Source organism: Equus asinus, chromosome 5, assembly GCF_041296235.1.
Source record: "Equus asinus isolate D_3611 breed Donkey chromosome 5, EquAss-T2T_v2, whole genome shotgun sequence".
Classification (NCBI taxonomy): Eukaryota; Metazoa; Chordata; class Mammalia; order Perissodactyla; family Equidae; genus Equus; species Equus asinus.
Window position 1 is genome coordinate 91,864,403 of NC_091794.1, and position 70,598 is coordinate 91,935,000.

Below are 70,598 nucleotides of genomic sequence, written 5' to 3' on the forward strand. Positions count from 1 at the left end.
CCTCACTCACTCGGCCAATACTCGGCTGCTGGCCAGGCTGCCTCGGCTCTGTGCACGCCAGCTCGCCCCACAGCACACCAGGCCAGCTGCCTTATGCAGGGTCTCAGGGCAGCGTACCCGGAGGGCACAAACAGGCCACAGGGCCCCAGCCTCCTCTCAGGAGGCATGTAACATCTCTTCCGCTGCATTCCAGGGTAAAAGTGAGCCACACCTGCCCAGATGCAAGAGGAGGGAAAGGAGATTCCATCTCTTGATGGGACAAATGACAAAGTCACACTGCAAAGGCATGCTCACCAGGATGCAAGGAACTATGGCCGTGTTATAATCCACCCACTGAGGAAGCTCTTAGCAAGTCAGGGGAGGAGACCACTGCGTGCTGTGTGTGGAGAGAGAGGTTCAAGGTGAGCCTAAGACCCCCAAGGGGCTTACTCAGTCCCACAGGGCACGCCCGGTCACCACTGCACCCCCAGAAGAAAGCAGGTGTATGGTCTCTCCACAGCCCCTGTGTGGCCGCGGTCCTGCCCCCAGGGTCAGGGAGCAGGGGTCAGACACTTCCCTCCCTGGAGTTCTGTCCACTATTTGCTTTCTAGCCCTGGCCCCACGGCCTTCTGCGTGGGTGGGTCATGTACATGCGCAGAGACGGCGCTGCTGAGCCCCTGGTGAGGAGTGGGTGGCAGGGGGCCCAGGGGGTTGGCTGTCAGGCTGAGGGTGCTGAACCGGTCTACATAATAGAGGTGGGTGGGGTCCAGTTCCCAGGGGCATCTCAGGAGGAGGGAGGGGATGAAAAAGAAGGGCTGGCGGCGGTGTGAGGCCAGGGCAGTTAAGAAGGAGTGCCTGAGGCTCCCCTGGAAGCGGCCCACGGTGGGCGAGGTAGACCGTCACGGCCCTCTCCTGGGAACCTGCACCGAGAGCAGGTGGAATGGGGGTTCATACCAGTCTCACCTCAATCCCGAAGGTCTGCGAGCTGGGGGACAGGATCCACCCCACTTTGGTCAGGTACCAAATGAGACGAAAGCACAGTGGCCAGGGGCGGGGACAAGGTCAAGTAAGACCACAGGAGCCCCCACTATCGCCATGTGTAAAGGGACGGGGGCAGATGCCTTGAGGAGGAAGAAGAACTGAGGAAGCTGCAATGCCCCTTTCACAGATGAGGAAACTGAGGCTCAGAGAGCAGAGGAACTTGCCCAGATCAGACCGTAATGAAGGAGCAGAGCTGGGACCTGAACCCAGGTTCTTTGGGCTCTGAAGCCTCTGCTCTAACCACTAGGCAGCAGAGCCTCAGGCTGCAGACTTAGCAGACCTTGCAAAGGTTGGAGGGGCTGCAGGGTCCCAGGGTCCCGGCAAAAGATCCCTGAGCCCCAGGACACCAGGAAAGGCTGGCCCTCTGCCCCTGGTGCCCCGCAGCCCCTCTCAGAGGACCCAGCTGTGGGAGTGCGTCCAGGGTGTGGTGGCTGGAGTGGGGGCGCGTCTCAAAGCTTCCACTCTTCACAACCAAAGCCACTGCCAGTAAATTACTCCAAATAACGGGCTGTTTGCTCAGGAAATCGAGGAGGCAGTAAACAGTTGCCAAAGTAATTAAACACAAACGGCGGACGTGCCAGGCTTCTCAATGCCGCCAAGCGGCTCGCACAGTCACCTCCCCTCCGCAGGGCGAGACACAGCCATGAGGTTGTCTGTCTGTTGAGCTGAGAGTCAGTCACAGAAAAGCCAGAGAGTGGGGAGGAGGGAGGGTGCCGCTGAATATAAACCCCTTCGTTTATAGATACGGAACCTGAGGCCCAGAGAGGAGAAGAGACCTGCCCAAGGATACACAGCAGACTAGAGGCAGAGGTGGGTCAGGATGTTCCCAGCACAACTCGCTAAGTGCAGGGTCAAGGTCATGGGGATAGGGTGGAAACTGACAGGTGATGAATGAGGAAACTAAGGCTCAGAGAGTGTGACCTGTGGATTACTGTTCCTCTGGCTTCTAGATGTTCCACCAGTGGGGAGGACCACAGAGAGACTGAAGGGAGAGAGCAGAGTGTGGCCAAGGTACTTATTGCCTCTGTGCCTGCATGTGACCCATGCACACAGCTTCTGTAGGGCAGCCCTCTCCGCACAGCCCGCTGTCCTCAGGTTCTGATAACTGCTTACTCCCCCCACCCCTTTTCAGGCCCAAGAGTAGCAATGGCCCCCTCTTACGTGCCCTGGGGTGCTGTGGTGTCCCTCCACGCTGCCCTCACTCCTGTAAATTGTCCATTTATTAAACTCTCCTCAAATTGCCCAATTTTGTTTCCTACTGAGGACCAGACTCATAAAATTGGCTTCAGGTATGGCTTGACCCAGTGGCTCAAATGATGTCAACAGAGACCCAGGCTCTCTCCACCTTCCCGCTCCTCCTTCTGTGACACCAGTTTCATCCTCAGGCTCCTCATGGAAGCACCCCTCCCTCCTTCCCTCTCCAGTCCCACGCCCCTACCAGCCCCCCACCTCCAATGACCCCCATTCTCCAGGTCTCATCTCCCTACATCACACCATTTGGGGTGGGAAGAGAGAGTCTCTTTGGGTAGCTGAATGAGAAAACCTTTTTGTTTCCCTGAAACTGGAGCAAACTTGTCCATATCTCATTGGTTCTGATTTGATTATGTTCCCAAGTCAGTAACTGTGGCCGGTGGCTAATGGCTCAGGCCAGTTAGGGCCCACCCCGGAGCTGTGAGCAGGGCCAATCCCATCCAAACCACATGGTTGAGGATGGAAACGGGGTCAGTTCCACAAGGGGGTCCGGGAGAGCCTGGAGGTGCTGGATAGGGGAGGGCAGGTGCAGCTGAGCACCGACAGGGCCGGCCTGGGGCAGGCGGGGGGGGCAGCGAGAAGGAAGAGGGTTTAGGGAGAGACTGTAGCATCCACTCCTGCATCCCAAGGGCCTAGGGGAGGGTCTGAATTCCAGAGTTGGCATCGGCCCTGTGGCCCTGTGTGGTCCAGGACCAGCCTCCTGGGCCTTCCCAGACCGTATTGATGGATAAACAGCAGCTGCGGGAAGTGCAAGCACAGAGCCAGGGCCCAGCAGCCACCCACTCCCGCATGTCACGGGCACTGGGCCACAAACAGAGCAAAACTGAGCACACAGATAGGCCTGAGACAGGCTGGGATCCTCTAGTGGAGAAAGACCAACAGCCACGCAGGACAGGGGAAAGGCCTGGACTCTGGAATATCACAGACCTGGGTCCAACTCCTGGCCCTGCCACTCACTTGCTGTGCAACCTTAGGCAAGTTACTGATCTCTCTGAGCCTCGGGTTTCTTATCTGTATAAAGGGAGTTAGGCTTGATTACGGGGACCAGTTACCCCAGTCAAATTCTGGGCGCAACGCAGGCTGTGGCTCAAAGATCCATCCCAGAGACGGGAAGCGAGAAGTTCCCGGCCCCAGCCCGCTACCCCCACCCCAGCCACCAGAGAGGAAGCGCGGCAGCGAGGCGGAGCGCGCAAGCCCTGGAGACAGCATGGCCTCATTAGGGACTCCGCGGGGCCTTATGTGTAAATTGACCAGAAAACCTGTGAAAGTATCTGGGGACCTGCTCAGAAGGTGGTGCCAGAGGCAGCACAGCAGAAGTCTCAGCAGCCCTACCCTTGGGACCGCAAACCCCAGGACCTTGTTAACTCAGGCATCGCTGCTGAGCGGAGCTTCCGGAAAGGGAGGGAGTCCCCGCCTGCCGGTGCCCCGCCTCCCTGACCCAGCGCCATTTGAGAAACAGCTTCCCGCGCTTGTAGATGCTAAACACCGTACGCCGGACCTCGGGGTAACCCTGCACCCAGACATTCCCAGCGTGGGTTGGGTCCACTCAGGTGCTGACCACAGCGTTGGAAAGACGCAGGAGTACTGGCTTGTTACACGGAAATGGAATATTCAAGAAGGAAGCAAGTTTGCACCCACAGGTGTGTCCCCCAATATGAAAAGGGCGTAACTACATCTTTAGGGGCCATTGTACATCCCATCACTCACCACACGGGCCGCCGTTGGCTACCTGGAGATACCGGTCTGGTTCCGGGATGTCCCTCAGAGTGTTTGGGCTTGGTTTAAGGTCAGCTCAGCCAAACTATCAACTGATGGTGGCCACTGGGCAGCTGTCCAGACCTAACAACTCCAGAAGCCCAGACTGAGAGCTATCACCCTTGCCTTGGACAAGGACCAGATATGTTACGTTTTCACCAATCCTCGGGCTGCAGCTAATGGTCTAGGTATCTGGTCAAGTATAGGTGATGGTCGACCGGTATATTAAAGGCACCCTTCTGTGGAGCTGTCAGCTCTGCAAAGCCCCTGCTGCAGCCCAATGGGACATTTATAAACCCATGTGGATGCCACACTCACATGAGACTGGATAGAGCAACGTGGCCCATCAGGCCTGAGCAGCCCAGGTGGCCAGCAGCACTACTAGGATCCATCACTGGGTTGGGCACAGCAATCCTGCCACCGTAACACAGTGGGCTCCAAACAGGGTCTCCCTGCATGCCGAGGAGGGACTGTGGTACCTGTCAGCAGGCACCACTCTGCAGCTGCTGCTCCTTACGGGAAGGGGAGGGGCTTGTTTAGCGCCTGTGACAATGTTCGCTCCATGGATGGGTAGCATCAGCCAGGGTCCATCACTGTGCCCGGTGGGACTTGGTGCAAGGAAACCAGCACAGTGATGCTGACGGTCCTGCCGTTTGCTGTGTGGGGTAATGAAAGGTCTCGCTCTGACCTACTAAGTCTCAAGTCTACTTCTGGCGCCTATGGAGTGGTGGCAGGGTTACTCCATTCTCCATCTTCCCTGACAGGTCCCCAGGGCTGGGGAACAGACGCGGGGGGCGTGGTGGGGGGAGTGGTGCGGGCGGACTTCTCAAAACACAGGAAAGAGCTGTCGGCTTTGGAGTCCCAGTGCCTCCCAGGATTCTGTCGCCGCCCATCTTTCACCTCTGCTTGTCTCTGCCTCGTTCGCTAAGTGGTCTCAGTTGCTCTCACCAGACCCAGGCTTGCCCCTGAGGACAGGGAAGGTGGCCCCAGGCAGCTGCTTACAGCTCCACGATCCCCACAACAAGAGTTTCTCCCATTAGCTCCCCGAGAAAGCCCCAGGGAGGGCTCTGATTGGCCCATCTCTGAACCAATCGCTGGGGCCCAGTGCCATACTCTGATTGGCCAAGCCTGGGTCACATGTCCATCCCGGGGCAGGTTAGGAGATGTTGAGGAATTGAGAGAGCACAGAATCACGTGTTGCTGGTGGGAAGTTCCCGCAAAGGGAAAGAGGTGCCATAACTAGAAGAGGGGCAGGGGGGACGATAAAGTGAACATTCCACTGGCTCCCACACACTCTCACACTCTCAACGTCTGTTCCCTGGCTAACTCCTATTCACCGTTTAAGACTCAGCCCCCCTTCAGCTCTGCCAGGAACCTCCCCTGACCCCAGTCAGACTCTGTCCGAGGCCCCTCTTATGCGTCCCGCAGCATCTTGTACCTGCCACTATCGCAGACCTGGGTGGCTGTGCGAGCGCGAATCCCCCACTGGACGCGACTCCTGGAGGGCAGGGCCCTGCACATCCACCTGGCATCGAGGAGGCTTCAGAAACAGTTGTTTGTTGAACGATTGTTACACATCCCCTCCTGCCCATCCCCGGGACTCACTAGCAGAGGAGACAGCAATCCTTCAAATAACTTGCCAGCCTGGATCCGTAGGTCCAAAACCCAGTCGGTACAAGCAGGGGGAGGGAGGGAGACAAATAGTGTGTGGGGCTGGCCCCACAGGTGACCCGCAGGGCTGTTCTAATCATGCTGCCCAGGTGGCTGCATGGCCGGGACCTCTGTGTCACCAGGAGCTGCCCAAGAACTTGGCCACATGCTGCAAACTATTGGATAAAGAGAATTTACCCCCTCCCATCTTCCCTCGTGCTGGCTGTTTGCACAAACAGCCGCCTGGGACCTGCAACCCACATCTTCCCCAGGCCCGGGGGCCTCAGAGAGGACCCGGCCTGGCAAACCCTTCAACCCAGCAATTCAGCATCCAGGTATCCATACTAGAGAAATACTCCCATGTGCACACGGGGAGGCACACACAGGGATGTTTGTTGCAGTAACTTTTATGGCGATGAAAAATGGGAAACAATCTGAATATCCACAGGAGAATGATTTAGGAAGGGAGGGAGGGGGAGCGGAAGGGAGGGAAAAAGGGAGGAGATCCAAGCAAATGAACAGGACACATGCCTTATGGAAAAGAATGAGATAGCTTGGTATATACTAACCTGGAAAGATGTCAGTGATTTTAAATGATTAAAAGCCAGATACAAAACAATACACATAGTATGAAACCTTTTATGCTTTTAAAAACAAATCTGCATAGCTCAGCATCCATTTATGTGTACAGAAATGCATGTTAGAAGGTCTGTAAGGATTGCCCGCCACACTGATGCTCTGGGGAAGATGTTGAAAAATGGAGGTGGTGATGGAGGAAGATAGAACAGGGGCACTCTTCCTTTCTCTCAATTCTTGACTGTAAACCAGTGAGAATGTCTGCATGCAGCACTTGCGTAATTAAAAAATCATTTTAAGGGGATAGGGGAAATGGGAGGATAAGCTTATCGCTACATTGTTATAATAGCAGAAAAGCCAAAAACAACCTAAATATTCATCTATAGGGAACTAACTAAATAAATGATGGTGCCTATGGCAACAGGATACCAGGCAGCCAGTGAAAGAATGGAGCAGGTCCACGTGGAAAGACATTCTCAAATGAAAAAGCCACCTGAAAAAAGAGTGTATCGAATGATTCCGTTTTTGTAAAAAAAGGATAATTTGGGATATACGTAAAAATGCATAGCATATTATAAAGAGCGTGAGCTTTGGAATCACACAGGCGTGGACTGAAATCTCTGCCGTGAGTTATTAATGGGGTGGCCTTGGGTGGGTCGCTCCATGTCTCTGAACCTCAGTTTGCCCATCTTTCAATGGAAATAACAGCATCTACCTCATGAGGTTCATAGAGGATTGATTGAGCTAATGTACCCAATATGCTTGTCACAGCAGACACAAGAGAGAGAGCTCGTGGTTATTATTATTGTTGTTATTTGCAGTGTTTCATCTAGGAAGCGAATTTGGAGTGGAGAGGCTATGGTGCTTTTATTCTTTTTTCCAAGAGTTTTATTGAGGTATAACTGAAATGCAGTAAACTGAACATGTTGAAAGTGTAAAATTAGATAAGTTTTGACATATGTACACACCCATGAAACCATCACCACAGTCAAGATAATGAACATATCCGTCACCTCCGATAGTTTCTACATGCCCCTTTGTAATCCATCCCTCTTGCTCCATAGCCTCAAGCAAGTACCCATTTGCTCTCTGTTCTTATAGATTAGTGTGCATTTCCTAGAATTTAATATACATGAAGTCACGGAGTATGTGTGCATTTTTGTCTACTCCTTCCACTCGGCATAATTATTTGGTGATTTAGCCATGTTGATAATGTATCAAGAGTTCATTCCTTTTTATTGCTGAGTAGTATTCCACTGTCAGATTTATACAAATCTTTTGTCAGATTTATCCCTATTTCATATGTTATGCTGTTGTAGATAGGATATTTAAATTTAAATTTCCGATTGCTCATTGCTATTGAAATGATCGTTTTTTAATTTGTTAATATGGTGAATTACATTGATGTTTCTGTTATAGATGTAGGGTTATTCAAGCTATCTATTTCTTCTTGAGTAAGTTTTGGTAGTCTGTGTCTTTCAAGGAATTGGCCCATTCCATCTAATAAATTTATGTGCATAGTTATTCAAAGTATCTCCTTATTATAATGTCTGTAGGCTCAATACTCTTGATATTGGTAATTAGTACTCTCTCTTTCTTTCTCTCTCTCTCTCCCTCTCTCACTAGAAAATTACCAATATTATTTATCTTTTCCAAGAACCAGGTTTTGTTTTCATTCATTCTCTCTATTAATTACCTGCTTTCAATTTCATTGACTTATGCATCAATTTTTATTATTTCCTTCCTTCTCTTTACTTTAGGTTTAATTTGTTCTTCTTCCTACTTCTAAAGGTTGTTTTTAGAGCTTTCTTCTATTCTAATATATACATTCAGTGCTAAAAATTTCCCTCTGAGCACTGCCTTATCTGCATTCTACCAAATTCGGTATGTTGTATTTTCATTGTCATTCAGTTCAAAATAATTTTTAATTTTCCTTAAGACTTTTGATTCATGTGGTATTTAGAAGTATTTTGCTTAATTTTCAGATATTTGAGGATTTCCTGGATGTCTTTCTGTTATTGATTTCTAGTTTAATTCCATCGAAGTCAGAGAACATACTTTGTATAATTTCTGTTCTTTTGAATTTGTTAAGGTTTGTTTTGTGGCCCTAGATATAGTCTATCTCGGTCAATGTTACATGTGGACTTGAGAAGAACAGTATCTGCTGTTGTGGGTGGGGAGTTCTATAAATGTCAATTAGATTAAGCTAGTTGATAGTGTTGTTTCAATCCTCTATATCTTTACTGATCTCTGTCAATTGTGGATCAGTTTCAATGGGTTGGGTTTTCCCCTCATTCTGGGACCTACTGTCCTGCTTGTTTGCATGCCAGGAAATTTTTGACTGAGTGCTGGACACTGTGAGTTGTATCTTCTTGGGTGCTGGATATTTTTGTTTTCTTATACATGGTCTTGTACTTTGTTCTGAGACACAGTTAAGTTACTTTGAAACACTTTGATCCTTCCAGGTCTTGCTTCAGCTTTGTTAGGTAGGCCCAGAGGAATGTTCAGTCTCAGGATAATTACTCTCCATTCCTGGAGCAAGACTCCTATGTGAATTCTACTTAGTGTCACATGAGTCATGAGGTTTTCCAATCTGGCTGGGGGGACAAAGGCTATTCTCAGCCCTGGGTCAGTGTGTGGCACAATCATCTGGATGATATTTTCCCCCAAGCCACAGGCGGACCTCACATATATGTCCTCATTAGAAGTCAGCTGAGTACTCGAGAGGACCCTCCATGGAGGTCTGAAGATCTCTCTCTGTATACCTCTCTCCTTTCCAGTATTACGTCCTGTGAACTCTAGCTACGCTGGTCTCCCCAGACTCTTAGCTCCATCTCCTCAACTCAGGGAGTCCACCGGGCTCTGTCTGGGCTCCCCTGCCCTCCACTACACACAGGTGAAAATTCTCTCAAGGGAGAAAGCTAGTGCAATCCTAGGGCTCACCTCATTTGTTCCCCATCTCTCAGAGATCACCGTCCTTCATGGCCTGATGTTCAGCATCTTGCAAACTGCTTTATATATTTTGCCCATTTTTTGCTTCTTTTAGGTGGCACAAAAAATTCAGTCCCTGTTCCTCCATCTTGGCTAGAAGCAGTCCCTCACTTTTATTTTTTATATACTTTTACACTGTGTGAATGTTTACAGTATGCTTGTATTATTTTCTAAATTAAAAAAGAAAGACGTTTTAATTAAGAGTAAGTTGAGGTGAGGGAATAACCCCAGCCCAGCACTTTCTGCTGGCCTCTGCATCCTGGTGCCACCCTGAAGTGGGGACCCTGGGGCCAGTGTGCCCGCCATTGCTGGCTACATCTTCTGGTAAATGCACCTGCCCATCTCTGCTCTCATTTAAGAAAATTGCTTTCAATTCTACAACAGTGATTGTGGAAAAGTGCACATGAAATGAGCCAGGTCCTAGGAGCACAGCGAGACAGGCCAAGATGGTCCCTCCCTGGCAAAGGCTGGGATGTGGGTGACAGTGTTCTCTTACCACTCACACATGCCTTGTGATTTTAACATAGTTTTGCAATTTCTCCAGTGTGTGGTAGCTGGGGCGCCAACCACATGAAATTGTGCGGATAAAAACTTCAGCGAATGGCACCGAGACCTTGGCTCCTGACATTTGCTGCCAGCTCCATCAGAGCCCACCTGGCACATTAAATTACTGGAGTCAATCATGAGATGCTGCAAGGACTGAAATCAAGGGGAGGAGAGGGAGAAAGTCTGGAGGCACTGCTAAATGGGTTCCTCTCTGAGAGTCCCATGGTTCTGTTGCTGTTACTTTTGGCAGAAGGGGTATCAGATAAATTCTGGAAGGTTCCATCCATTTGTGGAGAGGAGGTCCCCCCTCTAAAGTAGGATTTTACAGAAAAGGAAACTGAGGCTCAGAGAAGTTAAGACATCGCCCGCTATGACAGGCTGTGAAAAGGCAGGTTTAGGGTCTGAACGCAGACCTCCTCTGTCTCCAGAGCCTGCGCCCCAACGCACTGCGGAGTGCGGCATCCCTCATTCTCTGGAACTGCTCTGGGGGCCCAAGGGCCTGAGTGCCAGTCCCAGTCGAGTGCCATGTTGCCCTGGGTGAGTCGTGAAACCTTGTACAATTGCTAGGTCACGCCTGCCTGGGTACATACCTGAGAGATTTCTACCAGCTCATCAACCTGAGGAAGTTTTCCAGTTAACGTTTTCTAAAATCCCATGCGTCTCTAAACCTGGCCTTTTCCGATGCTCAGATTTCAACCCCGACATCACATATCTTCCCTCGCCTCCCGAGCTAATCCATCGGACACAGAGACCTGGAATCTCTTGGGCAGGTCCATCGGCTGAGGCGGGGGCCGACTGGGGGCAGGTGGTGATGCTAGAGGGGGCTCCCTGAGCTTTGTTGTCTGACACCTCAGAGGTTAAGCTCTGAGCTGGCGAGGCGGAGGTGGAGAGGAAACTGAGCAGGAGAGCAGCTTATCCAGTTCCCAGTTTGGGGGACTTAGGCCTCAGAGTCCTCATCTGTAAAATGGGGATAATAAATTCAAAGTGGGGATTGACGTGATAATGTCGGAAGAAACACAGGGCACCATAATGGGCACAGAGTAGCTGCTTGGAAAACGTTAGGCTCTTTTTACTGTGCCCAGAGCTTCTCCCTGCAAGGATAAAAACCACAGGGAGGACCATTTGGAATCTTTTCATGCAAGTGATAGAAAACCTAATCTGAGTTTTCTTAAGAGAAAAAGGAATTTACTGGACACAGTAACTGAAAAGTCCACAGAGATTTCCAGATTCAGGCATGGCTTCATCCAGGGGTCCTCATATTCTCCCCAGGACCTGGTTTCTCTCTCTTCCATCTCTCACTTCCAAATCCTCTGGTCTGGCTGCATCCAGACACACCCTCTGCTGATGGAGACAAGATGGCTGCAGCAAGAACCCATCTGTTCCGAGGTCAGAAGAGTCTTTCCTTAGCAGACTCAGCACAAGTCCTAGGAGTCGCTTTGATTTCCCCCCTGATTTTTATGATTTCCTTTCTTCAGCTTCCCTCAAATTTAATTTGCTCTTCTCTTTCTAGTTCCTTAAAGTACCATCTTCAGTCATTGATTTGAGATCTTTCTTATTTTGTTATAAAGGTTTTTGGTGCTACAAATTTTCCTCTATATGCTGCTTTAGGGGCATCCTGAAAATTTTAATATGCTGTGCTTTCATCTACATTCAGTTCAAAATACTTTGTAATTTCCCTTTTGATTTTTTTTGACCCACAGGTAGTTTAGAAATGTGTTTTTAGTTTCCAAATATTTGGTGGGTTTACCAGGGAACTTTCTGATTTTAGTTTCTAGTTTAATTCTTTTGTGGTCAGAACATATTGCACATAACTTAAATCGTTTAAAATTTATTGAGACTATTTTATGGCCCAGAATGAGGTCTGTCTTGGTAAATGTTCAATGTGCACTTGAACATGAGATATATCCTACTGTTGTCAGATGGAATGTTCTGTGAATATCAGTTAGGTCAAGCTAGTTAATAGTGTTATTCGGGGCTGGCCCCGTGGCCAAGCAGTTAAGTTTGCACGCTCCACTCTAGCAGCCCAGGGTTTCACTGGTCCAGATCCTGGGCACAGACGTGGCACCACTCATCAGGCCATGCTGAGGCAGCATCCCACATGCCACAACTAGAAGGACCCACAACTAAAATATACAACTATGTACTGGGGGGCTTTGGGGAGAAGGAAAAAATGAAGATTGGCAACAGATTTTAGCTCAGGTGCCAATCTTTAAAAAAAAATAGTGTCATTCAAGTCTTTTATAGCCTTACAAATTTTCTGTCTGCTTGTTTTATCAATTATTGAGAAAGGGATGTCAAAACCTCTGACTGTAATTTTGGATTTGTCTGTTTCTCCTTGCAGTTTTTTTAGTTTTTGCTTCATGTATTTTGAAATTCTGTTATTAGAGGCATAAAAGCTTAGGATTCTAGGGTAATGTTGATGAATTATGAAATGTCCTTTTAATCCTTGGTTAGATGCTGTGCTCTGGGATCTACTTTTATTATGTTAATATGGCCACTGCAGATTTGTTTTGATTAGTGGGGTATATGTTTTTCCATCCCAAAGCTATTAGTTCCTTTATATTTAAAGTGCATTTCTAGTAGGCAGCATATAATCAGATCATGTTTGTTCATCCAATGTGACAATCTCTGCCTTCTAATTGAGATAATTAGACCATTTATATTTAATGTGATTATTGATATAGTTAGGTTAAGTCTCTTATCATACTATTTGTTTTCTATTTTTCCCAACTATTCTTTGTTCCCTTCTTCCTCTTTTTCTGCCTTCTTTTGGATTGAAGTTTTTGTGTGTGATTCCATTTTATCTCCTTTCTCAGCTTATTAGATCCGTTGCTCTGGTATGTTGAGTTGTGGCTTGCTTTAGGGTTTATAGTATACATATTTAACTTATCAGTCTACCTTCAATTAATATCATACTACTTCATGTATGGTATGAGAACCTTACAACAATATGCTTTCTTTTCTCCCTTCCTGGCCACTGTGCTATTTTTTTCTGATACATTTTACATCTATATATGTTATAAAGTCCACAAACAGTGTCATTACTTTTGCTTTAGAAACAGTCAATTATCTTTTAAAGAGGTTTAAATAACAAGAAAAAAAGTCTTTTCTTATTTACCCATGTAGTTATCATTTCCAGTGATTTTTATTCTTTGTGTACATCCGTATTTTCACCTGGTATTGTTTTCCTTCTGCTTGAAGTAGAACATCTAACATTTCTCACAGTGTGGGTCTGCTGTTGACAAATTTGTCCAGAATCTGACCCTCATGGCTTTTGCACCCAAAAGCCCAACACCACGATTTCTCAAAGATGGTACCCTCCAAAAATTCAGAGTGAACTGACATTTCCTGCCAACCTAGGGGGAAGACAGCTGGATATAAACACTACAGGGTCATAAATCTCAGTCACACAAGTTCCTCTTTACAATTGATATCAATAGGAGGCCCCTTGGAGCTGATGCTCTGGGAGACAGACGGGAAGAGTGGAGGCACTGTATGTGGAGCAGATACTGTGTGCCAGGCACTGTGCTGAGGGTTGCACGGACCACATAGGGTTGTGAAGAGAATGAAATGAGCTCAGCACCTGGTACATGTCATCCCTCAGGAAAAGGCAGCTGGTATAATTATCTTCCTCGATAATTTTAACAGCCTCATGGGATAGGCATTTTGATCCCTGTGTTACAGATGAGTAAGCCAGGCTTAGAGAAGTGAATAAGTGGGCAAACTGGGATTCAAACCCAAATCTGTGTAGCTCCAAAACCTGGGCTCCATGTCACCTGCTCTGTCCAAGCCCTCCGGGGCCAGGAGCTGGCAGAGGCAGGGCAGGACTCAGGCAATTGAGCCCCTGGCCAGAGGAAGCATGGAAAAGAACGTCCAGGAAACGGGGCTGCATTGAGCCAGACTCAGCTCAGGAATCAGTCTGGAGCATCCAGGCAGGGGTGAAAAGAGGCCGCGGCCACATTAGGGGCAGGGGGAGGTGGGAGCTCAGAGCTGACTCTGGGGCTGTTTGTGCAGAAACCGGCCACACTCCACTTACCCAGATTTGTACCCGGGACACGGAGAGCTCGACAGTATTTGATCTTTTTCTTTTAACAAATCAGTGTGTTTTTGCCGCAGCCAAGCAGCATGGAAAGTACATTGTGTGCAGGCGTCAGAGGTATAAAAACTAACCTCCACTTCTGCAGATTTGACTGGTCTCACCCACGGTCACCGGCAGCCCCACCTCCACCCCCAGGGGTCACCTGGGGACTGGCTATGCGCTCTCAAAGCTCTGTGCCTCCATCCCCAGAACAAATAATGAACATCTGTTTTCTCCTTTTTCTTTTTTTTTCTCTCCTCTCCTTTTTTCTTCCCCTCATCCTCCGTTGCTGCCTGTCATCCCTGAGGACAGGGAAATGCGATCTCAGAACCGAGTTGCCTTCCTTTAATCAGGACCTAATTCCCTATCACAGAGCTCAGAGATGGAGGTTTGCAAGAAGACAAGGAAGGCGCTGGTGGTAATTAACATTTCCCTGCTCTCGGGGAAACAGGAATCATTCCGGGTGTGGATTTCTTTATAAGGAGCTTTACGTGGGAGAGACTGGGAGGCCAGCCCGTGGGTGAGCAGATACCCCGCCAGGCAGAGCAAGAATCCAGAGGAAAGGAGAGTTGACAAGCTGAGAGATGAGAGGCTGAGCCTCGGGCAGAATTAAGGAGACCCCATGACCAGGGCTGGGGCCAGCTTGGCCCCCCACTACCAGGATGACGGGATGCTCAGGGGACAGAGGGAGGGGACATCTGGATCAATCCTGCCAAATTTGCAAGGCTGTTCCTAGTCTTAAACCTCTCCTAATCTTCTTTCCCTGTCACCCCGACTCTGTTTTGGTTAGAATGGTCTCCTCTATCCCAGGAGATGATGAGAGAGGATCCCCATGGCCAGAGAAGGGCCCTTTGGGGAGAATCAGTGAAGGAGGCCAGGCCAGGCCAACCCAGGGGGGAGCTGCTGCAGTCGTCACATCTCGGGAGAGCCGATGGGGCCTGGAGGAGAGGCGACAGATCCCATCAGGAGGCAGCAGATGGAGCAGTGAGACTTGGTGACCGAGGCTGTGTGGAAGGGACTGAGTGAGAAATGTGTATGAAGTCGCCCCAGCCAAGAGGCAGGGCCCACATCTGACCCTGGAGGGGGTTCAAAAGGTGATGTTTCTGAGGCAGAAGCAACGGTCCTCAGGGAGAGCCCAGGCATGGAGGGGGCGGGAGCGGAGGGGGAGCAGAGACAGCGGCATGCTCTGCCTCACCTTCTGTTTGGTTCAGCCCGGGTCATCATCCTCATCCCCATCCCCACCCCACGCAGGACTCACCCTGTCCCCTCACTGCCGACCCGCAGTCCAGGGCTGCGTCCATCGGCCTGTCCCTCGTTGGTGGCCTTTGTGAGTCCCTTCCAGCCTCTGGCCTCAGTTTCCTCCTCCGCCAAGTGGGTGATGTTGCCTTCCTCCCACGCTGTCGGGGCTGCAGTAAAATCATGGCAGTGAAGGAAGCTGGACGTGGCCCCTACCTCAGATCTGCGCCGTCCATTCCGTGCCCTTGGGTGACGTTGGGTTTGACCGAATTTGGGAAATTACAGAATTTGGCACAGAGTAGGACTTCGATCAATAAGTTTGTCACATGAACACATTAGTTAATGGGTCTGAGTTCTTGCTTTGACATTTAATAGCTGCATAACCTCCAGCTAGAGCACAGAGTCATTCACTCCCTGGATTCCAAGTTAAAAATCTCAGTGAAACAGACTCAGATTCAGGGAAGGGGCTGGGGCCTGAAGGGCAGATTTTTTTTTCTTTTTTGGCTGAGGAAGATCAGCCCTGAGCTAACATCTATGCCAATCTTCCTCCACCTTATATGTGGGTCGCCACCACAGCATGGCTGACAAGTGGTGTAGGTCAGCTCTGGGAATCCAAACTAGTTAACCCTGCTCACCAAAGCAGATGTGCCGAACTTAGCCACTACACCAAGAGCTGGCCCCCGAGAAGAAATATTTTTAAAAACATCATCAGGGAGACAGAATGTGTGCACGCAGCCTGTGCAGCCACAAGGACCCTGCATATTTGGTTTAATGCTCTGATGTAACCATCTTGAAATTCTTAATAATTTTATTCTTAACTTGAGTGTCCTGCAAGCAAAATCCCATGGGACAATGGAGCACAGGCGCGTGAGCAGAGGGGGCACTGCAGTGTGTGTGTGTGCACTGCCACCTGCCGCCCCACTCACATGCAGCCTTCACAATGCCCCATGGGCTCAGAATTCCAGCAGACCCCGCTGTGTGGGAGTTCAGGAAGACCCAAAATGAGTACAAGGCTTGAGTGTCATGTCTACGACTGAGTAAGTGGGGGTGCTGACAGCCCCAAAAGCCCACACTTCCCGTTTGAAACAGAACGTTCTACAGGTGCAGAAAGAAGTCAATGGGATTCTAAGAAACATAAAGGACCAGGGAGCCTCATCAAATCCTTTCTTACTTGCGTTACTTCCCTGCATTAGCCAATCACTTACACTGAATGACAACAGGAGAAAAGGAAAAGATCCATCGAGCGTGGGTCCTCTCCTTTCCCTCCGTCCTCACTCCTCTGGAAGCCACGGGCGAGAGTGTGGCAGCATGGACGCGTCTCAAGAAGTGAGATAAAAGCTGTGTAGCTGCTTTTGTGCGGCTTCCACTCTTCCGGTAAGAATGCAATACACACGCATGAATGAGCTATGAAATACAAATTGTGTAATTTCAGTGATTCGTATGCGAGTTAAATGCCCTTCTACTTGCATTTAAAACTGGCATTGCACAACATAAAGATGAATGGTAAAGTTCATGCTAATAATTTAAAAGTCTAATTTTTCTTTACTTAGGACAACATGAAATAGGAAATAAAAAAACACCATAATGATGAGACAGACTGCGGCAGAGAGGGGAAAGCTTTATATTTTAGTAGGTTTAACGGCTCTTTTTTCCAGCTTTTTGAACGAGAGCCCCACATATCCATTTCCCACTGGGCCCACAAATTACAGAGCTGGTCCTGCAGGGAGGAGCCAGGCACCAACGCTCGTCGCCTGGGCAGAGAGGCTGGGCTTCTGTTACATAACTTCTCAGCTCACAGGATGTGCTAACGAAGCACGGGATTTCAGGAAATGTGCGTCCTGGAGGAAGTTTTAATTAAGTTTCCTCCGAAGGGAGGCAGGAGATGGGTGGCGGGGAGCCCTGAGGAGAGGGGAGCCCTGAGCCCCTCAGAGAGAGGGAAGGATGGAAAGAAGGGGAGGGCTGGCGTCGAGGAGCCCCTGCCTTGTGTGGCCGTTACTGTGCCCTTTCCACACGTCTCGCCTCACAGCACAGCGAGCCTGGGAGATGGACTGACATCCCCTATACAGAGGGCCACACTGAGGCTCGGAGCGGTCAGGAGCCTTCTCCGAGGCCCCGCAGCTGGTGAGGGCAGAGCCGGGCACAGAGCCCTCTCTCCACGAGTGCCCGACCACAGGGACAGAGACACAGTCGCTGCCCTCCAGGCCCCCGGCCCCGGGGGCGACAGATGATGGGGGTGCAGTGGGACCTGATGGGGAAGCACAGGCTGTGTGGGAGCCAGAGGGGGACCCTAACCCAGCCTGGGGTGTCAGGGGGCTCCCCGAGGAGGGGCTGTCTGCTCTGGGGCCTGAGGCCGAGCAGGGGTTAATCCTGCCTGGGAGAAGGAGGGGCGGGAGTGGGAGAGGAAGGGGGGTGGAGAGGGAAACAGAGGAGGAGAAGATGAGGAGGAACCCATTCAGGTGAAGGGAACAGTCAGTCAAAGGTGGGGGCAAGAGGACTAAGGCTGGTTCTGGGAACTGCAGCCAGGCCGCTCCAGCTAGGAGACAGCACCTCCTTGTGGGTGGGAGGTGGGGGGTGGTCGGAGGGGGCAGGCGAGGAGGCCGTGGCCCCTCAGGAGTTGCAGAGAGCTGGGGGCTGAGAACCTGGACTCTGGAGCCAGCCTGGGCCCCGGTGCTCCCCAGCTGGGAGGCCCTGGGCAAGTCACTGACCCTCTCTGGGCTGTTCCGTCATTGAGTGGGGACATGATATCAGCCCATGTCCTCCCAGGGCAGTTTGAGGACAAAGGAGCTGAGGACGGTGCGGGCCCAGCAGGGCCGTCTGAGCGTGAGCCTTCGCGGCTGACTCTGGCCCGTGCTGGACTCGCCCTCGAGAGAACAGACCCCAGCAGCCCCCCACCGCCTCTCCCAGAGACAGAGGCCTGGGCTCACAGAGGGTGACAGAGCCCCCTCCCTGCTCCCTCCTCACCCCTACCCAGGCTTGGGATTCATGGGTGACTCCCCCCACATTCCCCCACTGAGCCACAGTCTCTTCAGGGCGGCCTTGGGATTCCCCAGAACGCCTTTGGGCCTCTTTCCCCACCTGCTCATTCGGAGTTAGGGCCCAGGTCACGCGCACATTCCCAGGGGCCCAGGACCCTCCTGCGGGAGCCCAGCCCGCGCTTCACAGGAAAATGCTCTCTGTCAGCTGACTCGGTCGTGGACTCAGCGCCCTCTGGGTCAGTGACAGGTCCCACCACTGCTGTCCGGAGGGCCAGCTCCCCTGACTACAGATCCCCGCGTCCCTCTGCAGGGGCCAGGGAGAGAGCAGGGACGCCGGGGTCAGCCAGGCCGGGGCTCAGTCCCCTCCTGCCCCTGACGAGCTGAGTGACCTGGGACACGTCAAGTCACCCTTGAGAGCCCCAACTCCCCTCCAGGAAAGTGGGGGCAGCAGTGCCCTGCGGGGGGCAGAGCGGGGTTGCTAGGGTTCTGCAGGTACCCGGCCCTGCACACAGTAGGCGCTCAGTAAAGGCCAGCCCCCTCTTCTGCAAAGGGGGCAAACTCCCTAAGCCGCATCCAATTCAGAGCTAAGGATTCAGAGACGCTTCACAGAAGCATCCAGAGAAGCTGGACGAATCCCTCCGGAGCCTCCAATCCCAGCCCCACCCCTCCCTCCAGGCCCCAGCCCGGCCCTGGGCCCACTCCAGCCCCAACCACTGCTCCTCACGTCATTTGTGTGGGTTTGTGGGGAGGCTCCACCCATTTCATAGAATTAATCTTCCAGGATGTTTAAATTCCTGTCTTTTTTTAATCCCCCCTTTTCCCCTCCTCCCTCCAGGAATGGCTGTTCAGCAAAGGTCACGCACTCAGGACAGGAAGAGGAGGCGGGGACACGGCTGAGGAGCAGGTGCCCCTCTTCAGGGGCAATGGCATTGCTCCCCCTTCTGGGAGCCCGCACCCCTCCAGGCCCGCAGAGCCGGGACGGACGCCTTTCTCCCCGCAGCCTCAGAAACACGGGATTCGGGAGCTCGAGGGCCCCCTTCCCACAGCAACGGTGTGACAGCTCTGAGCACCCGCTTCCTCGGGCCACGGGGGCCCTGACGTCGAGAGCATCGTCACCTGCCTGCTGTGCGGTGGCGGCCACGCGCACTGATGGCACAGCCCTTGGAGGGTCAGGGGTTTGAACCCAGGTCTGCTGGCTCTGAGGCCTCCACCGCCTCCCCCCTCCTGCTCCCTGGGAACTTGGGAGGAATTAGGACAGGAAAGGTGGGCAGAGAAACAAGCAGGAGCGGATGCCCACCCATCAGGCTTTGGGTTCCACCCACTCCTCTTGTATTTGCATATATTTGCATGCATCCCTCCAGGGGCTGCAAGAATAGGCCATAATCAATTAATTAGTGCAACCACCAGTGGGCACTTAGCAGCAGGATGCCCTTCATCAAGGTGAAAAGTGACAAAGATTTTGAAAATGACCCATCTCATCTCTTCCTAGTTCAGCAGAGCCCACCCTGGATGAGTTGGAGCCCTCTCATCAGCCCCTTCTGGTCAGGAGCGAGGCACTCAAGGGGCAGGGCCTCCCACGCTCAATTTTCTACAAGAATGAATTAGATATAGATGATATGGACAATATAAACATAGATATGGATGCAGGTACAGATGCAGGTGTAGGTATAGACACAGATATAGGTACAGGCACAGGCACAGATACAGATACGGATATGGGCGAAGATGTAGATAGAGACAGACGCAGACATACAGATAGATACAGGTAAAACCGGGGTGTGAGTAACAGGATGCATGAGGGGCCTCTGTTCTCTGCAAATACACGGGGCAGAACCTTCTCCCAGCCCAGGGCTCGCGGGTGCTCAGGCACCCACAGGGTGAGAGGACTTCCCGGGGCAGAGCGAGGGCAGGCGGTCTATCCCAGGTCACACATAAACCTCTGAGGGGCAGTGGGTGCCACTCCAGACGGGCTGCTATGACGCCCCCTCCAGAGTCCACCCGTAATGCCCAGTCCCTGAGGGACCAGGGCGGAAGGGCAGACCGGGATCTGGGGCACATGAGACCCAAATGAAGTAACGTGGGAGCTCTTTAAACTGCCCAGCCCCCTTCACAGGTACAGGAGGGACCAGGACTGCTCGCTGCAGAGGCCAGCCACCCACAGGGCAGGGGGCGTCTGTCCGTACGCTGGGGAAGGACTGGATGGCGGGGTTAAGCCAGCCTGGATGCGCAAGTGAACACATGCACTAAAGAGGAGCGTGTGGACTGGTGGGCCAGTAAATCTGCGTCTGTCTCACAGGGGGCATGGATCCTGACTGGACGGTGGAGTGAACAAGAGAATGAGAAGGAATGACCCTGAGGACAGAAGAGAGAGGGAAGCCTGTGGGACAAGCTGGAGGTCTCCCCTGCTGTCTCATTCAGTCTGTGCTACTGCTCTGTGGGAGAGCTCCATCTTCAACCTCGCCTCATCCCCGAGGGAGGTGAGGCACAGAGAGGTTAGGTAACTTGCCCCATGTCACACAGCTCATGAGGGCAGAACTGAGATGGCAGCCCCCACACTTGGCCCCATGACGCGCCTCAGGCTGCCTTCCCAAATCTGCCATGGACCCACCACGGCCCAGGTTCATCAGGAGACTTAGTCTCCTTTACTCCCCAGTTGACGTTAGAAGTGAACATAATAAAATCCAGTTCTTAAGTCAGAATAGAACCTCACCAGATCCTTCTGAATTGCTCTACTGTCCTGCCCTGGGTTTCACCATCAAACAGTTCCATGTGGTTCCATGTGGTTAGGGCTGGGTGTTGGCTGGAGTGGGTCTCGTCTTTTCTATTTCTGACATATTTTTGTTTGCTCGACCTTCCCACCTCTGCCTGGTCGATGGGTCACAGGAGGCCAGGCGGTCCTCTGTCCCCAGGCTGAGGCTGGGCGCCAAAGGAGAGTCGGGTGGCTTTGCAGGAGGCCTCCTCCACGTGCCCCAGCTTCCAGCGCCCTCCCCCAGCCCCCCGGACAGTGGCTTCCAGGGTCCCCCGACCCCGAGACCATGCCTGCAGCTTCACCCCCGCATCCAGATACTCGTAGGACACGACGTGCTGCTCCAAGTACTCCTGATGGAACAGGGCTCCCAGGGCTTTGCACAGGCTGTTCCCTCTACCAGGAATGACTTCCCACATCTTCTCCATCTGGAGAAGAGCTGCTCATCCGCCCAGGCCCAGGCACGGCTGCAGTGAGGGAGGACCTAACATTCTCGCCTCCTGCCATGTGCCCAGGGCCAGGCCGAGAGGCGAGGGCACTCAGAGAGTCCCACTGCAGCCCGGGCGCCATCCCCAGGGTGGGCTTCATTGGCTCACTTTACAAATGGAGAAACTGAGGCTCTGAGACATTGACAACTTTGCCAAAGCCCCCCAGTGGTCCTCCCCTCATGCCTCCCAGAGCGTCGCTGAGCATCCTCTCCTCGTGGCCGTCTCCTGTTTGCCTCTGTCCCTGGCAGGTCCCTCCTCAAGGGCAGGAGCAGACGGCATTTTCTCTTGCTCACTGGGGTAAACTGAAGTGGGTCAAGGTGAGCCGAATGGCCCCATCCCATTCCTGTGTCGTGGTGCCCAACTCTGCCCCAGAGGGAGACAGAACCCAAAAGCGCCAAGCTGTGCTTGGCTGGGTTAAGCCTCTGTGTTGGTGTCCAGTTCACTTTTTCACATGTTCAGCTCCTCTTGGAGGGGAGGGGCCACCAGAGGGGGTCACCTGGGAGCAGATTTAGGTTCAGTATCATCAGCCAGATGTGCCCAACAGTGGGGCAGGCTCCCCTGCCAGGTGGTGAGCTCCCCGTTCCTATGAGAGTTCAAGCTGCTACAGGACAGTGGAGGAGGGCTGCCTGCATAACCAGGGAGAGTCGGACTAAGTCGCCTCCTGTGCCGGGATTCCTCTTCCGGGGTGTTTGTGTCCACTCCACATTTCCCTGGATCCATTCGGAGATTCCAACGGTCCAACAAGCTGTGGGGAGGGTCCCGCTCTTCTCCAGGGAATCCTTGATTCTGCGGCTCTCGGGCCTGTGAGTCCACGATGAGCCCGTGACTCTAGAATTCTAGGATTCTGTGAGAGCAGCCAGATGCTCTGATTCTGCGATTGAAGGATTTTATGAAAGCGTCTCGGAGTCTATGAAACAGGCTCTGATTCCAAGATCCTGTGTGTCGCAGACGCCCTGAGAGGGACTGACAGATCTGAAAATCCTGGCTGTGGGAGAAGGAAGGTTCCAGACCCTCCCCTCACCTTCCAGGGCCTGCAGAGGGAGGGCACGGGCCGATGCCCTGCAAGATCCTCTCAGCAGTGACACATGAGGCCCTGGGAGCCCCTGACTCCACAGCCCCCTTTCCTCACTGGGATCCCCCACCCCCACCCCCGTGTCCCCTCATGCTGAGCGGGTTAAACAGGTCCTGAAGCCCAAGGTGACGGAGCCCATGTGGCCAACCCCTAGGCAGATTCGCCCCCAGCTGCCCTCTCTGTTCCGTTGCTCTCCTGCTGCGTTAATGACGTGGGGTGTGACAGGGATGCAACCTTCCCGAGTGGGATTGTCTGGTGCGTCTCCCTCCGTGTAAGCAGCTTGGGGGCGGGAGGCCAGGAGCCCACTTCCGTCTCAGTTGTCTGTTTCTCCTGATCCACGCGCCCCGCCGCCATGGAGGTCTTCTCTACAGTCGCTGTTTAACCTGAGGGGCTCCGGGTGGGCTCAGGCTGGTTTCTCTGGAAAGAAACTGGACCCCTGGGAGGAGAGAAATGGATACCAAGCAGGAGGGACTGGAATTCTGGAGGAGCCAAATTGCAGTCGGTCCCCCAGGATGTCCCAGGGCGGCCCCTCCCCACCCGCCCTCAGCCACAAGGTGGGGGTCCCGGGCGCCTGCAGCAGAGAGGGAGCCCTGAGCCCAGAGCCCGCAGACTTGGCCTGGGCACTGGGACAAACCCCTCCCCTCTCTGCACCTCAGGAGCCCCCCCTGGAAATGTCCTTGGAGCCTGCTCTGGCCCCTCCTCAGCCTCCCTTGCTGGTCCTTCTTCCTGCCCCCTAAGCGCAGGGTCCTGGGGCTCTGTCCCACGCTGCCTCCCTGCCCTTCCCTCCTGCTCCTCCCCAGGGCCATGGCCCCCTGAGGCCTCAGTCACCTGCATGTTTGCCCATGACCCCAAACCTCTACCCGCAGCTCAGGACCTTCCTCCCACCTGCCCCCTGGACACCCATAGGCACCTCAAGTTCACAGACACAGCCACGCCCAGCATCTCCCCTGACCCAAACCTGCTCCTCTTCCCAGGGACCTTCATGACGGTCACCCCATCAGTCACTTGGGTCAGAAACCTGGGCCCCCTACCCAGACTCTCCCGTCCCTCACTGGGCTCACTCCCTTCATCACCCTGCGACCCCTGTCTCTACTCCAACCACAGCGGCCACGTTTCCATTCTTGGACCTGCCCCACCACCCTGTCTGTACCTCCCAGAGGAGGCCTAGCTCCTAGCTGGACAGCCCCTACCAACTCCCCCCGCTTTACTGGCGAACTCCTCTTAGTCCTGCAGGTGTCTGCTCAGACACCCCTTCCTCCAGGCAGGCTTCCCTGACTATTGCAGGGGGCACCCACAGCAGCCTGTGTTCCCCTTCACAGCTGTCCTCACACTTCACAATGACCTGTGCTCACTGATGGTTTCTCTGCTGGACTGAAGCACTATGAAGGTGGAACCTTGGCTCTCTTATTCAACACTGTCTGCACTACAGCACCTGGCACAAGGTAGGTACTCAGTCACAATTTACTAGATGAATGGATGGACGGATGGATGGAGGATGGATGGATGGATGGATGGAAGATGGAGAATGGATGGATGGATGGATGGATGGTAGATGGATGGATGATGGATGGATGGATGGTAGATGGATGGATGGATGGAAGATGGATGACGGATGGATGATGGGTGAATGGATGGATGGATGGTTAGATGATGGATAGATGGAGGATGGATGATGGATGGGTGGATGGACAGATGATGGACGGATGGATGGCAGACGGATGGATGGATGGATGGTTAGATGGGTGGATGGATAATGGATGGATAGACGACCATGTCAGGGACAGCACTTCTAACACTCAGAGCTGGTTCAGACACAGATTGCACCAAACAGTCCCTGCCTGACCAGCAGAGCTTTACCCCACAGAAAGACAAAACCTCACACAGGATGAAGCCCTACTATTCTGGGGACCTGACCTGCCTTTTCTTGTTGCTCCTCACAGCCACTCCCCCACAAGTTGGGTCTCTTGGTCTCAGTCTACAATCAAAGATGTGGTGGCTCCAAGAAGCTGTCACCACCTAGTGGGTGGCCCAGCTGGACACCCACCCAGGCCTGCGTGGCCCAGGGCTGTGAGGTAGGAGCAAGATGCCCCGCTGGGGGCTGCTCACGTGGGGCTGTGCTGAGGATCGGGGTGACCAGCTCTCTCCCCCGATGAAAGCCATTGGTCCCCTCACGCAGAGTAAGCTCCTGATGACAACAGTGGCACTACTGCTAATAATAATAAGCCACCGACCGCCGCTGCCACCCTGGGCGCCGCCCTCCGCCCTCCTCGTCTCATCTCACCCTCACCACAGCCCTGCGAGCTGCTCCTGCTCCCCCCACGTTACAGATGAGGAAACTGAGGCTCACGGAGGTGAGGGAACTGCCCGAGGCCCCTCAGCCACAGGCAGAGCCAGGCTGCACGCCCAGGGGTCTCACTCCGGGCTCATGGGCCTCGTCAGCAGCTCCCAAGTTCCGGTAGTTTCTCTGGCCCTTCCTTCTTTGTGCCGTCTGCAGCCTCCACCCACACGACATTGACTTAGTCCTTCCTTTTAGATTGACTCCAAACAGGCTCCATTTTTCCGCTTGCCTCACTCTGAGCAATAATGTCCATGAAATCAAGGGTTCAAAGCAGTAATTGCTTGTGGGTTTTTTCTAATACTCGCTAAAATAAATACATGACTGGCAAAATATAAAATATTAATGTTTGCCCATGCACCACTCACAGTCACCTCTCGGACCCCCAGCGAGCACATCCCACGCCCTGGGAGGCTCCTGGTTATTGTTGAAGAGGCCAGGAGGAGGCGGGAGGAGGTGGCCTCTGGGCGGGTGGCCATGGCCTGGCCTCTCCCAGCCCAGCCCCAGACAGCAGCGGTTTCTCTTTCTCCAGGGGAGGCCCCACCCTCGCCTGCTGCCCCCAGGCTGGGCCTCAGCCACAGAAACACCTCAGCAGCTGGAGGGGGCCCGGCTGACCCCAGACCCCATGAGGGAAGGCCCCATGGGGAAGGGATCAAAAGGCTGTGGCGGGCCCCGGAGCCCCTGAGAACAGGGTGCATGGTAGGGTGCTCACCACATGGACTCCCCGCCCGTCCTGGCTCCTGGAAGAGGTCTCAGGCTCGGGACCGGATTCCCAGCTCTGCACCACCCCAGGGAAAGAAGCCAGGAGGTGCCTTCTGTTCATGTGCAAAGGGTCCTGCCAGGAATGAAGACAGTAAGCTGCAAAGGAGAATCTGACAACAAGAAAAGGGAACAGAACCTTCTAGGAAGGCAGCCACATCCCCAACCAGCCACGGCAACCATGGCGGGTGGGGAACAGGCAGAGAGCCTACAGGCTGGAGAGGGGCCTGCGTGGCTGGGAAAAGCTACTGAGGCAGGTCCTCTGCTCTGGGCCCACCCTAGAGGGGATGGGGTCAGGCTAGAGGAAGTCCAGATGCAGCACCAGCAGGGAGGGGGTCCCAATCCAATCCCCTGATGAGTATGGGTGGGGAGGAGAGGTTTTCCACTCGGAAAAAGAAGCACCGGGGCCACATGGGGCAGCCAGACCTGGGTTCAAGTCTCGGCTCCTCCTCTTACCCCTGCAAGTCCCATCTGCTCTCTGAGCCGCATTTTTCCCCATCTGTAAAATGAGATAGACTAAAACCCGTGTCCCAAAGTCATTGTGAAGAGCAACAATGCTCGGCACATAGAAGCACTCAATACATGTCAGCCATCACAGTTTCATGCTATTGCATGTTATTTACTATTATTTCAGCTGATGGGCTGCGGGGAGCCAAGGGAGCAGGTGTGTTACAGATGTGTTGTGTGTGGTCCCAGATATCATTCATTCACTCATCTATTCAACAAGTGTGTGTACTGAGCCAGACACTGGGCTGGGTGCTAGGTGTGGATACCGGGCAGAGCTGGGACCCATCTGAGAAGCAGAGTGGAGTTCAAACTGGGAAATAATGTACCTGCAGTCACACCTCCCAGGGGGCACCTGAGAGAGGGGTGAGCCTCCCTCACTGGTGCTGGAGTTTCAGGGACGGTCACACTAATAAAGCACCTACTATGTGCCGAGCAGAGGCCAAGGCACGTTTCCCTGCAGCCTCTCACTGAGCCTTCAGGAGAAGCCTTGGGAGAGAAAGGAGCTAACCCCAGTCGCAGATGGACAAGGAGCTTAGAGAGGAGGGACTCGCTCCCACCCTGCACTCGGCACTTACACACTGTCTCATGTCATAGTTTCCACACCCCAGTGAGATTGGGATCATTCTCCCCATTTCCTAGGTGAGCAAACTGAGACCCAGAGGGGTGGCCACATGCCCGAAGTCACACAGCATGTCAGGGACAGCACCCAGACTCACCCGTTCTTTGAAATGTGGAGGTCATGTTCTCTTCATGGCACCTGTTTAAGGAGCCCCTTAAACACCCCTGATGGAGTATCTCTAAAACCCTCCTCCCCCGACCAGGCTGCAGCTATTTTTGGCTGAGAAACCATTATATCCTAATTTGGGGTCAAAAGACTCAACCATTTGCAAATAGGAGCAAGGGAGAAAGGGGACAGGAAGCTACTTCCTCAGGGCACTGCTGCTCCAGCCCATTCCCAACAGGCAGGGCCAGGCTGGGCCTCGATTGGCAAAGCCTCTGGATGTGCCGAGACCAGGGCGACCAGATACGACCCTCACACAGACACACCAGAGTCAGAGAGGGCAGCCCAGCTAGAGAGAGGAGTGTGGCCTTTCCTGAGGAGACCACAGACCCATGGTTTGCCCCACGGGAGAGGTCACTGGCCCCCCGGAGGCTTGGGGAGGAGGAGGTTGAAAGGATCAGAGCTGTTGATTTGCCCCAAGTGATGGGGATGAGACCGGCTCTCTGACCAGGTCTGAGCCCTACTCTGGGGCCAGCCCCACGCCTGCCATTGCAGCCCCATCCTCTTCAAAACACACCACCCAAAGCCTAAGACCATTTCACGCTCACCTGTATCCCGTCTCTGGGCCCATTTCGCAGATGGGGAAACTGAGGCCCAGAAAAAGCCCCCAGATGGCAGCAAAGAGGGAGCAGAAATAGCAGGAAATCGGAGGTAACAGGCCTGGCTCCAGTTGCAGCTCCAGTTCCAGCCTTGGGCAAACCCCACCCGTCTCTGAGCCTCCTTTCACACCTGTAAGATGTTCATCGCCCGCCCTCTCTGCTCCAGCCCGGGGCCCTGCACACGTCTGTCTGCCTTAGTTCCTCCGTCTGTGAAATGGGGCTGTGAAACTGACCACTGTGAAGTTTAAATAGAAAATCCATGTAAAGTTCTCAGCCCATAGTAGGTGCCCAAGAAACGGTAGCTCAGTGGAGGACCGAGGCTGCCCTGATCCGAACCCACAGATATCGCTGCCTGGTGAGCAGAGTGGCCCCTCCCCAGGCCAACATGCCCGATGTCAGCCGGGCTCCAGGGGCCGAGCCCCACACTCCCGCCAGAAGACCCTCCCAGGTCTGTCTTCTCCCATCTTAACTGTATTTGCATCCGGAACAGATGGGGTGTTAGGATTTTCCCCCATTTTCCACAGAGCTTTGGGCCAGGACATAGCCATGCAATTAAAGGAGGAGAAATGAATGCAAAACAACCCTCTTAGTGGGACTTCACTCCCCTGTCAATCTATTCGTGAACTGTAATTGCAAGACAGACACTTTATTGAAATCTAGTAACCAATTCACTGTGGGGCAAAGAGGGTCCCAAGACCTGAAGAAGGGGAGAAGTGTATATTAATTTACTTAATTCTTTATCTATATAAATATCAAGAAAATAAAAATATTGGTTAGAAAGCAACTTGTCCATAGACCGTGGCTGCTCTGGGGAGATGCTGGTTTTCCTTCCTTTTGGGACTTGTTTATAAGCTTCTGCTCATCAAAGCGCGACCTGAGAGAGACCGGGAATCACACGGAGAGGGTGGATTTCCCAGGACCCGCGGCAGACGTGCGGAGAATTGGGATGCATTAGCAGCAGGAGTTTGGGTTTGACAGATGCACGATGCCGGCCCCGCCTTCCTCGGAGTCTGATGAGATGGTCCTTTTAGACGTGGCCCTTCCTGGGAAGAACGTGGTCCCAGGAGGGCGGCCGTGCAGGTGAGGCTGCTCCAGGCAGGGATCTAGTGCAGGTTCCGTTCCCTCGAAGCAGAGCCTGAGATTGGGGACCTGGGGGGCAAGTGGGAGGGCCCCCTCTCAGGAGGGGGCAGTGAGGGGAGCAGGGGAGGGAGGAAAGGAGCCAGGCAAGGGTGTGGGCTCAGCCTGAGGCCACAGGGAGCCCTGGAGCATGCGTGCCACCACATGGCAGTGCCGCCTCGGGCGATGAGCCGGGCCTTTTGCACCTGTGCCAGCCGCTCATTAGCTGGAAGTCACCCAGTGGGGAGAGCATAACCCTGGCCTTTGCAGGGTAAGTCGGCCATGCGCTCCCTTCAGCTGAGGTTAGTACTCACCGCTGCCAGAGCAGGGGCGCACTGGCCCAGGAAAGGGGAGCGGGGTGTGGCACCAGCTTCCTTGCCTGTTGTGGATTGAATTGTGTCCTCTCAAAATTCCTATGTTGAAGTCCTAACCCCCAGTGGCTCAGAATGTGACCTCTTTCTGAGATAGGTCATTAGACAGATACCAAGTTAAAATGAGGTCATTAGCGTGTCTTTAATTCAATATCACTAGTGTCCTAATAAAGAGGGGAACTGGACAGAGACATGCACACAGGGAGAACGACGTGTGAAGATGAAGGCAGAGATCTGGGCGATGCTGCCAAGAAATGTGGAAGATTTCCAGCAGCCCATCAGAAGCTAGGGAGAGGCACGGAACGGATACTTCCTCAGAGCCTTGAAGGAACCAACCACGCCCACACCTTGGTGTTGGACTTCCAGCCCCTGGAACTGTGAGACGAAGAACTTCTGTTGTTTAAGCCAACCAGTCTGCTTTATTACGGCAGCCCTGGGAAACCGATACAGGACCCATCTCTGACTCCGGTCCTCAGTACCCTCTGGAGATTCTGCCCACTCAGCATCCAGGACGAGCCTTTGATAACAGTCTCCTGATTTTCCTTGAGAATCCTCCAGGCTGCCCTCTGAGTCCTCGGGGGCCCTGCAGAAATCATTCTACCTCCAGATGGAGGCGGGGGCAGAATTCCAGCCCTGGCCAATCAGAGCCTTGCATCCGCCTGGCCGCAATGTTTGGTTCAGGAATGAGCACATGGCCCCATCCAAGCTAATGAGGCTGAATTCTGGGACTTTCTGCGGACTTAGAGACAATAGGGCGTGAGCACGGTCTGAGCTGTGGGACAGTATGGAGGAGAGGGCCTGCAGGAATGTGAAGCCATCAGGATGGAGACGAGAGCCAACAATGCAGAGAGACTTGATGACATCATTTACTTAGCCATCAGGCTTTCACTTCCCCCTTCATCCTGATTTCTCTACAGATGCATGCATTGCATCAAATGTATGGCTATAAGCTATTTCAGATCAATTTTGGAACATAAATTTTAAAACTACAAAAAATAGGCTGATCCAGACTGCAGTCCAGGGTGACCTTGAATTAAGAAGTGAGACTGTGTTATTAAACAGAAATTACAGTGGTCATTTATTGAAGGTGAATTACATATTCCATGTGCCTGGCATTAAGGCATTTGTCTTACCTGCGTCACCTTAAACCTCAGAGTCATCTCCATGAGGCAGCCCCATTATTCCCTCATTTTTTCAGTTGAAGAATCTTACATTATTTTCAGCCAGACATTCCTCCACCCTGACACCAAAAACAAAGACAGCACACGCAAAGAAAACTACAGACCAACATCCCTTATTTCCTTCTCCCGCGTTCCTGTCACTCGATTATTTTTTAGACTTCAATTTTGATTTGTCTACAGTGTTTCAAGCCTATCTCTTTGCAGACTCATTTAGTGTCTGTTCTGGGTGCTACCTTATATCTGCATCACTTGTCACAGATACTGGTGCCGTCATTTTACCAGTTTGGGTGAAGTGCAGGAATCTTACCTCCCTTTGACCGTCCCCATTTATAATATAAATGTCTTAATGATTTCCTCTACATACATATAGAACCACAACAGACAGGGTTATAATTTTTGTTTCAAACATCAAACAATTTAGAAACCTAAGAGGAAAAGGAAAGTCTATTGTATTTCCCCATATTTTTGTTCACCATGCTCTTTCTTCTTCCTGATGTTCCAAGATTCCTTCTTTTATTTTTTCCTTTCCGTTAGAGCATTTTTTTGGCCATTTTTTTAGGGTAGGTCTGCTGACAACAAATTATCCTAGTTTTCCTTTATTTGAGAATGTATTGGTTTCCTCTTCATTCATGAAGGATATTTTCACTGAATATAGGATTCTGGGCTGACAGTTCTTTTCTTTCAGCACTTAACTGCGCTGTGCCACTTACTTTTGGCCTCCATAGTTTCTGATGAGAAATAACCTATCATTCCAATATTTACCCCTATAGATAAGGTGTCAGTTCTTCTCTCTCACTGCTTCCGAGATATTTTCTTTGTCTTTAATTTTTGGAAGTTTGACTATGATATGTCCTGGTGTGCATTTCTTTGGATTTTCCTATTTGGAGCTCACTCAGCTCTTGAATCTGTAGGTTTATGTCTTTTGCCATTATTTTTTCAAATACTTTTTCAGACAACCCTCATTTCTCTTCTCCTTCTGGGACTCTGATGACACAAACGTTAGGTCTTTAGTTATAGTCCCACAGGTCCCTGAGGCGCTGTTCTTTTTTTCCTCAAGTGTATTTTCTCTTTGTTGTTCAGATTGGGTAATTTCTATTGTTCCCTCTTCAATAGACTCTTTCCTCTCTGTCCCCTATCTACTCAGCTATGAACCCATCCATTGACCTTTTTTTATTGTGTTTATTATTATTTATGGCACAGGACATAGTCTATCTTGGAAAATGTCTCATGGGCACTTGAAAATAGATGTGTGTTTTGGATGGAGTATTCTGTAACTGTCAACTAGATCCTCTTGATTGCGGTGATCAATTCTTCTACGTCTTTGCTTATTTTCTATGAGTGGTATCAATTGCTGAGAATGTGATCTTGAAGTTTCCACCTATAATTTTTGATTTTTCTATTTCTTCTTTCAGCTTTATCATTTTTGCTTTATGTATTTCAAGGCTCTATATTTGGCACTTACATATTTAGACTTGTTATGTCTTCTTGGTAGATTGACCCTCTTATCATTTATGTAATGTCCCTCTTTCCCTCCAGTAATTTCCTTTGCTCTGAAGTCTACTTTATCTGATGTTAATATGGCCACTCCTGCTTTTTAAATTAATGTTTCTATGGTATATCTTTTTCCATTCTTTCGTCTTTATTGTATCTATGCCATTGTATTTGAAGTTACTTGTATTCAGCACATTGTTGGATGGTGTATTCTTTGGCTTTTTGTTTGTTTTGCTTTGTTTTCGGTCTAGTCTGCCAATCTCTATTTTTCATTTGATGTATTTAGACCATTTACATTTAGTTACTGATTGGTTAGGGCTTAAGTCTGCTATTTTGTTTTTTGTTTTCTTTATTTCTCATTCCTCTGTATCTCTCATCATACCTACCTGAACACTTTTTTGAATTTCATATTGATTTAAGTGTTTTTTAATACATCACTTCATATAATTTTCTTAGCATTTGCTCTAAGTATTATACTGTAATACACAATTTATTGTACTCTGCTGGTATTGACATTTTACCCCTGTGAGCTAGTGTAGACACCTTACTTCCATTTAGATCCTTTTACACTCCACACTTTGTAAGTATACAGTCTTAAGTACTTTCTTTACATACATTGAATATGACATTAGATGGTTTTTAATTTTTATTTCCACCACCAAATATGATTTTAAAAGCTCATGAGAAAAAGGATTGTCTATTCTATTTACCCCAACCCATTCTGATAGTTTTCATTCCTTCCTGAAGTTCCAAGCCTTCTTCTGTTATCATTCCATTCTGTTTGGTTGACTTCTTTTAGCCATTTTCTAAGGATACATTTGCTAACAACAAATTCTGTTAGTTTTCATTCATCTGAAAAAGTCTCTATTTTCCCCTTCTTTTTTTTTAAAGGTATGCTTTTTGGTGAGGAAGATTGGCCCTGAGCTAACATCTGTTGCCAGTCTCCCTCTTTTTCTTTTTACCCCCAAAGCCCCAGTACATAGTTGTATATCCTAGTTGTAAGTACTTCTAGTCCTTCTATGTGGGACGCTGCCACAGCACGGCTGGATGAGCGATGTGTGGGTCTGTGCCCCAGATCTGAACCTGTGAACCCCGGGCCACCAAGGCAGAGCACACACACTTAATCACTTTGCCGCTAGGCCAGCCCCTCCCACTAATTCTTGAAAGATATTTTCACCAGATACAGAATTCATCGTTGACAGTTCTTTTCTTTTCTCTGTGAACTTGAAAACTGTTCTTCCACTTAATTGGAGTCTCCACAGTTTCAAAAGAGACATCCCCTGTCATTCAAACTGACGTAACTTATAAGTAACACATAGTTTCTTTCTGACTGCTTTCAAGATTTTTTTCATTGTCTTTAGTTTTTGAACGTTTAATTATGATGTGACTGGGCATCAATTTCTTTGGGTTTATCCTATTTGTGATTTGCTCAGCTTCTCGAATCTGTAAGTGTATGTCTTTCATAAATTTGGGAGGTTTTAGCCATTATTTCTTCAAATATGTTTTCAGTCCCACTCTCTCTCCTCTCCTGAGATACCAATGATGTCACCGTTAATTCTTTCTCTATGGTCCCACAGGTCTCCAAAACTCTGTTCAATTTTTTTTCAGTCTATTTTCTCTCTGTTGCTCAGACTGGGTAAATTCTATTGATGTACCCTCGAGTTCACTGATTCTATCCTCTATCCTCTCCGCTCTACTGTTGAGCCATTTATTGAGTTTTTTATTTTGGTATTGTATATTTTAGTACAATAATTTCCATTTGGTTCTTTTTTATAACTTCTATTTCTTTGCTGAGATTTTTTTTTATTTGTTTCCAGAGAATTCATTATTGCTTACTAAATCATTTTTGTGATGGCTGCTTTAAAGTCCTTGTCAGATCATTCCAACATCTGATTCATCTCAGTGTTGGCATCTGTTGATTATCTTTCTCATTCAAGTTGTGATTTTCCTGGTTCATGGTATGATGAGTGATTCTTTTTTTATTGCATCCTGGACATTTCGGATATTGTAAGACTCTGGATTCTATTTAATCTTTTCTTTCTTTTTTGGCCAGAAGTCATAACAAGAGGCCAGATGGGTGTGTATGCTCAGCTCCCCCCTGACATGCCTGCAAAAACAGGTCACCAACTCTACTCCCTGGTTGCTTCTGAATGGGGATGTTAAGCTCAGCTTCCCACTGTGCTCTACTGACACTGGGGACGAGGATGCTGAGGGCTGACTCACCACTTTGTTGCTGCAGAAGCTGAGCTTCCCACTGAGTCCTGCTAACACCAAGGGAAGGGTGAGGGGAAGGAGGGAGGTAAGAGGAACGCCAGCCAGCCCTGCCTCCCCCCACTTCATCCTCCCTCACTGAGACCAGGTGGGGCTGGAGACTCAGTTTCTCTTTGGGACCCACTGATAATTGGACAGTGGACGGGAGCATTGAGTGTGAATAGCCCCACCTTCCATCACCACTTAAGTCCCGTTGCTGCCGGGTGAGAGTGGAGGCTTAGCTCCTGCCTAGACGCATCCGACACGCCCTGGCAGGGGAATGAGAGCATCTGTGCCTGTTCACATAGGGTGAAGGTGAGGTAGGGTGGAACCTCAGCTTCCTGCTCCATCTACTGAAAATGCAGGGCAGAGGGAGCGGGGGGAGAGCAGTTTTTCTGTTGCTTTTGGCTGGAGGAAGGCAGACTTTGACAAGTTTTCTGTTATTAGGTCACCCTTTTCCAAGTCCTTTGGCTGGAGTGACAGGTTTTTCTTGGAGCTTTTTTAGCCTGTGTCTGTTACTGGCTCTGGGTTGGAGGCTTTTGCAGTGCCCTGTCAGGGTGTACGGGGGGGCAGTAAGGAAACCCAGGAAACCCACGGCCACACCATTCCTCAAGCTCCTCTCCATCTTTCAGAGTCATCCACGCTTGTTGTTGTTTTATGTTCAGGATTTTTCAGTTGTAAGAAGGAAGACCTGGGAGGACTTAGGCCACTCCATCTTGGGGGAAATGGAAGCCCCATCCTTTAGATATTTTAATGTCACTCAGACAGAAACAGAGAGGCCCTCCCTAACTCCCACAGTAGGTCAGCCCCCTCCTTACGTGTTTCCATGGCAACCCATGTGCTTCCCGTGTGGCATCATCAGTTGCATTTGTATATTTATGTGTGTGTTAGTCCTCAACTAATATTTGTCCCCATCCTTCCACCTTATCAATAGACTCCCAAAGGGCCCGAGGACAGGAACAGGTCCAGCTCTCTACTGTGTCCTCGGTGCACAGCTCAGAGCCTGAAAAGGAAAAGATGAGATGCCCTAAGGGCACAGGGATTTCAGGGAGGGGGGGCTCCATCAGGAGAAGTTCAGAAAAGGCCTCTATGAGGTGGTGACATCTAGGCTGAGACCAAAAAGACACAAAAACGGGGCCAGAGAGGTCAAGCCCTGAGCTTCCCCAGCAGAGGGAATATCAAGTGACAGAGCCCCACGGTGGGGATGAGTCTGACGTGTTCCCAGAGCAGCAGGGAGGCCAGGGGCTGTGGAGAGAGGTGAGGAAATAGACCACGGAGGCCTTTGCAGGCCACTGGAGGAGGGCAAGGAGAAGCCGTTACAGGATCCGGGGAGGGATAAGGGGGAACCACCCGACGTGGGTCTCAGGGAGATCTCCCCCGTCTGCTATGATCTGCGGGGACTGCAACAGGCACTCAGCGAGGAGGCTGCTGAGATACTGGATGACAGATGCCATGGGGGGACCTGAATTAGGTTCAGGGAGGAAGTGAAGGGCGGCTGGATTTGGGAAGGAACAACTCCATCTGCAGAGGTAAAAGTGGGACAGGCTGTGGAAGGCGTCAGGCAGACAGTAGGTGCCCCCCCATCAGAATCCGGTTTCTAGCCCTCTCAGCGCAGGACGTCCACCCCTCCCCAGGGGCCTCTGTAGACAGCAGTGTCCGCGCAGCAGGCTCTGGCTCGGAAGGAGGTGCTGTGGGCTGGCTCCTGCAGATGCAGACGGTGTTCATGCCCTTTCCACCTGTGACTTGCTGTGGCAGGTGCCAAGGGGGGCCCAACGGTCCTGTCTCAGTGCGCTCCAATGCTGCGGGCCCCCATGAAGCCTCTCCCCGAAAGCCTCATCTGCTAAGTTCAGCCCACCTCACTTCAGGCCAACCTGCCAGCACCGCCCACCGGAAATGGAGCCTGTCATCCAGGGGCTGTAAATCGGACCCTGGTTTGAATGGGGGAGCCCACGGCTTTTGAAGCCTGCTGGAAGTCTGCACTCTCCACCGAGCATCATGGAGGCAAACCGTGTTAGCACTGAAACCCTAGGCAACATCCACTCCAGCCACTTCAGCTTACAGATGGGGAAACTGAGGCTCAAGAGGTCAAAGGCCCTGAGGCTTAGCTGAGCAGAGTATTTTGGGGTGAGGCACATCCTGGAGTCACATTCTAACCCTACCACCTCATTGCTGAGACCTGGGACGGGTGGCTTTCCTTCCTTCTTGGTTTCTTCATCTGTAAGATGTGGATCATACTAACAGCCACACTTAGTCTGTGCCAGGCGTTGTTTTAAGCTCTTTGTATAAATTCACTCTAATCCTCAGAACAGCCCCATGAGGTAGGTGCTCTCATTACTCGCTCCATCTTATATGAGGAAACTGAGGCACAGAATGCTTGCATAACCCGATAAAGATTTACCCAGCTGGTAAATGCAGAGCTGGGTTCAAATCCAGCCAGCCTGGCCTTCAAGCATGTGCTCCCAGCCCCGATGCTGTCCTGTCTCCAGTATGTCCTTGAAAATGACCTCGAAGGTTAATTGATGTATGCTAGTAAAGGGCTGAGTCCAGTCCCCAGCACACAGCACACAGTCCGTGCTCAGGAAATGCTGGCTGAGGCGTCGGGCACCACCCTGTTCTCTGGGGAAACAGCAGTGACTGAGCCAAATGCAGAGGTCTGAGGAGCTTCCAATCCCTGGCAGGGACAGAGAAGTGAACTGTCACTTATAACACAGAGGAGACCGGGGACCAGAGAAGTTCAGGGAGCCACAGAAGCCTAAGGAAGGGAGGTGGAGCCAGAGGAGGGAACAGCATGTGCAAAGGCCCAGTGGTAAGGAGGGAGTGGCAGGCCCCAGGCCCCAGGGAGGAACCACGGTAGGCCCGAAGCGGGTCCAGGAAAGGACACAACGAGACCTGAGGAGGTTTTCAGGGTTACTCTGAGGCAAGGCAGGGATTAGATGGGCAGGGGAGTGAGCCCGAAGTCAGCAAGGCCAGTGAGCAGGTGCTGGGTGGAGGCTGGGCTCATCTCCAGGTCCTCACTTCCTTACATATCACGGGCCAGGGGACTTCCACAGCTGTGCCGCACTCCCCTCGGACTGATTGCTCTGGACGGGAGAAAGCGATTCTGTGCACAGACCCTGGAGCCGCCAGGCCGTGGGGAACCAGGCATCCCCCGTCCCCTCTCCTTCTCTACCCTTCTCTCCCTCCTCCCCCCTCCCTACTTCCCCCCTCCCTCTGTTCCAGAGGCTGTTCCAGCGCATTAAGTGATGAAGCAGCCTCATTACTGAAGCCTCCGGCTCATTAGCAGGCAGATGGAGGGGGCTGGGGACCCTCACGAGAGACTGGATGGGGGTGGGGAGCAGCAGAGCCTGGCAGTAAGGAGCATCTGCACAGCATCACTCGTGCTGAGTTTGGTGTGTGCTGATCAGGGCACGGACACCCCGGGCTTTGTGTGCTGATCAGGGCACAGACGTCCTGGGCTTTTTTTTTAATCACTCATGCTCCCATTTGACCTTCACAACAGCCTGTGGCACTGTGCTTATGAGACTGGTCCCCCTTATAGGCTGTAGATATGGGCACAGAGTGGGGAAAGGACTTCCTCAAGGTCAGACAGCTTGAGGCAGCAGAGCCAGGATGCAAACCTGGTCCTAATGTCAGCAGGCCACATTTGTCGAGCTCTTCTTTTGTGCCAAGACTGGCACACAGTATGGAGTATGGGGTGTCACTTCCATATGCTGGTCCCTCATTGTGCAGTATGGGGTGCTTACAACATCCCTGCCAGGGAGGGACATTATTATCCCATGCTACAGATGAAGAAACTGAGGCACAGAGAAGTCAAGGTACTTGCCCGAAGTCACACAGGTCCATTTTCTTTTCTCTTTCCCTTTTTTTTTTTTGATGAGGAAGATTGACCCCAAGCTTACATCTGTGCCAGTCTTCCTCAATTTTGTGTGTGGGACACTGTTTCAGCATGGCTTGATGAGTGCTGTGTAGGTCTGTGCCCAGGATCCGAACCCATGAACTCAGAGCCACCCAAGTGGAGCATGTAAACTTAACCACTATGCCACCCAGCCGGCCCCACAGGTCCATTTCCTTACCCTCAGACCCTTTTCCCTCCACACTGAGATGGAATTGGGGTCTTCTGGGAAAAGGCCCGAGCCTCCCAGGGCCCCTAGGTGATGGCATCCTTCATTCTTCAGATCATCCCCCAACCAGGAGTTCTGGATCAGTGAGGGCCAGCATATGGAACTGACAGTGCTGCTGAGTCTTGCAAGGGCCACAGTGAACCCCTCAGAGGCAGGAGGGATGAGGCCCCTCCTGTAACCCAGAGCCCCCGACGCAGACCAGCTCAGCCTTGCTGTCCCTCAGTCTCCCACTCAGGGCTCAGGGGTCTGAAGGAGGACTTCCATGATCCTGGGCAGGCGGGGAGCCCAGGGTCACCTCCTCTGAGGCCCAGAGTGTCTGATGGTGACCGTCATGACGTCACTAGAGAATAGCCAGCCGGGAGCGGTGCCTGGCCAGGCCATGCAGAGGATCTCCACTCAGACGCCCTGCAGAGATGGAGGGCTTGCTGATTCCCGGCTCTTCTCCTGGATGGTCCTGCCAGGGAGACACAGGGATGGACTTTTTGGAAGCTGGGGCAGCCGGCCAGAGAGGACCATCTCTCTGGAATGGCCAAGAGCGTGGCTCCTCCTCCCCTCCTTTGCCTCCTGTGGGGGCCGACACCACCCGTGGGGGGTGCCTCTGCCAGAGGGAGGTGCTGAGGCCAGAGGGGTGCGGGAGAGCGCAGCTGTGTGTGAGAGTGGGGTCAGGGGTCAGGGGTGGTGTGTATATGCAGTGGGTGCGAGGTGGGGGGGCATGCTGTGTCTGAGCATGTGCGAGCGTGTGTGAGAGATTGGGTGTGACCCGGGAAACCCAAACTCCTTTCTTCACAGGCTCAGGGAGCATGTAGGGAGGGGGTGGGGGAGGAGGGAAAGGCCAAAGAGTGCCTTGGCGGGGAAGCCGCATGATAGCAGTGCTGTGTGACCTTAGGCATGTCCCTTCACCTCTCTGAGCTCCCTTTCCTTACCTGCATGATGGGGGTCATCCCAGATAAAGATGCGCTTTGCTCCTGGCTAATGTTGATTGCTCTCGTCTCCTGGGGAGTCTCAGGGCGGAGGGAGGCCTGACGTCAGCCTGGAAAGTGGATGGAGGCTGAGCAGGGCCTTGGCTGGTGTTTGCAACCAGCTGGTGACCAGGACACTCAGGTGACTCCCTGCGACTTTAAAGCCTGAAAGAAACAGCTGGAGAGCAAGGCAAAGGCACCTCTGCCTCCCAGAGTGCGGGGCCATCATTATCATCATCCGGAAGGGGTGAGTGACGCCGGTGCCCTGGCCCACCTGTGGCTCCTGCCCCTCAGAGGCCTGGTGGGCAGAGAGGATCGGTGGCTGGGAGCTGGTAGGGCAGCCGCCTGGCGGGTGTGAGGAGGGCTGCCAGCCTGGGCATCAGGCCTGTGGATGGACCCAAGCCGGGCGGTGGGAAGCCAGAGACTCTGCAGATGGGGCTGCCCCAGAGCGGCTTGGCTGGGACCCAGGTCTGGCCGGTGCCTGCTGCCACTATCCAGGGAAGGGCGCTCAGTGCCCGCTGCCAAGGAGCTGTGCTGGAAGTGGGCACCACCCTCCTGTGCCTGTGGGGCTTTTCCAGTGGGGAAGGTGTGGAGGTGGCCTGACTTTGAGTCCACAGCCCCCTGCAGACCTTCTGCCAACCTGTCTGCCCTGCCCTGGGGTGTTGACCCTGGCAGGGGTGGTGGTGCTCACTTCCCTTCAAACCAAGGACACTGAGCCATGGCTGTTTCCAGGTCCCACCCTCTCTTGGGCTCAGCTTGCACTGGACCCTGTTGCTGTAGGTCCCCTGAGGAGTCCTCCTGGGCCCGTGACTCAGAGAAGACCTCCCTCCTGCCCCCACCCTCTCCCAGGCCTCAAAGGTCCAGCTGTGTGTTTACGAGGGATGTGTTGCAGTGGGCGACGTGAATCCCAGTACATCTTAGAATCTACGACTTAGAATTCTGGAGTTTCAGAACACCAGGATCTGGGATTCTGAGAATCTCAGAATTTAGAATTGTGGAGGCTCAGAGCCCAGGAAGTGAAGGGTGCCAGGAAGTTCAAGGACTTCTAACCTAGTGGGTTTCAGATCTTTTTAAAGCAACAGAACCTGTCTTCAGAACACCAAATACACCTCCCTGGGAGCCCGGTCCATGGAGCAGATGAAGGCCGCTGGAGCTGGGGCGGGGGTGTGGGGTGGGGGAGGCTTCTGAGACCTCTCTGCTCGCCCCCGCTGCCCCACCTCATTCCCCATCAGGCAGCCCCAGGACAGTGTGGTCCAAGCACCTCAATTGAGGGATGGAGACACTGAAGGCCAGAGGGAGCGTGGACCTGCCACGGTCACCCAGGGAACCAGAGGCAGGCCTGCTCCCTTTCCTCCCCTCCTGGGCTCTGGCTTCTGTAGCCCCTGCTGCTGCCAGGCTGGGCACACGTGGGTGAGTTGGCGCTGGGTCTCTGGGCTGCTGGGAGCAGATAAGCAGGATCCAGGGGATGAAGGAGAACTGGCTCGGGAGCCCCTTGCAGGTAAGACTCTTCCAGGGAGTCTGGGGGTGGGGCATGCCAGTGTGGGGGCATGGTGAGGGGGTGGCGTGGGAGGTGGCCTGTCCAGGGTGTCAGGCTGTGATTTTTTTCCCTTCCCTAGTCCCTGCACAGTTTCATGAGACAAAATCTTTTAAACCATCATTTGATCAGTATTACTGTGTGCTGAGAGCTTTACACACATCATCCCTTAGGACATTAGTTCTTGAGCACCTACTGTGTGCACTCGGGATACATCAGAGGACATTTGCTTCTAGGGTCCTGACCCACAGAGCAGGTCCGTCTCCCTTTCATGGATGAGGAAACTGTAATTATTGACTTGCTGTGTCGCTCAGCTGATGGGTGGAGGGGCCGGATAGAACCCAGGCCTGACGGCAGAGCCGTGCTCCTCGCAGGCCGGGCTCTGAAGGGCCTCACCACGGCCGGTGCGCAGCAGGTGCCACCCAGAAGGGGCAAGTGCCTGTCTGTCTGGGCGTTGGCTCTGGGGACTGGGGCGTGGGGCAGATGGAGAGAGCTGTGAGAGAGGGGGAGAGTTTGGGGAGCTGCAGGTAGTGTTTGAGGCCTTGAACTCCACCCTCCAGGAGAGAGGAGTGGCAGGATGGGGGATGTCCCTCACCCCTGCAGAGAGCGTTGGGCCCAGGAGACGATGGTGAGAGATGCTGCCAGCACCTCACTAGGAAACCCTCCGCTTTACGCAGCTGCCAGTCCACAAACCCTTCCAGGGGACCCCAAAAGCTCTAGGGTCCCCCGGCACCTCCTTCCTTCCTCTAAAGCCATTCAGCCCCTTTCTCTAGCACCTCACTGCATCCCCCTGAATCCAGCCTGGCCTTCAGGGTCTACTGTGCTCCTCAGGGCTCCCCCGGTCTGCATTGCGGGGTGTCCTGGGACAGAGCAGCCCTGGCAGGGATGGGGGCATTCAGATCACCTTGGGGTGCGAATGTCATGGGCAGATGAGGAGGTTGCTGAGGGAGGCCAGTTACCCAGCTGCCCCCCGTGTACCCTGTTGGAGGAAGGAGGCAGCCCGGGGGGCCAGCTTGGGAGGAGGCATCAGATTCTCCATCCTGCCCTGCCCTGTGGACAACGAGGCTGGGTGCACCTGCCCCTGGGAACTCCAGGGCAAGGAAGGGGTGGCCTGGCGCACCCCAAGCCGGGTCAGGTCCCTAACTCTGCCTCCGGAGTCCGCCCTTCTTGGCAGCGTCGTCTTCTCCCTGCTTTTTCTTTTACGTACCTGTAGCGCTGTACTCAGTGTTTCTCTTCCCTGCTGGAGGGAGCACTCCATGAGAGCAGAGGAGGGTCTGTCTTGTAGGCTGTGTCTCCCCAGGGTCTGGCCCCGGGGAGTCGGGTGCTCCCGAGCCCCCCATGCCCGACTCTGCAGGTGGAGGAGGCAGGGAGGACCTGAGCATGTGCTTCCCGTCCCTTCAGCCTCCCGCGGCCCCTGGGGGTTATTATCATCCTCGCTTGTTTAGAGGAGGGAATGGAGGCTCCTGGGAGTGGAGTTCCTTTATTTATTTTCCCTCATTTATTGATCACTCAATTCAATGAACTGTTTCTCGAGGGATCATAATGTGCTGGGCGCTGTCCTGGCCCCAGGACCCAGTGGTGGGCAGACAACCCAGGATGCTGCCCTCTGGGGCTTAGTGGCTGGTGGGGAGCCCGGGATTAAACCAGAAAAAGCCCAAATGGATAATTACGAATTATGGACAGGACAGGGTGCTGGGGTGGGGGCACAGAGAGGGTAAAGGGGGACGTGATGTGGTGGTGATTATGGGGGAGCGGTCAGGAAGGCCCTCAGAAGTCATGGATTTCAGCTGAGACCAGAAGAATGCCATTCCTTCAGCTGTCCTGCCCCTTTGAGGCCTCTGTGACCAGCTACAGGTCCCTGGATCAATGTGCTGTGTGACTCCAGCCAGTCTCCTGCCCTGGCTGGGCCTCGGTCTTCCACTCCCCACTCTGCTTGCCTTCCCTCAATCGGCAATGTCAGCGTTGGGGTCTCTGCTGCCAGGTGATGTGGGGGCGGTGGTTCGGGGACCCCTGGATGGGCCTGGATGGGGCCTCAGGAGGGAGCTGGCTCTGGAGTTGGGGTCCTGGTCCTGCTCTGGGCTCCACTGCTGACCCCCAGAGTCCTGGGCTGACCATGACTTTCCAGGCCTCAGCTTCCTGATCTGTGCCGTGGGACCAGACCTGCTCGGCCACCTCTCTGGGGGTGCACAGCAGTAACCCAGAGCTCCTGACCCACGCGTGCGCTGGGTGCCCACAAGGAGGTGGGCTGCCTCTTTAATGGATCCCACTCCCAGGGCAACCTGGGTGGTGAGGGCAGCCCAGGTTCACCCTGGCGTCCAGCTGGAGTCCTCACCTCCCTGCCCCTCCCCCGCCCCTCCCCGCCCCAGCCACGGTCCCTCTCAGGCACAGGTGAATGCGCAGGGCTGTCCCCTCAGGGCCAATGGGCCTGTGGGTGTGAGTGGCATTGGCACTGAGGGTGGGGGCCGTGTGCAGGGTGAGTGTAGCCCTGGGGGAGGGCGTGACCTTGAGTGTGTGAGTGTGCACACCCGTGTGTGTGTTTGTGAATATATATCTGTGTGTGTCAATGTATAAGTGTGTTTGAATGTGTGTGTGCCTCATGTCTACATCTGCATTGGTGAGCGCGTATGAAGTGTGTGTGTGTCTGTGAAAGCTCCGCCTCCCCCTGCTTTGCCCCCTCCAGCAGCCAGCCTTCAGGAAGGTTCCGGAAGGGGTTTTGGGTCTTGGTCCTCAATGACTGAGCCCAGCTGGCCCTTGGGACGAGGAGGGCCCTTCTGACCTGTCGGGTCCCTGGCCAGCCCCCTCCCCAGCACGGAAAGCACCAGGGCCCTCCCTGCGGGCTGGGCGCGGCCCTTGCCGGGCCTGTGGCAGGACGGGGGCCGACTGTGCTGTTCTCTTTGCACGCTGCCAGGAGAGACCACTATGCCTACTCCTGCTACCCGTAAGTAGCTCCACCCGCCTTGGGGTCCAGGCCCTCGACGGGGAGCCGCCACGCTACCCCTCTGGGCTTGGGCCCCACCCCCCACCTGGCCGAGTGTCATCCCCTCCTCCAGGGCCACCTCTGCCTCAGCATCCCTCCTCTGCTCTGTCCCTCCTCCCCGTCGTCCTCCTGGCATGGAGGTCACGAGCGCTGGCTTGTCGTCAGAGTCTCAGGTCCAGACCGGGCTCTGCTGAGTCGCCCTGGACGAGTCGCTTGACCTCCCTGAGCCTGGCGTCCTCTCGCCCCAGAGGCAGCCCCTTGTGTCCATGAGCCATTCCTGCCGGTCAGGACTTCCTGACGCCAGACCACAGTCCACGTCCAGGAGGGTCCTCACACAGGCCCCACTGTGGGGTCGGCAGCCCATGTGTGTGTGTGTGCTTGTGGGGCACACCTGTCCCTACGCTGACAGCTCTCCCCACGGTGCAGGCAGCCCTCAGGGCCACGAGCAACTTCTCCAATGGGGCAGCCCCAGGCTCCCAGACCCGCCGTCTCCTGGGCGCTTCCTCTGGGCTCAGTTCTTTACACCGAAGCCTCACGGCAGCCCTGAGAAGCAGGTGCTGCAATCACTCCATTTTACTGCTGGGGAAACTGAGGCTCAGAGAGGTTAGGGCCCTGTCAGAGGTCACAGGAGGTGCAGTGCTGGGGTCACCGTCTGATTCCACGGCCTCCTGAGGGCACCCCGTCTTCTGCCTCTGTGTCCTCTGACTCTGCAAGCCTTCCAGAACATTCCCCCACCTGTGCTTGTTCTCCCTCCCTGCAGAGCAGGCTCAGGTGGCCCTGGACCAGCCCAGAGGACGGTGGTCTCACCTCCTTCTCCCTGGACCCTCTGCTTGCATCAATGCCACTCGATGTCACCTTAGCTTTTCCAGCAACCGAACCCTGTCAGCCCCGTGGAGCCTCCAGCATGGCTTTTGCAGGAAGCGCTGACAGGCAGCTCTCCCTCCCTCTCTGCTGCGCAGTTAACTCTCGAGCCTAAATGCAGAACTTTCCATGTGCCCATATTCCATCTGCTTAATCTCACCCTGGGGTCAGCTGGAGGCGGGCAGTGTCGGTGTCCCTCCCGGGTTCTGTCTTCTGCGGATCTGGTTGGTTGGTGTTTGTGGTTCTTCCTAGTGGGCCGCCAGCCTGGGTGGGAACAGAGCATTGTGGTCCTCCACTGGAGACTGCCTTCTCGGCCAGTGTCCCCTTGTGACGAGTCCTCCTGGGGCACCGTGGTTCAGCCAGCTTGACCGGCTGTCCTCTGTCCATGGCGCTCTGTCTGTCTGCCCTGGGGGCTGCTGGCGTCTGGCCTGTCCCTCCCTCTGTCCCCTTCCCACCCATCTGTCCCCTGTCGTCCTTTACCCTCGTCCTCCTTCTCTGGATCCTCCTGATCCTCCCCCCACCCCCCTTCCCTCCCTCCTTCCTCCTCCTCCTTCTCTCACGTTGATGGTCAAGGTCACTGTCACAGAGGCTTCTCCTCACCTGCCCCCAGAGGGCTCCTGGCTCTGCCCTGGCCACAGTGAGGGCACTGAGCCGGCAGGAGGAGCATCCAGAGTCCTCCTGTCCTTCCCCTGCTCCAGGCAGCTCTTGAGCCAGGACAGGTTGATTGGTGTTTGCCTGTCTGGGCATATTCTTTCATTGGCCTCTTTGTTTCCATGGATGATCAGCATCCCTGAGCCCTCATAACCTGGAAGACCTTTCTCGGGTCTACCCCACGTCCTGCATGCTGCAGCGCTGAGTAGGTGAACAGCTCACTGTCTCGAGCCTTCCCTGTGATTGGGCCCCTGGATCTTCTCGTGTCAACTGGGGTTCCAAGGCATTTCCCCTTTGCCTGTCTTTCAGCCCCTTAGTCCTGGAGCTGTGTCTCCTGACTCCTCATCCTGGCCCTCCTCCCCCTCCCTCATGTACCCTGGGTTCCCCTCACAAGCCTCTTGAACAAATAAAGTCAAGCCCTCCCATGGCCCTCCCAATATCAGTGCTGGAACTTCAAATACAGAGAAAGCACAGGTATTACCCTTGCACTGAAGGAGCCGTAGGAAAATTGAGAACTTAGACGCAGACTCACACAGAGTTATTAAGGAGTGACGAATAATTAGCCCTCTCCTTGGCACTGCTCTGGTTCCACCTAACAAATATTAAAAGCAAGACCCAGCAGGATGGAACCGTTTCCAAGTAACTTAACCACGTCCCAGAACAAAGCTCAGGAAGATTTATAGGAATACAAAAGTATCTGGCCTCCAACCAGGAAAAATACACAATGTCTGGCACCCAATCAAAAATTACCAGGCATGCAGAGAAGCAGAAAAATAGGACCAATAATGAGGAGAAAAATCATTCATTCGAAACTCATCCAGGACGCAGAGCATGATGAAAGGTGGGTGGCTGGGAAACTCAAGCTGTGCTCGCCACCCACTGGTCCAGACTGCACCTCGGTCCTTTCTCCTCCAAGGAGCAGAGACCTGACTCTGTGGTTTAGATCTGAAAGCGACGTTAATTTTAACACTTCCTCAATGTGCAAGTTTTTAAAAATGGACTTTTCAAGCACACTTAGCACCCAGCTTTGGATTCTAATGCCATTTCCAACAAAAGGAATCCAGGATCCTTGGAGAAATGGCTGATTCTAGGACTAGGTCAGGAAATACACCAGAGGAGCATGGAGCGTCTTGTGGTCCCAGAAAGTAAGTAGGAAGCACTAAGCACACACACATATGATGATGGGAAAATGTCAAAGGAACACAGGAGCCAACTGAAGAAGCTCCCAATGCCCAAAGCCAGAAACAATTGAACAACAAGGTGAATAAAGTAGTATCAGATTAGAACCCCAAGTACAAAATAAATATTCATAAGTCCATAGTGATTTAAATAACTGATTGAATAAATTAATAAACAGGGGAGAAGAGACTACTATTCCGTGCAGAAGAATTGGAAGTAATTTTGGTAGATGATCAGCACTCAACCTGGTGGAACTTAACTCCTTCTTAAGTGTAGGCTACACTTCCAAAGAGGACAGTATGAAAAGAGGGGGAAAGAGTAACTTTATAGTGGAGAAACACGACCAATGCTACCTTAGCCAGGTGATCAAGGTTAACATCCTTGGTGAAAAGTCACGTTGATAGCATGTACCCTTGACATGATGTGATGAGAATGGTACTGTACCTCTGTGGTCTTCCACCCAAAAAACCACAACCCCAGTATAAACAGGAGAAAAAAAGTCAGACAAATCCAAAATGAGGTTCGATAAATGATTCTAGGACAACTGAATATCCACAGGCAGAAGGATGAATTTGGACCCCTACCTCACACCATTTACAAAACTAACTCAAAATGAATCCAAGCTCTAAATATAAGAGCTAAAACTAGAAAACTCTTAGAAGAAAACATAGATATAAATCTTCCTGACCTTGGATTAGGCGATGGTTTCTTAGATATGACACCTAAAGCAGAAGAAACTAAAGAAAAAAAATAGGTGAATTTGGCTTCATCAGAGTTAAAAGTGTGATTCAAAGGACACTCAAGAAAGTGAAAAGACAACCCACAGAGTGAGAGAAAATACTTGCATATCATATATCTGATAAGGGCTTATTATCCAGAATATATAAAGAACACTTACAACTCAACAATAAAAAGACAAATAATCCAACTTTAAAAAGGGCAAAGGATTTGAATAGACATTTCTCCAGAGAAGATGTACAAATGGCCAATAAGCACCTGAAAAGACTATCAACATGATAGGCCATGGGAGAAACGCAAATCAAAACCACAATGAAATACCACCTCACCCACTGGGATAGTCATAATAAAAAAAAGAATAACAAGTACTGGTAAAGACGTGGAGAAATTGGAACCCTCATATACTGCCGTGGGAATGTAAAATGGCACAGCCGCTTTGGGAAACAGTTTGACAGTTCCTCAAAAAGTTAAACGAGATATTTGAAAACATATAGTCAAGCAAAAATCTTATACACAAATGTTCCTATCAGCATTACTCATAATAGCCAAAAAGAGAAACAACCCAAATGGCTATGAAGTGGTGAACAGATAAACAAAATGTGGTATCTCCATACAACTGTATATTATTCAGCCCTACAAATGAATGAAGATCTCACATCCATTAGGATGGCTATTATCAAAAAAAAAAAAAAGAAGAAGAGAGGGAGAAAATAACAAGTATCGGTGAGGATGTAGAAAAAATGGAAACTTTTTTGCACTGTTGGTGGAAATATAAAATTATGCATAAAACTATGGAAACCAGCATGGCAGTTCCTCAGAAAAAAAGTGGAATTACCACAGGACCTAGCAATTCCACTTCTAGGTATATAGCCAAAAGAATTGAAGGCAGGATCTCGAAGAAACATTTGTACACCCGTGTCTGTAGCAGCACTGTTCACAATAGCCAAGAGGTGGAAGCAACCCAAGTGTCCGTCAGACTGACGAATGGATAAACAAGACGTGGTATAAACATACAATGGAACATTACTCAGCCTTAAAAAGGAATGAAATTCTGAAAGATGCTACAACGTGGAGGAAACCTGAGGACACTACACTAAATAAAATAAGTCACAAAAAGACAAATACTGTATGATTCCGCTCACGCGAGTTATCGAGAAGAGTCAAACTCACACCTTCTGTTAAGGTGGAATTGCGGTTGCCAGGGGCTGGTTAAAGGGTAGCGAAGAGTAGCTGTTTCTTGGGTATAGACTTCAGTTTTGTACGATAAAACAGTTCTGGAGATCGGCTGCACAATAATGTGAATGTACTTAACACTACGGAACTGTACACTTAAAAATGGTTAAGATGGTAATTGCTACATTACGTGTATTTTACAGTAATTAACAATGTTTTTAAAAAGGAATAAAGTGCTGATATATGCTACAACATGGATAAACCTTGAAAACATGATGCTAAGTGAAAGAAGTCTGTCACAAAAAGCAACATATTGTATGATCCATTTTATATGAAATGTCCAAAACAGGCAAATCCATAGAAGCAGAAGGTAGATTCGTGGTTGCCAGGGGCTAGGGGGGGAGGAGAGGGGAGGGACTGCTAATGAATACTGGATTTCTTTCTGGGGTGGTAGAAACATTCTGGAATTAGATAGTGGTGATGGTTGCACAACCTGGTGAATATACTAAAAAGCACTGAATTGTACACTGGAGAAGGGTAAATTTTGTGGTATGTGAATTATGACTAAATTTTTTTAAATCCCAATCGAGGGACATCCTACAAATTATCTCACCAGTGATCCTCGAAACTGTTAAGTTCATCAAGATAAGGAGAATCTCAGAAACTGTCACAGCCAGGAAAAACCCAAGGAGACAAGATAACTAAATGTAAAGTGGTACCCTATATGGGATCCTGGAACTGAAAAATAATGCTAAGTAAAAACTAAGGAAATATGAATAAAGTATACGCTTTAGTTAATAATAATCTATCAATATTGGTTAATTATTTATAACAAATGGACCATACTCAGGTAAGATGTTAATAATAGAGGAAACTGGGTCTGGACTATATCAAACTATTTGTACTATCTTTGCAACTTTTCTATAAATCAAAATCTATTCTAAAGTAAAAGGTTTATTTATTTAAAAAGAAAGCGACTTATCATATCAGGCAAGTTGTGGCAGGCGGGTGTGAGGCTTGCTAGGAACTTCCCTTACTGTGGGAATTTGAGCCCCACTGACTCCAAGGCACTGCCTGGTAACGTCCCCAGGTTCTTCTGGGTCCCATCCACCCTGAGCTCTGGATCCTGGCGGGTGCTGACGGATTCCTTTCAAATAGTTTGCCAAATAAATGCCAGTTTCTTTCATCACTGCAAATGCTCCATTATCAGGGGGACGAGCAACAGCGGAAGCCTGAGGGACAACAGGGCCCCAGAGTGCGACAGGTATGGGTGTGAATCCTGGGGCAGCAGCCTCCTCGCTGTGTGGTCGGGAAGAGCTCATCTTCCTGGGCTCAGGGTACCCAGAGCCGAGGGCTGCATCATCACTCATAGTCCTGTTCCTGCCCGCCAGCCATATTTGCATTTGTATTTGAACTTGTTGGCTTGTGTTGTCCTTGGACTCGGCTCAGAAGCTGCCCAGATTTACCCTGGCCTTCTGGCATTACGCTGCCCAGGTGGTGCTCTTTGCTCGTCCTCAGCCACAAGAGCTCATCTTGCACCTCTCCGAGCTGCTGAGGGCCGCCAGCCCTTCAAGGAGCCCTCTCGCCTCCTCCTCCACCTGGAAAGCTCTCTGTGGAGCTGTCAGCACAGCTCCCATAAAGAACATGAGGAATCCTTTGTCTCCGCAGTCCCCACTTTCGGAGCTTCTGAGTTCTTTGAGCTGGAGAAAATTCTCTCTTGAAATTTGAGCGCATGCTTCGTGTGTTGGCTGCACCTGCCTCGTTAGAGCCATCTCCCCAGTGCCACCTTTCAAGTCCTGCTCCAAATTCTTACACTAAGGCGGATTAAAGGCAGGTCAAGCTCCACTCTTGTCTGCTCCTTCTTTCCTCTGAGAAGCCCCTTAGCTTTCTGGGACTCAGGGAATGTCTGATTTTACAGTAAATTCTAATAATAATACCAATAGCTGCTGTGGGCATTCACCACATGCCAACAATGGATGGGGTATTTTTCACACATCATCTCATTTAATAATCACAAGACCTCTGCTGGATAGCAATGACTTTACCCTCATTTGGGGTATGTGAAAACTGAGGTTCAGAAAGGGCTAGTAACCTCCCCAAGGACACACATCCGGTAAGTGGCAGCCCTGAGACTCAAACGCAAGCACGTCTTAACGCACGCAGAGTCCTTGCTCTTAATCACTGCAATTCACTGTTTCTCTAGAGACATTTTGTGAGACAAATAAGAGAAGCCCTCCCCGATAAAAGAAGTTGCGGAAATGTTGCTCCTTCCATCCTCCTCGTGGAGATTACACCGCACGTGAGAGCGGGGGTCCTGAGATGTCCTGTAGGCAACAGACCTGTTTAACTTTGTTTAAACCGAAATTTTCCCAATTCACTTTTAAAACCTGAACATTCATTCTTATTGTTTATTTTGTAAATGAACTACCACGTGACCATCTCATATGACTAGTGTTCTCTGGAACACACTTTGGGAAACGCAACAATTGGCAAGTCGCTTCTTCTGAGCCTCAGTGGAGCTTCCGGTCGCCCGGGTGGGATGTCCTTGGTGATGCTGCTGAGTAGAGCTGGGGCGTGGGCCTGGGGAGGAGGGTCTATTTTCCCGGGGGTGTGGGGCACTGTGAGCCTCTCGACCCGCTGCCCGATTGGCTGAGGTCGCGGCGCAGGCTGACAGCGGAAATGCTTGCGCGGGAGAAACCCTCTATTGAGGTGACTGCGTTAATCTGCAGGGGGGGCGGCGGCCGCGCTAATTTCGGGATTTGCTTGTCTTTGAATGGGAGTAATTGCCAATGTTCCGGATTGTTCCCTAGAAGAGGGGGAGGGAGGGGCTGTCCTGGGCTCTGCCGAGCGCTGCCCCCTGCAGGCAGCACGACGACGTCCGCTGGATGCAGGATGGAGGGAGGGGATGGCAGGATCGCGGCAGGCAGGGCGCCACCGTAAGGGCCCTCAGAGGTCAGAGATGCGACCCGCTCCTTTGACAGATGGGAAACCCTAGATGCAGAAGGAAGGGACTTTCCCAGGGTCACATGGGGTGGGTGCAGCCAGGCTGCTTGGCTCCAGGGAACAGCCCAGCCGTCCTCCACGGTGGCCTGCTCCCTTTCCCCCCTCACCCCGAGTCCCTCTGGGGTTCCCCAGGCTGGGCGTGTGTCAGGAGCCCCTTCGCCTTTCTCTGACTGCAGGGGACCAGAGCAGCGGTGGGGTCACTGAGGCCAGCAGCCTCCTGGGGGGCTCTCCGCGGCGTCCGTGTGGCCGGAAGGGCTCCCCGTACCACACGGGGCAGCTGCATCCCGCGGTGCGTGTGGCCGACCTCCTGCAGCACATCAACCAGATGAAGACGGCCGAGGGCTACGGCTTCAAGCAGGAGTACGAGGTGCAGGGCCCGTCCAGCCACGACCCCTCGCCGGGGCCTCCCTGGTCCCTCCTCAGTGTGGACCCTGGCCCTGGCAGCCCTGAGCCCAGCCCCAGATAGACCTTGCTCTGACAATCAATTCGACCTAACCCTTTTTGACCTTAACCTACCTTCTAATCTCACTGACCTGGTTTCTCACTGGACCTGATGGTAATCCTTATCCTATCCCCAATCTAACCTGACCCTGACCTCTAACCTAACCCCAGTCTGACTCTGACCCTGACTCTCATCCTAAACTCCGTCTGGACTCTGACTTGAATCCCATCCTGCCTCCACGCGCACCTCAGACTCCTGCTTGCAGCTGTAGTTCCTGTCCTGGGAATTGCACATCTTCATCCGCTCTGTGAACCTGGAGGCCCGCTTGTGTGGAGAGACCACCATCCCTGCCAGCAGGCGCCCAGCCACCGACAAGGAGACACCCACACTGACCCTCGGAATAACTTCTCTGTCATGGGGGTTCGTTCCAGGGGTTGGGCTTGGGTGCCTGTGCGTCATGCCTGTGTGTGCCTGTGAGGGTGTCATTTGCATGCATACATGCGTGTGTATGTGTGTGTGCCTGCACATGTATGTGTCTGTGAGAGGATGTGTGTGACGTTTGTGAAGGGGGAAGACGTATGTTGTGTGCTCTGTGTGTGTTGCCTATGCATGTGTGTGTGTGTGTCTCAGTGCTGTGGGGGCCCCATGTGCCAAGCACGAAGGCCTGCTGAGAGCTCAGCTGGAGGGACCAAGTTGCAGGACTAGAAAGGACTTCCAGTCAATAGAGGAGGTGGCACGACAAGGCAGTCACAAGAGCAGGCTTTGAAGTCAGATAAACGTGGGGTCCCATCCTGCTCTGCCACGTGAGGCCCTCAGCCGTTCACGTGACCTTCCCACAAGGGAGTTTCCGCACCTATAAAACAGAGCTGGTGGCATTTTCTCCTCCTGCAGCCCCAGCGCGCGAGCAGATTACTGTCCCATTTTATAGTCAGGGCACACTGAGGCCAGGAGATGCAGTCGCCCACCCACGGTTACACAGCCCAGCCGGGAGGCTGACTGCACTCTCCACAGCTCCGTCCCTGTGTCTCTTTGCACAGGGAGAAGCACTGAGCTCCACCCAGCCGTGAAAGGGCCGTCAGACCAGATGACCTCTCAGGTCCTTGAGGACCGTGATTCTGGCAGGGGTGGCCGCAAGCCCAGGAGCCAGGGAGCTGGGCAGCCTCTCACAGTGTGAGTTTGGCCAGGACATCTCTTTGGGGCCCGTGATATCTCCATCCCCAAGTGAAAGGTGATACTCCCAGATGGGCGTCCCTCATGAGGCTGTTAAGAGGTCATAAGCCTCAATACTCCCCCAGCTCCTGGGAGACGCTGAACCCAATCAAGCCAGCGCTGGACGGTGGAAGAGCAGCATGTCCCTGCCGCCGCAGAGCGGTGACAAGGACACACCTTGGATGTCCTGCCTCCCGACCACTGTGTGCCCTTCCTTGTCTCCACCACTGGGGACCCCGACATCTACACCAGCGTGGCCCTGACTGATGTGCGGGCTTGGGGCAAAGCACACTCTAGGAACCCCCAACCCCATCCAGGAAAATCCCAGGGACTAAAGGAGCAAGGCTGAGAACTCTGGGGGTCCCCTCTGTGCCCCTGCCCATCTCCTTGGGGACCAGGCCTGTGGGGTGACCCCCTCCCCTCTAATGCTCTTCCATTCCAGGCGTCAAGGCCGGTGCTCCTCCTCAGTGTCCTGTGGTCACATCAGGGGCTGGAGAGGAGGCTCTCTGAGGGTCCCTCCAGCCTGGTGAGTCTCTGAGCTCAGGAGGGTCCCATTGGGGCTCCCTGGCTCAGGGTGGGAAGGGGCCCCTCAAGTGGAAAAGCTGCTGGGGCAGCCCTGACCCCTCCTGGGGACCCTGATACTTGACCCCACCACGTGGGATCTGCCCAGGAGCCAGCAGGCCAGGAGTCTCAGGCCACACTGAACTTGTCAGTGAGGGGCCAGCTGGGGTCTGTCTGGGGCAGTCAGTCTGCAGGGAGCCCCATCAAGTACATAGGCCTGAGTGCTGGAGTCTGGCAGGGCCTGGCCTGGGGGAGCTGCCCATTAGGGAGCCTTCAGAGTCCTGGGGAGGGGAGGTGGGTGTGAGGAGTGGTCCCTCGTTTCTCTGCCCTGTGCCTTGCAGGATTACCAAGGGCAAGTCAAGATTTGGTCAGGAGACAAATCAAGACCAAGGCCAGAAGAAGCTGGACAAGGGGAAAGGCTCCAAGAGCCTGTGCCAGCCCCTTGGGTCAGGTCAGGGGATGGGGTCGTAGGGGAAGAGCGTCAGGAGGGGCAGGGGCACGTGGATGGGTGGGGCAAAGCGGGACACCATGAGGAGATAAGGGAGCTGGAGCACTGAAGGCAGGAAGGCGGGGTGCCAGCGCTCCTGGCAGGACAAGGTGGGGAGGGGGAGCAGAGTCAGGGCCTGTCACTCCCGGGGAGCCTGGGTTAGGGTGTCAGATCTTCCCAGTCATGGAATTGGAAGGAACCGAAGGGATTCATTCATTGGTTTAAATATATTTACTGAACCCTTGCCATACACAGGGCACTGCGGAGACTGAAATGAACAAGATAGGCAGGGACCCCTGCTTCCCTGGACCTCGCATGGGGGCGGGCAACAAACAGACGAGCCTGTGATGGACTCAGCAGCCGGCCAGTGCTACGGGGAGCCGTCAGGCAGAAGTGGTTAATGGGACTCCCACTCACCAGCTTCAAGGCCCTACACAAGTCCACTGCCCTCTCCGGGCCTTGGCTTTTCATCTGTAAAATGGGTACAATCCTGTTAGGACCAGATGAGACAGTGATTACGTGCCTGGTATGCGGTCAGGCAGGCTGAAAGGGCTCCATTTACGAACACATGGCAGACACAGGACACACCTCTGCTGGGGAGGGTGGTCCAGTGGCCAGCTGAGCCCAGCCATTCCCAGCCCCAGGCTTCCTCGGGTGGAGGAGGAGGAGCCTGGGCTGCTGGAAGGGACCCGAGTCACTCCTGCTCTGTCACACACTTGCCCTGTGACCTTGAGCGAGACACTCCTGCTTGTGAGCGTCAGTTTCCTCATGTGAAAACAGGTTCGGTGGTGCACTGATTCTACTTGCACACTAGCTGACTCTCTGTGCCTCAGTTTCTCCATTGGCCAGAGAATACAGTCTACTTGAATGCTTTCAGTACCCAACATCCTTTAATCTGAGTTAAGAATTTATGGGACAGTATGATGCCCCCACCCCAGCTCATTCCATTGACGCCATCACTTCCCACCGGCCGAGGATCCTGGCGCGCCCTCTGGACCAGGCTCAGGCTTTGTGGGAGAGTGTCTACTGAAACGTCAGCTGTGGTCCCCGCCTCCCAGGAGCCCTCAGTCCGCCGGGGAGGGAGGAGGAGACCCATGGCATCAGCGGCAGCCGCTCCACTGGGGAGGCAGCTCTGCAGGCTTGCAGACAACAGGCTTTGGAGGAAAAGCAAGCAGGTTGGCCCGGGGTGGGGAGGAAATCCCCGCAGGCAGAGCCGCAGATTGAGACACCCCCGCGGACTGAATAGGCGCTCGTGAATTAAACATGCAGTGCAAACACATCAACGCTCAGGGACAGAGGAGGGAGACAGGCCTTGAGATGGGACTGACAGGGGGCTCGGTGTGAGCCCACGGGGTGACAGGTCTCTCATGTCACCTGTTCTTTCCTGTTCCCCCCGCCTCCCTCATCCAGTCCAGTCCCAACCAAAGCTTTTCCCGTGAGATGGAGGGACCCCCAACCTGGTTAGTCTAATAATAACAACAAGAATAATGGTAATATTATTCCAATATTATTCCATAGTTCCCTGCACTGTGCTGACTCTGCACTATGTACTCATGTTCTCTCTCTCCTCACAAGTTCACGTGGTTGGTACTATTAATACCATTTTACACAAGAGAAAATTGAGGCTCAGAAAAGCAAAGTAGCGCAGAGCTAGTAAGTGGCAGAGCTATTTGAACATCATTCTATCTGACTCCAAAGCCAACGTACTCTATGCACATCCTGCTGCTTTTTAGGCCATGTAAATAGAGATATGGAGTCCATAAAAAGGGAGGAGAGAATCCTATTCATCTAGGAGGCCCAGGTCCTTGTGCCATCAGGGTCACACCTCATGAGAGTCATGGATAAGCTGAATCTTGCCTAAAGGCAGGGCCTCCAGGCTGTGAAGGACGTAGGAACAAGATTGCATTGATTAATTAATTAAAGAAGTATTTCTTAGAATCCTACTAAATACTAAGTCCTCTTGTAAGCACCCGAGATGTAGAGGTGAAGAAGGTGGAAGAAGTCCCTGCTCTCCTGGAGCTTGCTTTCCAGTAGGGGAGACAGATTTAACCAAATAAGCATATATTAGGAAGTGATCAGTTCTGAACTGAGGAAAAAAGTGAATGGAAAGAGAGTAGAGATGAGGGAGCTGTCTTAGAGTGGGTGGTGAGGGAAGGCCTCTCTGTGGAGGTGATATTTGATTAGAGACCTAGATAAAGTCAAGGAAGATCCTTGTGATAATTGTCAAGAGATTGCTCCAGTCACAGGGAGCAGCAGATGCAAAGGCCCTGAGGTGGAAGTGAGCATGTAGGGCTCAAGGACAGTGGAGAGGTGAGTGCGGCTGGAGCAGAGCGAGTGGGGGAAGCGGGGAGGGGATGAGGAGTGAGGAGTCAACGGAAGGAAGACGGTGTAGAGGCTCCAGGCCGTGGTGGAGTTCAGATCTTATTCTCAGTGTGGAGGGGGTTCCTTGCAGAGCTTCGAGCAGGAGAGCGCTGGGCTCTGATTTGTGTTTCAAGAAGGTCGCTGTGGCTGCTAGGTGGGAAAGAGGCTGTTGGGGTGAGAATGGAAGCATGGAGACCAGGGAGGAGGGACCCAGAAGCCCAGAAGGAGCAGGGTGGGGCCTAGGAGGGCATGAGAGTGGTCACTCACACAGGGAGTTGTGGGAGGAACGGAATGTTCATCCTGAGAAAGAAGAGACTCTGGTGGACACGAGAGCTGACCTTCACTGTGGAAAGGCCGTCTCAGGGACTTGAAGTTGGGCCCATTCTGCAGCCCCCAAAAGGTCAGAACCAGGACCCATGGGTGAGGCCGCGGGGCAGCTGTCAGTGCTAGCCAAGGACAGAGCAGCTCCCTGGCAGGGGCAAGCCCCCCCGCAGGAGTGCGCAGCAGAGTCAGGTCTCGGGGCTGCGAGGTGGCGCGCACAGAGGTCAGCTTTTGGAATCAGACAAATGTGAATTCAGATCATCTCCCTTTTCTGCTTATTCTGTGCTGCCTTATTACCTGTGCACACTTTACCTCTCTGAGCCTCAGTTCCCTCATCTTTAAGTTAGAACCAGTTCCTGCCTCATTGGATTGTTCAGCAGAGTATGTGAAATACCCAGCCCTGTACCTGGCACGCAGAAGGTGCTCAATAAGTGGCAGTGGTGATGGTGGTGATGATGATGATGGCGATGGCGATGGTGGTGTTGATGGTGATGATGGTGATGGTGTTGTGGAGATGATGGTAGTGATAAGAAGGAGGAGGACGGTACCGATGATGAAGATGATGATGAGGATAATGACAAGGGTGATGAGGATGCTAAGTATGACGAAATTATTTTTATGGTTGGCAGTGATTGTGTGGAAGGAATCCCAGCACCAAGCAGGGGATAGAAACAGAAGACCACTGAGGTTCTCTTCAACTATGAAGATTTGATGAGAACGTGCCCTGCGGTGGTCCTCCCTTATCTGCGGGGGATACGTTCCAAGACCCCCAGGGGACGCCTGAACCGCAGGTAGTACAGAACCCTCTATGTGCTGTTTTTTCCTCTACATACGTATTTGAGGTATAAACTAGCACAAGTTTCATGTTCCGTTTCACAGTTTCACGGATAGATTTGTTCTTACTACAGATCTTAGCAGCCTCAGAATGCAATTCTTTCTCTTCCCTTGTTAAGTGGAGAACGTTCACCTTGTCATTTAAAGGAGACCCTTTATGGCGTCTCTTTGGCACATCCAAATTGCCAGGGTCACCGCTTTTGCACTTTGGGGCCATTATTAAGTGAAATAAGGGTGACTTGAATGCAACCACTGCGATACCTCGACAGTTAATCTGATAACAGAGACAGCTACTAAGTGACAAACTCGCGGGTAGTGTATACAGCGTGGGTCCACTGGACAAAAGGAAGATTCACATCCTGGGCGGGACAGAACGGATGGTGCAAGATTTCATCACGCTACTCAGGATGGCACTCAAATTAAAACTTATGCATTGTTTATTTCTGGAATTTTCCATTTAACATTTCTGGACCACAGTTGAGCATGGGTAAGTGAAACCATGGAAAGTGAAACCCCCGATAAGGGGGCACTGCTCCACGAGGTGGCTCACTCTCTCTACTGACATCTTCTCTCCCTCCGGGCGCCTCCCTCCCGGGAGGAAAGCTAGAGACAGTGGATTGGAGACTCTGGTGCCACCAGGCTCAGCCTCTGGCTATGGAAGCCCGACCCGGCTGGGGGCTGACCCTGTGCTGACCATGCTCCCAGTGGCTGCGGGAGCCTGGGAGGCAGCGGATGGTCAGCTTAGGGAGGCTGTACTGTCAACATTTCCTCGTCTCCCACGTGCCGTAACTGCCCAAACTGCCAGAGTCAGAGAGCTTTAGACGAGAAGGAAACTCAGACATCTCCCTCCAACTAACTCTTGCCATTTAACACATGGGCACCCACGGTGTAAAGTGAGTCTGTGGTGCCAGTTATCAATTTATTGCCTCTCAGCCCCAAGTTCCCCCTTCAATAGCTGACCTATAATGATGGGCCAGATCCCTTTAAGCGTTTCTCTTTCCCGTGAGCACAGCATCAGCCTTTGTCAGCAGAAGGGGCTGGAGGAGCACTGCAGGAGAGAGGGGCTTCTGCTGGTTCCAGCAGCTTCACTGTCTTCTGCACTGTGAGTCTGATGACGTCTAGCGATGCCCTGCCCCAGTTGTATGCCTGGAGAAAACATTCTCTTGGAACCTCGCAGCCCAGCCCTGACCTGGGGTCACCTTCCTGTGACCCTCCCCCAGCCACACCAGCACCCAGGTTCCCTCCGCACGCCCACAGGCCCTGCCGCCAGAGCTCCCTGCTTGCCTGGGAAATGCAGACTGCTGAATGCCTCTGCTGGGCTACAGCCCCACCTCTTCCATGAGATCTAACCCATCCTTGGGGAGGGGGCCCCATTCTGAGGTTGTCCTTCCTTGGGTACACTCCCTCAGTCCTAGGGTACCAGATAGAATTTCCTTTATCTTATAGTCACTCTTTATCATAGTTTAATAATTTTTATATTATGCTTGCCCTGTTTGAGTCACTGTGTGGTTTCTGTCTCCTGATTAGACCCAAGCTAATCTTGACATGTGTGTTCTAGTAAGTAATCACAGTGATCCTCTTGGCCCCATCGTCCTGACAACCACACGCCCTCATGCCCACACTGGCTGATCCACATTTACAAGTACGCAGTCTGGCCACATAGGTCAGCCCCATCCGGCTCACTCTTCTTTATAGAGGTCTTTATTTAGAGGTCTCTCTGCCCAGTTTATCCTGGCCCTGTCCTACTCTCCCTCACTAGGAAAAGTTGCTGTTTTCTTACCAATTCCATTAACGTTCCTCTGGATTATCTGGGGCTTTGCGTTATCTCAGCCATCCCCGATCCTGCGCCAGTGTGTCTGTTAGAAGATGTATTCTCCTGCTGGAAAAGGAGGGTCCAGAAAATAAGGTTTTAACACAGTTAAAGATTTATTTTTCTCTCCTATAAGAGACATATGGATACAGGAAGCCCAGGGCTGCCTGGTAGACACACATACAGAATTGTCAAATTCCCAGGTCCCTTCTTTGTTCTTACCCCACCATCCACAGTGACATGTGATCTCATCTGGACAACAGATTTTCCCACATTGAGGTCTATGAGGTAGCTGTTCTGGTTTAAAAGTGATCCAGCTTGAACTAAAGACGCCTCACCGGTGGCAGATCAAACATACATGGTCCATCTGCTTAACCATTAAAGTAAAGAGTGCATTAAACATTGTCTCAGAGTAAAAGATGCACTCTTTGAAGATACAAATGCATGCCTCCCCTCGTACCCCACCAGCATTGATAACACCAGTATCCATAGTTCTTTGAAGATCAGTTGCTTTTCGCGGACATCAGGGTCACGTTGATTTGCTAATCTGCAACTGAATATCTCTTTGAAACTTTGATGAATATGCATCCTGGACTTGATGTGTTTGATGTATGTTCTTTGTTCTAAAAAGGTATAAAACTGTACTGAAAACCATGCTTCTCCAGAGCACTTTCTTCCTTTGTGAAGGTTGCTCTCCCAGGTTATAATCCTCAGCTTGGCTCAAGTAAAATTCACCTTATCTCTCTTATGCATAGAATGGTTACTGGTCATTTGTGTTGGCATTTCTAGAGGTTACCTCATGGTTACATGATGGCTGCTGGAGGTCCAGCCCATGAGAGCTACATTCGAGGCAGAAAAAAAGGGAGCAAGGAGGGAGGAGTTCCTGCCATCTGAATAAACTTCCATCAAAGAACTTTCCTGGAAACTGCACTCACCACCTCCACTCACATTTCATTGGCTACCCCTGTCTACAAGGATGACTTGGGACACAAAGCCACACCCAACAGCCTGGGCGTCTTCTTACTAAAGGAAAAGGGGAAACTGAATCCTGGGCAGATGACCAGCAGCCTCTCCCACAACCAGCAACCAGGAGATTTAACTGTGGACAGAGAGAGTCTAAGATTAGTGCTTCAAGCACAGAACTTCCTCCAGGAAGTCCCCTGGGGGGGGGGGGGGGGCGCGGAGAACCCCTTCTCACTTAAATCTGCTTAAAAAATAGTTTAAAATAATAAAATAGCAATAGATGCTCATTTGCAGAAAATTTTTTTAACATAAACAGAAAAGAAAATCAAAAGCCCTTTTAAATGCCATCATTAAGTGTGATGTGATTTTTAATAGGAAATATATATGTAGGCTTCATCTGCTGTTCCTGGCATAAAACCCTTAGAATTTCCTACCTAAGAGCCATAGGGGCATCTGTTCTTATAATATTTAATTTTGCTCCCAGTTCCTGAAATAGCTCCAGAGCATAAGGTGAGATGGATCTTTTGTTATTCATAACAAACCCCTTTCAACCACATCTGGGTTTATGTTAATGAGGTGGCTTTTGGGATGCCCCAAGGATGGGGGTGGTTGCCAGGGGAACCAACCACGTGATTAGAGGTTTGGAAGTTTCAGGTCCACCCCTGACTTCCCGGGAGGGGAGAGGGGCTGGAGATTGACTGGATCACTAAGCCAATCGTTTAATCAATCATGCTTGTTGGTGAAGCCTCCATAAAAATTCCCGAACTCCCAGGGTCTGAGAACTTCTGGGTTGGAGGACAAGAGCACGTCCACATGCTGGGAGAGTGGCACACCCTAAAGTGTGCAAGGACAGATGCTCCTGTGCTCGGGACCCTTCCGGACCTCGCCCTGTATATCTCTTCCTCTGCTTTTCATTCATTATCTGTTAATATCCTTTGTAAGAAACCAGTAATCTAATGAGTAAACTATTTTCTTGAGTTCTGTGAGGCGTTCTAGCAAATTAATCGAACCTCTGTCATGCAAAGCACGGGCGACAAATTGGACTTGCAATTGGTGCATCTGAAGTTGCGGGGGTGTCGGGAGGAGAAGCAGACTTGTGGGACGGAACCCTTAGCCTGCAGGATCTGACACTTTCTCCAGGTAAATAGTGTCAGAATTGAGTTAAACTGTAGGACACCCAGCTGGCGTTGCAGAATTGCTGGATGAGTGGAAACCTCACACATCTGGGACCAGCGGTGAAGCAGCGAGGCGGCAGAGCATGGAGAGTAGAGGAGACACACAAGAGTGTGTTTTTCCTTTACATGAAAAATTATTTAGAAACTGTTGCTATTCTTGGGGCTTCCTCCTGGGATTTCTTTGTCTCTGGGTATATTTAGAAGGTACTTTGTGTCTAGATCTCTATGTTGCTTTTTTCTCACACTCTTATTTCATCAGCATCTTCCCGACTTGAGTTACTTTTGGACTGTCTTGTTTTCGATGGCTACACTCCATTCCATCATGTGGTTTCCCAGCTGAGCAGCTAACCCCCCGCTGTTAGGCTTTCAGACGGTTCCCATGTGTCTGTTAGAAATGACACTGGCGTCACTGGCTCTTTGCCTAGATCCTTGTCCCCATCTGATTCTTTCTGACAGATTTGTGGACTTATCAGGGCAATAAGTATGCATATCTTTAAGGCTTTGGAAATGCTTTGCCAAATTGCTCTCCCAGAGGCTGGCCTGGTTCTGCTCCCCATGGCGGGTCCTCAATGGGTTTCTGAGACCTCCTGCCTTCTGCCTCAGCATCCTCCCTCTGACTCCCACCTCACCTCCTCTCCCCTCTTTCTCTTAGGAAACACAATGGAAAAGTTTATGTTCTGAAATATCTAATGACGTATTTATCTCTAAGTACTTTAAAGAGTCAACATAATTATTCTAGTCCCATTAAGTTTAATTTGAAGCAAATTATGCATTTAGCATGAAGTTGGGGTTGCTTTCCTGGTTGGAGTGGAGATGGGATTTGGCTTTTATTACAGGAGACAGCGATAACAGCACAGCTGGGTGAGCAGCTTCGGTCCTTTCTCAGGAAGGTGTCATTCCCAGGTGGGAGCCTCCATGCCTTGATACCGCCCACGTGCCCTGGGCCAGCTCTGCGTCCACCTGCAGCAGATGTACGCAGTGGTGGGTGGTTCGCTGCACTTCCCACCCACCTCCCCAGAGGGTCCCCAGCAGGACTGAGCTGACAGTGCCACTGACTCTCTGAGTCAGCCTTTGGGGCTTCTTTCCCACCCCGCCCCCTGTCCCCTGCGCACGTAGGTGCCTCCTGAGCTTACCTCCCACGGAAACCATTCACCCTTTGGGGGAAGCCGACTCGGGCAGTGCCGGGTCCCTCCAGGGCAGCAGCTGCAGGATGGATGGAACGGAGGATCTGAGACACTCGGGACAGAGGGTGGACTGTGATAAGCAGAATAGGGACTAGTGAAAACAGACTTTTCCCCCTATTTGAGTCTCTGATGAGAGGATGCAGCTACCCTGTACCCAGACTCCTGACCCATGGGAACAACAACATGTTTATTATGTCACAGCCATGGCTGTGGGTCCTCCTGTGACCTTACTCCCATTCCAGGCATGTCACACCTGTGTCTCCCGAGGGCACATTATCCCTCCTGACTAGTGTCCAAGGTCCCACTTTTTCCCTGTGTTCACACTTCTTCTGCCTCCCAGGCCTCCACCAGGGGCCCAAAGCCTGCTGTAGGTCTGCCAGATGTCACCTGCCAGCCAGGTGGCTGGGCCTGGACAGTGACCCCCGTCTCACTCATTCCATGGCCAAGTCCTCCTGGGCAACTCTCTACCAGCTGCCCTGAGCAGACTTTTCCCTCTCCTGGTGTTAAGGCCCCAGCCCCACATATCCTACTGTGATGGTTAATTTTAAGTGTCAACTTGGCAGGTGTTTTTGGGTAAGATTAACATTTAAATTGGTGAACTTTGAGTAAGTAGATTGCCCTCCATAATGTGGGTGGGCCTCGTCCAATCAGTCCAAGGCCTGAATAGAATAAAAAGACAGACCTCCCGAAGCAAGAGGGAATCCTCCAGCAGGCTGCTGGCCCACGCTGCAGACTTTGGACTCTCCAGCTTCCATAATTGCATGAGTCAACTCCTTATAATAAATCTCTTTCTACGTATGTGTACACATCCTCCTGGTTCTGTTTCTCTGGAGAAGACTGCCCAGACCAAGAGCCTAAGGGCCCTGGGGCGGTTCTAATATTGAACAGCCCGCCTCCGAAGCTGGCTGTCCCGGTGGGGAGACCGTGACTTTGCTATGCTCCTTTCTCTGTCCCACCTGCTGCCCTCTTTCCCCTCCTCCCAGGGAACCACTTTCCTCAGAATCTTCCTCTTTGGCTCTGCATCCAGGAACCCAACCTCAGCTGGTTGGTAGTGGGAATGGTCCTAGGAAGCAGGCTCTAAGATGCAATTGTGCGGGTGGCAGTGAGGACGCTGTCCCTGGTGGTAGGGGTCTAGCAACAGTCCCTGACATGCGGTGGCAGTGCCATCGTTAAGACATTCTCCTTAGGGAACAGGGAAGGGCTATGGGGGAGGGGTGCACTGGCTGGTGCTAGGTCTCTGGCACCAGGATGGATGGGGAGAAAGTAATTACAAGGAAATTGGAATTGGGGTGGTTGTTAAGTGCCACTGATACATTGAAGACTGGAAATTATAGGCTCGGATTTATTAATCAGCAATTTGAAACAAAATGTTCATCAGAGAAGCTACTTGGCAACCTAGGAAGAGACATCCATCTCTGTAGCCGGAGACCAGGCACAGGACCTCATCGTAAGAGTGGCAGAGCTTCAAAGAAAGATGACTCACTGTCTGGGAAAGTCTTCTCTGCCCCATCAGGCCCCTGACAGGAAAGAATAAGTCACTGAGATTTGGGGTGGGGCCATGCAGATGGATGGACTTGAGAACCCAGATGCCCCTGAACCCCCCAGCCTGCAAAGTGACCCTCTCCCCGTGTTGGAAGACAGAAGCTGCCTTGCGAGGAGACTATGCAGAGGCCTCCAGTGAGGAGGTGCCTGACTCAGTAACACTGGTCTTCTTCAGGATCTGTCCCCACATCCCCTTTTGGACCCCAATCCCATCACTAGGCTCTAATCTAAGCATAAACCAACTGCTGCAGGGCCGGGTGAGCCGGAGGAGGAGACCATACAGGACCCAGCTACAAGGACTGGCAGGAACCAGGAAAGGAGGCCAGAAAGGGGTCCTGGAGGTGCAGGATCAAGGAGGGCAGAAATAAAGCTGGATGCGGCCACATGTTGGTACAGAGGGACTGTCTGTGACACTAGAGTTAACATTCTGGGAAGAGGCTGTTCCAGAACAGGGCTCCCTGGCAGCGTGGGGAGGATAAGATCCCACAATAGCAGTTGGCGTAATTATCATAATGGCCAGCGAGTTTAGAATGACAGCCTCATTAAATCTAAAACCTTTCGAGCTTTAGCAGACGCTGGTAAGAGACTGAAAGACCGGCCGCCGACTAGGAGAAAAGATCTGCAGATCCTGTATCTGATGAGAGACTTGTTTCCAGAACGTGTAAAGAATTCTCCCAGCTCAGTGAGAAGAACATAAACAGTGTGATTTTTCAAATGGGCTAAAGACTCGGACAGATACGGATGGCAAATAAGAACACGTAAAGGTGTTCGACATCTTTAGTTATCAGGAGAATGCAAATTAAAGCCCCAATGAGATACTGCTCCACACGCATTAGGATGGATGAAATGAACGAGCCTGACAGGAGCAAATGTTGGTGAGGATGTGGAGCAAGGCGACTCCTGGCACGGCAGGTGGAAAAGCAAGATGGTGCACCTTGCTGGAAAACACCTTCGCAGTTTCCTAAAAAGTTAAACATGCAACCTACCACATGACCCAGCCTTCCACTCCTGCGTATTTACCCAAGAAAAGTGAAAACATAAGTCCACTCGAAGGCTCATACACAGATATTCATGGCAACTTTATGGATGAAATCAAAAAACCGGAAACAACGCAAATGTCCATCACCAGGTGAATGGATTAACAATTGTGTATCCATATAATGGATTGCTATTCATCAATAAAAAGGAAAAACTCTTTTTATTTTTTTTAAAAGATTGGCACCTGAGCTAACATCTGTTGCCAGTCTTCTTTTCTTTTTCCTTCCTCTTCTCCCCAAAGCCCCCCAGTCCATACTTGTATATTCTAGTGCTGGTCCTTCTGGTTGTGGCATGTGGGAAGCCGCGTCAGCGTGGCCTGACAAGGAGCGGTGCTAGGTCGGCACCCAGGATCCCAACCAGCGAATCCCTGGGCTGCCAAAGTGGAGTGTGGAAACCCAACCACTCGGCCACGGGGCCGGCCCCAGGAACAAACTCTTTATATACAAAACATGTGGGTGAAACTAAAAGTAATTAGTCTGAGTGAAAGAAACCAGACCAAAGAGTACATGCTCTAGAATTCTAGTTATATAGACTTCTAGAAAATGTAAACTAATCTATAGTGACAGAAAGCAGATCAGCGACTGCCTGGAGAAAGAGAGGGCAGAGAAGGAGAAAAAAGGGAAAAGGTAGACGAAGGCACATGGCTATCAGCTTGTGGTCCACTGGGACTGGGAGCTCTCTCTTGTGTTGAGCAGAGGCCCAGCCTGTCTCAATGTCTTTCCAGACTGTCCTCTCCTGGAGTGAGTGTCAGGGGGACCAGGCAGGATTTGCTGATGGCGAGGATGAGAGGACACCTCCTCCACCCAGGTCTCTGGGAAAATTGTTCCAGCTGCCAGCCCCAGGCCATTCTGGGTGACCACGGCCTCTCTTCTGCGTCGGCTGGGAGATGGCCCCTCCTTAATCTGCTGCAGTGTCCTTAAGAGAGAAAACGTTTGTTCCACGGGGCTCCCGATGGCCTTTAGAAACCGCAAGTTACACTCTGAGCAGGAAGGGCTGCTCCCGGCTCCCCATTCCTCCCAGCACGAGCCAGGCCTCGGCCCGCTGGGCCTCAGGTTGCAGACCTGGACTCCCAGGGAGCCCTGGGTCCCTTTCCAGGCCCTTCTCAGCCAGGAAGCGGGAGGCATGGGCAGAGGGAGGACGAAGGGAGAAGAGGAACCATGAGGCTCTCCATCTGGGTGTTTGTAGACAGAGGGCCCTCCCCGCAGGCTGTTGGAGAGCAGAGCTTGGGGCCACGCTGGGGGCTGGGTGACCTTGGGCCACTCCTTTAACCTCTCTGTGCTGGGTTCCTACAGGATGGAGAGGCTGGAGGGGCCTCCCAGCTCCAAGGTTCTAAGGTTTGTGTTTCACAGCAAGGAGAGCCTGGTCATCTTCCCCGAGGGGGTGACATGTCCGTGGTCCCACAGGTCCCTGCCCTGAAGCCTGCTCCCCACTGGGACCACGTGTGACCAGATGGGGAGGCCAGCCCTGGGGACAGAGGGGAACAGGTGACCCAGATGACCTGACAGAGTGGAGGGAGCCCCTGCTACAGGGTGTCCCCTGTGAGCCCAGCCCTGTGCTGGGACTCAACACACACGTGCACACACACACACACACACACGAACACAAACACACACACGCACACAGAATACCCCAGGCAGCCTCACAACACGAGAGAGAGGTCCCCCTTCCCCCTCCCTGTCAGCCTCCCTGCTGTTGCACATGCAGTCTCTCCCTCCTCGCATACCTTCCCCTCCTCTATCCAAATCCTACCCAGCCCTAGGCCTCCTCCTCCAGGAAGTCCACCTGATGTCCTTCAGCCAAACCCACCATGGTCCCACCCAGATGGCCCTCTGCTTGTTCAATTTCCCAGCAGTTTTAGGTTTTGCTGCCGTGAGGCCCAGACACCACCATGAGCTCATTTCACAGTCTCACCAGGTTAATCCATATGTACTGGCACTGTGGGGGCCACAGAGGGGACGGAACAGATGTCCACTGAGCCTCCGCAGATGCCCCCGTGCCAGTGGGAGCCCATGTGGGGTCCTGCAGGCTCCTCGCCCTGGGGAAGATGAGGACCCGAGGTGCTGAGCTGGGAGGAGGCTGCTCAGGTGGCACAGAGTCAGTGGCTGGGATTCAACACAAGGCCAGGGTCTGCTCCTATGGCCTGGTGGTTAAGATCAGTGTGCCTGCTTCGATTGGCCTGGGTTTAGTTCCTAGGCACAGACCTACTCTGTTAGCAGCCAGACTGTGCTGGTGGCCCACATACTAAAAAATAGAGGAATTTTAGCACAAATGTTAGCTCAGGGCGAATCTTCCTCAGCAAAAAAAACCAAAACAGGCCAAACTCCACCATCTACCCCATTACCTGCGCCCAGAACACTTTCACGCCCTCAGCGGGGACAGGACTGTCCTGGAGCCTGAGCCGGCTGGTTGTACAAGTGGGGCTTGGATGGCCACAGCTGTGCAGAGAAGAGGGAGGGACACGGAACAGCGAGGCAGGGACCTTCTGTCACCCTCAGCGACACGCAGGGCCTTGTCACCCCTCAGCGACACGCAGGGCCCTCAGCAGGACTAGGGTGAGTCAAGTGAAGCACCTAGAGGGCGTGTAACCTTTAACAGGGCTCTCACTCTCAGGGCCATGCAGGTGCCAGGGTGCTTCTCCGTGGGCGCTGTCACCCCTCAGTTGACTCTCCAGTCTGTGGTCCACCTGGGACTCCAGGCCCCCTGGCTGTATACTTGCCTGTCCCCTTTCTCCAAACTGCCCCCAGGGCCTGTCTGCAGCCACGGGACATGATTAATGTCTTTAGGCTTCCTGCTCCATATCCTCTGTTCTCTTGCCTTCCTGGGCTGGTCCCCCTCACCAGCGAGATGCTCAGAGAAATATTAAAGGAACAGATGGTGGTCACTGATCCCGAGTGGTGGGAGGGCGAGGCCCGGCCCTGACACTGGGACTGGATGATGAATCCCCTCCCTTCCAGCTGGGAACGCCTTTTCCTGCAGATGCGTCCCAGCGTGAGAGCATGGGAGCGTGTGTCTACACGTGTGCACATGAGGACAGTAAGCCCCTCTCTGCTGTCACAGGCCCTGGGCTCCGGCTCTGGCTCTGTCCTCGGACTGCTGGGGTGAGTTCCCAGTTTGCTGATGGAGGCTATTAATGAGCATCAGCTTGCGACTCCACTGTGGGCTGTCCCTGGGTCAACTTCAAGTTGAAAGAAAGAGAAGAAAGGGGAAATTATGTTCCAAGACACCTCCGCCAGAAAGGTCTCCCGAAAACTGAGTCTAACTGTTTTATTATATGTGGGGAAACTGAGGCTCTGAGAAGGAGCCAGAAGTTTACACATCTGGACGGCTAATTTTTGCAAAGGAGACAAAAACATACAATAGAGAAAGGAAAGTCTCTTCGATAAATGGTCCTGGGAAAACCGGACAGCCACATGCAAAAGAATGAAAGTAGACCATTATCTTACACCATACACAAAAATCAACACGAAATGAACAAAAGACTTGAATGTAAAACCTGACACCATGAAACTCCTACAAGAAAATATAGGGGCCACACAGCACACTGTTTTACATCAATCTTAGCAGAATCTTTTTTAATAGTCTCCTCAGGGAAGGGAAACAAAAGAAAAAATAAACAAATGGGATTACATCAAACTAGAAAGCTTCTGCACAGCAAAGGAAACCATCAACGAGACGAAAAGACAACCCACCAACTTAGAGAAGATATTCTCAAGTTGTATATCTGATAAAGGGTTAATATCCAAAATATATAAAGAACTCACACAATTCAACAACAAGAAAACAAACAACTTGATTAAAAAATGGGCAGAGGATCTGAACAGACATTTTTCCAAAGAAGATCTGTAGATGGCCAACAGGCACAAGAAAAGATGTTCAATGCCACTAATTATTAGGGAAATGCAAATCAAAACCACACTGAGAGATCACCTCATGTCCATCAGAATGGCTATTATTAAAAAGACAAGAAATAGCAAGTGTTGGAGAGGATGTGGAGAAAAGGCAACACTCACACACTACTGAGGGGAAGGTAAACTGCTGCAGCCACCATGGAAAAGAGTATGGAGATTTCTCAAAAAATTCAAACTAGAAATATCGTATGATGTTCCACTTCTGGGTATTTATCCAAAGAACACGAAAACACTAATTCAAAAAGATACATGCACCCTTATGTTCCTTGCAGCGTTATTCACAATAGCCAAGACTCAGAAACAACGTAAGTGCCCATCCACAGATGGACAAATAAAGAAGATGTGGTATATACACACTGGAATACTACTCAGCCATAAAAAAGATGAAATCGTGCCATGTGTAAGAACGTGGAGGAAGCCTGAGGGCATTTTGCTAAGCAAAATAAGGCAGATGGAGAAAGCCAAATACTGGATGATTTCACTCATACAAGGAAGATAAAACTAAAACAACAACAACAAACGTACATATAGGTATGGAGAATAGACTGGCGGTTACTAGGGGGGACGTGGGGGGGAGGGCAAAAGGGATAAAAGAGCCCATTTGTACAGTGGCAGACGGCAACTAGACTTTTGGTGGTGAACACAATGTAGTCTATAAAGAAGTCAAAATGCAATGCTGGACCACAACTAGAAGGACCCACAACTAAGATACACAACTATGTACGGGGCGGGGTTGGGGAGAAAAAGCAGGGAAAAAAATACAATGATGTACACCTTGAAATTTATATAATGTTGTAAACTAATGTGACCTCAATAAAAAAAAAGTTAAAATAAATTTATATTTGTTTCCTGTTTTTCAAGTTATGTTTGTTTCCTATTTTTCCTTTTTTTGTTTGTTTCCTGTTTTTGTTACATTTGTTTCCTGTTTTTCCTTTTTTTAATGAACCCATTGTTACTTAAGGAAATGCATACCTCATTCATCATATGTTTGGCAAATGTTTCCCCTAGCTTGTTAGTTTTTCTTTTGTTAATGGTATTTTTATAAAATATTTCTTATAAAATTATTTTTATAAAAATCGTATAGAAAATAAGGAAGTTCACGCATCTGGGGAGTGCTGGGACTAGCACCCAGGACTCCCGAGTGTCAGTGTGTCTGTTCGAGATGGTGTGTGTGTGTGTGCATGCCTCTGTGTGTGTGAGGGGGGCAGTCTCAGGGCACATGTGTGAAGGTCACAAGGACAGACATGCATTGGTCTCAGGACATGGGTGTGTATGAGCATGACCGGGTGTGAGAGGTGGGACAGTGGCTGCCCCTGAGGGTAAGGGTGGTGGTCTCAGGATGGCGTGGGCTCTTTCAGAGCTTGTGGATGCCTGCCTCAGCCGGGCCCCACAGGGTGGAGAGTCAATGAATATTTGCAGGATGCAAGGGAGGCTAGAGGGGGAGATCAGTGACAGCATATACAAGGTGCCCAGCGCTGAAGCCCAGAGTCCAGGACTTGGTGCTGAGCCCCCATCACTGAAACTGACCCTGACCCTTTCCTGCTACAGGTCAGGGCTGATCCAGGACTCAGGCATTGAGCCTGCAAGGGGGGCCAAGTGGTCACAGCTGTAGTGCGGTGGGGGCAGGTAGCCCACCAAGGCCTTACAGGCAGTGGCTGGCATGGCGTGGATGGTGACTTACATTGCTACATGCAGGTGGCAGATGCCTGGGATGAGCCAGGGCAGAGGGCCAGGTGCCTCTGAGGGTCTCTCTCAGTTTCTCAGCCGGCCAGTCTCCCAACGCCCTGGCCTTT

General features: G+C 52.0%; 1 long non-coding RNA gene across 1 annotated transcript; it reads right to left on the reverse strand.

The window, feature by feature from the left end:
- Positions 1-37,148: 37,148 nt before the first annotated feature.
- LOC139045453 (uncharacterized) lies at positions 37,149-45,153 on the reverse strand. Its single transcript, XR_011503780.1, has 4 exons — positions 44,827-45,153; positions 44,387-44,490; positions 38,819-38,925; positions 37,149-38,349 (listed from the first exon to the last, which is right to left on the reverse strand). It is a non-coding gene; the product is annotated as an uncharacterized lncRNA (long non-coding RNA).
- Between the last annotated feature and the right edge of the window lie 25,445 nt (positions 45,154-70,598).